General features: G+C 23.4%; 1 protein-coding gene and 1 pseudogene across 1 annotated transcript; both read left to right on the top strand.

The window, feature by feature from the left end:
- The first annotated feature begins 12,464 nt into the window (after positions 1-12,464).
- On the top strand, positions 12,465-29,559 carry LOC113389376 (annotated as a pseudogene).
- Positions 29,560-33,724: 4,165 nt separating this feature from the next.
- On the top strand, positions 33,725-52,525 carry LOC113389342 (acyl-CoA desaturase 1-like). Its single transcript, XM_026626384.1, has 8 exons — positions 33,725-33,785; positions 38,337-38,531; positions 38,621-38,751; positions 47,107-47,315; positions 47,726-47,911; positions 49,206-49,312; positions 51,003-51,119; positions 52,412-52,525. Exons 1-8 carry the CDS (start codon positions 33,776-33,778, stop codon positions 52,507-52,509), a joined length of 1,053 nt encoding a protein of 350 aa, XP_026482169.1. The 5' UTR covers positions 33,725-33,775; the 3' UTR covers positions 52,510-52,525.
- The last annotated feature ends 988 nt before the right edge of the window (positions 52,526-53,513 follow it).

The following is a 53,513-nucleotide window of genomic DNA, read 5'->3' as shown; positions in this document are numbered from 1 at the left end:
AAAAAATGCATCTAAACACATAATGTTTGATATGTGTAAATTCAGTTGTGTTTTCAAGGAGCTCTTCAGGACGTACTTCTTATACTACTCTTATAAAACTGTGTTACATCATTTATTGATATATTTATTAAAAGCTTAAAAAATCAATTTGAAGGAATTTTGCATACAACTTGAGATATTTCCAAAAATTCCCAAAAAGCACACAAATATAATATTTCTGGAGTAAATACAATAGTTGCAAGAAGAGTATAGTTTGAAGAGCTCTTCAGGACGTAATTTTTATACTAGATTCATAAAAATATGTTACGTTAATCTTCAATATGTCTTTTAAAAGCACAATTAAAAATACTGATTTTTTTTTTATTTTTTACTCTTGACCTTATTTTTATCTAAAACAAATTACTTTTTACTAAAATCAATAATTACATCTTTCAATCCATATAATTAGTTCGTAGTTCAAAAAACAAATGTAAAATATGGTTTTAAATTCATTTCACGATTAGAATTGCATAAATAATAATTAAACCAGTGACGTAGAATAAACAATACATAATATTTATAATAATTAAGCCATTGTTATTCAGAACAATAATTCAACTACGAACGATACATGAATCGATAAATTAATACATATTGAATATTCATAAAATCGATATTTAGTTAACAAAACAAGGTTATTATAATAATTGATACTAATGTTAATATATTACAAAATAAAAACAAATTAAATTGTTTAATTATAACTAAAATTTTACATATATGAAAAGTGAATGCATTTTTTTGGAAAATTGTAAATATTTTGAGTTGCATACAAAATTTTGATTAGTTTTTGTTTGTGCTATTAAAAGACATATTAAAGAATTTTGTGAAAAAATTTGGTTATTATGGAATAAACAGTGCGGCCTGAAGAGCTCCTCAAACTATACTCTTGTTGTAACTATTGTATTTACTCCAGCAATATTATATTTGTGTACTTTTTGGGAATTTTTGGTAATATCTCAAGTTGTATAGAAAATTTTTCCAAATTTAATTTTTAGGCTTTCAATAAATATATCAAAAAATTATGTAACACTGTTTTATAAGAGTAGTATAAAAAGTACGTCCTAAACATTCAGTAAACAAACAAAGTACTCTATTATTGTTTCAGCGCTTAATTTTATGAAACTTAATAAAAAAATGTGTTCCTTAATTAATGTAAAATTAAAAATGCAGGTCTAAAGATCAATGTGAACCAGAAATGACCGAAATAATATTTTTATTTTGTCAATGTCAACATTTACGAGAACAAAAATATTTATTATGAAACGTGGACGACTATTTGGGCACGTAAACCGAAAAGTTAATGACTTTTGGAAGTAATTTGTTTAAAAAACTTGAATTAAACTATATTTCAACAAGTAATAAAAAAAACATTGTATATTTTATATTAACAATACTTCCGAAATGATGAAACAAATATATTTACTATATACAACTCAAAAATTGCATATTGCAAAATTTGATCAATTAATAATTTTAAAAAAATATTGAGGACGCACCGTTTGTATTACAATTTTATAATTTTTACACAAAATACTTCAAAGTATCTACTTTGGCAACAGATAATTTAATTCATGTTTTTTTATACTCAATTAAAAATATTAATAATAATTCCTAAAAAGTACCAGTTTCGTCATACAATTTACAGAGTATTTTTAAATAATTTTCTGAGGACGCATCGTTTGTATTACAGACTTGTATTATATATCAGACAATGTAAAATTGAATGAATTTACTTATGTGAATCATTTTGAATGAAGTTTTCTGATAAAAATTTCCGTCACATAATTTTGAAAGACGTCATATAGACAAACGACAAAGTTTGCATATAAATTGCAAGAATTAAAGGAAGAACAGTTTTATGATAATTAGAACAAAGTTTGACGTAATTTAAATTAAAGTATAAAATATTTTATACTATATATATAATTGTGTTTGAAGAGCTCTTCAGGATGTAAGATACGAAATTTTTTAAATAATTTGTGAAAATGTGTTGAATATAAAATATTATGTGTAAAATTAAAAATGCAGGTTTAAAGACATTATTGTGCTGAAGAATGAAATATCGAATTCAAAGTCGTTTTATTCAAAACTTTTATATCGGAATGTATAAAAGTGTTCTCTTGGAAATTTTGTAAATTGTATCTGATTTTACCCTATTTAACTGAAAAGGGGTAGTTCCATATGAAATTTTTGAGTTATTAGACAAAAACCAAAAAATGTCCCGAATTTTCTATAGTTTTTGCTTGAGAATGAAATATCGGAATTTTTCAAAAGGAAAATGTAAATTTTAAATTTTATTAATTTAATAGATACTTATAAGTATAGCATATTAAAATTACAACACTGTAATACAAACGGTACGGCCTGACGAGCCCTTTGAAAAGTTAAATTAATAAGATGAAACAATATATGTTTCTGAAAGTGCTGCGTGGAACTTTACACAAATTATTTATTTTATACAAAATTTTCCAAAAACAAACTGTAAATTTTAAATTTATTAATTTAATAGATACTTATAAGTATAACATATTAAAATTACAACACTGTAATACTAACAGTACGGCCTGAGGAGCCCTTTGAAAAGTTAAATTAATTAGATGAAACTTATATATGTTTGTGAAAATGCTGCGTGGTACTTTACACAAATTATTTAATTTATAGCAAAATTTTTCAAAACAACATTATGATTTTAAATTTTATTAATTTAATAGATACTTATAAGTATAACATGTTAGAATTACAACAGTGTAATACAAACGATACGGCCTGAGGAGCCCTTTGAAAAGTTAAATTAATAAGATAAAACTTATATATGTTTCTGAAAGTGCTGCATGGTAGTTGACACAAATTATTTATTTTACGCGAATTTTTTAAAACAACATTATAATTTTATATTTTTTTTATTTAATAAATACTTATAAGTGTAACATATTGAAATTACAACACTGTAATACCAACAATACGTCCTGAAGAACTCTTTCAAATACTTATTTATTAATTTAACATACATACTCGTAACATGTATTTTACTTTGATATGGAAAATATTTAACATTACTATATAAAATCAATTATTAGTATCAGTATTTGTTGATATAATACATATACAAAAACATAAAAATCAAATTTTATCTATTTATACGGCTAAATACATCCTGCAAAACTTTCTAAACCTACCGAAGTACTTTTTGCATAATATCCAAATTATCATCCAAACTAACTACAAATTCGAAATTTTTTGTTTTGTACATTTTAATATATGCATCAAAGTATAACATATTAAAATTATAACACTTTCCAACAATTATTACGTCCTGGAGAGCTCTTCAAAACCCACAAATCTATATTAATGCTCTCGGTGATGGTATCGAATTTTCTATTTATTGCTACTAAAGAATGAAATATTGTCGAATTCAAAGTCGTTTTATTCAAAACTTTTATATCGAAATGTATATAACTGTTTTTGTGAAAATTTTGTAAATTTTATCTAGTTTCACCCTATCTAACTAAAAAGGGGTGGTTTTATATGAATTTTGCGAGTTATTTGACAAAAACTAAAAAAAATTATGTGATAATTTAACAAAAGCACTAAAAAAATGCAACTGCATTTCCTGGGATTTCTGACAAAAATTTGTAAGCTTTTAATTTAGAGTAATAAAAAATATTAGTAATACTAATTCAAAGTTTATTAACCTCAATTCCTATCGATAAAAATCAATTAAAACCAAAAATCGATATTAATATCCATCTAGTAACAATTTTGAGACCACCTACGGGTCACAATTTTTTTCTGGGTCTTTAAACTGTCTAGTAAAACTAAATTTAGACATTTTACATGTCGTTAAAATAATTGATTGTCATATTTATAGACACGATAATATAATTTTTTTGTTTTTTTTTCGAAAGACATTTCGATGGACAGATGACACAATTTGGCCGAAGGCAAAATTGGTAATTTGATTTTGATTACACTTTAATTTAAGTAATTTCAGGTAAAATACGAATTTTGCAATAAAGTATTTATATTTATTTAAATATGTATAATAATTTATTTTGCTACCAAATTGCAAAAGATGTGTTTGGATACTAAAAATATTTTTTTAGATAAAAATAAATACTTCTGACTCTAGCCAAATATTATCTAGATAACATAAAAACTTATCAATTTTAGTATTTGTAGTTAAAATATACATATTTGAGTATAATAATATATTACCTACAATTAAATATGAATAATTTCCTTCTACATAGTTGAAATTTCATTCCAACCTTTTTCCAATGAGAGAAAGTGTTGGATTCTCATTAGAATCATTTATTATTACTGAAGGCGATGCATTCATATAACTTTTGCAAAGTCATTGCAAATATATAATAATATATACATCTATATATATATATATATATATATATATATATATATATATATTTGCCAAGACTTGAGAAAACATTAGAAATCTCTGTGTCAAGTTTCTGACCTTCACCGAGAGCATTAATATAGATTTGTGGGTTTTGAAGAGCTCTTCAGAACGTAATAATTGCTGGAAAGTATTGTAATTTTAATATATTATACTTTGATGTATATATTAAAATGTACAGAACAAAAAATTTGGAATTTATAAATGGTTTGGATGATAATTTGGATATTATGCACAAAGTACTTCGGAAATGTATAGGTAGGTTTAGGAAGCTCTGCAGGACGTATTTAGTCGTATAAAAGTATAAAATTTGATTTTTATATTTTTGTATATGTATTATATCAACAAATACTGTAAATAATTGATTTTATATTGTAATGTTAAATATTTTCGATGTCAAAGTAAAATATTTTCGATATCAAAGTAAAATATGAGTATGTATGTTAAATTGTCTAAGAGGAATATAAGTATTTTGAAGAGTTCTTCAGGACGTATTGTTAGTACTACAGTGTAATTTTAATACGTTATACTTATAAGTATCTAGTAAATTAATAAATTTTAAAATCATAATCTTGTTTTGAAAAATTTGCTATAAATTAAATAATTTGTGTAAAGCACCACACTAGTGCAATAATTCTTTTGATGTTTATTAAAGATAACATGTTAGATAAAATAATTAGTTTTTTATATAAAAAATATATGTACAACAATTTTTCGTAATTCTTGATATAACAGACATATTTGGGAATAACATATTGAAATTTCAAGCCTATATTTTAAAAAATACGTCTTACGGAGCTTTTTGAAAAGTGTAAAAAATTTCTGGGCGATACTTTACATAAATTATTTATTTTATACGAAATTTTCCAAACAGAGTGTAAATTTTAAATTTTATTAATTTAATAGATACTTATAAGTAAAACATATTAAAATTACAACGCCTTTAATAAGCATTACGTCCTGAAAAGCTCTTCAAAAAGTTGTATTTACCTTATATTCTGGTCGAATTATAGTACTTTTAGAAGAATATAAGGTTAATGCAAATTTTGAAGAGCTTTTCAGGACGTAATGTGTCATTTATGAGTGTTGTATTTTCAATATATTATACTCATAAGTATCTATTAAATTTAAAAAAAATTAAAATTTACAGTTTGTTTTTGAAAATTTTGTATAAAATAAATAATTTGTCTAAAGTACCGCGCAGAAATTTTAGACACGTATAGAGTTAAGTCTTAAAAAAAATGACTTTTCAAAAAGCTCCTCAGGACTTATTTGTTTAAATATAGACTTGAAATTTTAATATGTTATTCTCAAATATGTCTATTATAACACCAATTACCAAAAATTGTTGTCCATATTTGATATAAAAAACAAATTATTATTCCTAACATGTCATCTTTAATAAACATCAAAAAAATTACTTTAAAATTACATAATGACTTTTAAAGAGATCTTCAGGACGTACATATTAAATTAATTGGTTGACATTTTTATATAATATAGCAAAATATGTCTATTATTAAAATAATTACAAAAATTGTTGATAAATTGGAAACATGCAAAATTAAAAATAATTTGTGTACTACATATTGAATTTTATTATAATATTAATAATGGGTTATTTGAAAAGCTCCTCAGGTCGTATTATTATTAAAAATCTGTTGAAATATTAATATGTTATACTTAAATATGTCTATTCTAATAACAAATACAAAAAATTAATGATACTTATCAAAACATTAGATATTATTAATAATTCCACAAAATTACCACTTTTTATATAGTGTACTTGCAATATTTTCTTATATAAATATCTTTATTTATGAAGGGCTCTTCAGGACGTATTTTATGAAATATGAATTTGAAATTTCAATATGTTATACTTAAATATGTCTATTATAACAACAAATACAAATATTAAAGATTTTTAAATTAAAATTTTAGTTATTATTAATAATTTCACAAAAGTACCAATTTTTATATAGTGTACTTGCAATAATTTCTTATACGAATATAACAATTTTTGAAAAGCTCTTCAGGACGTAATTTTTAAAATATGGACTTTAAATATTTATATTTTATACCTAAATATGTCTACTATAAGAACAAATAATAAAATTAACAAAATTTTAATTAAAATATTAGATTTTGATGATAATTATAAAGTACTACTTACTTCAATAATTTTTCATATTAATATAGTAACTTTTGAAAAGCTCTTCAGGACGTAGTTTTGTAAAAAAAGGTCTTAAAATTCCATTATGTAATACTTAAATATGTCTATTATTACAACAAATGCTAAAATTAACAACATTTTAATAAAAACATACAATATTCACAATAATTTCAGAAAAAAATCCACTTACTTCAATTACTTCTTATATTAATGAAGCAATTTCTGAAAAGCTCTTCAGGACGAAGTTTTCAAAATATGGACTTGAAACTTTTGTATATTATACTTAAATATGTCTACTATAACAACAAATAACAAAATTAACAAATTTTTAATTACAACATACAGTATTAACAATAATTTCAGAAAAATCCACTTATTTTAATAATTTCTTTTATTAATATAGTAACTTTTGAAAAGCTCTTCAGAACGTATTTTTTGAAACAATATTTTGAAATTTTAATATAATATTATACTTTAATATGTCTATTATAACAACAAATACAAAAATTAATTATAATTAATTAATTTTATTAAAAACATAGAATATTAATAATAATTTCAGAAAAAATCCACTTCAATAATTTCTTATAGTAATATAGCAATTTTTGAAAAGCTCTTCAGGACGTATTTTTTGAAACAATGTCTCGAAATTTTAATATGTTATACTTAAATATGTCTACTATAATAATAAATAATAAAATTAACAAAATTTTGATTAAAACATACAGTATTAACAATAATTTCAGCAAAATCCACTTATTTTTATAATTTCTTATATTAATGAAGCAATTTTTGAAAAGCTTTTCAGGACGCATTTTTTTAAATATAGACTTAAAATTTAAATATGTCATACATTAATATGTCTACTATCAGAGCAAATAATAAAATTAACAAAATTTTAATTTAAACATTAGATATTATTAATAAATTTCAGAAAAAACTACTTATTTCTATAATTTCTCATACATTTTTTTTAAAACTATTTTTGAAAACCCTTTCAGGTTGTATTTTTTTAAATAATTTCCTGAAATTACAATATGTTATACATGAATATGTATGATATAATAGTGAATAATAAAATTAACAAAATTTTAATTAAAACATTATATATTAACAATAACTCCAAAAAAATCCACTTATTTCTATAATTTCTCATATATTTTTTTAGCTGTTTTTGAAAAGCTTTTCAGGACGTAATTTTTCAAATATGGTCTTAAAATTTAATATGTCATACTTAAATATGTCTACTTTGATAACAAATACTGAAATTAAAAATAAATCAATCAAAACATTACTTTTTATTATAAAAACAACTAAAATTCAAATAATTTTGCATTCTTATTTCATAAAACAGTGTCTACATCTGAATTGTACAGAACGTACAAAAAGTATAAAACTAAACTTAATATTACAAATTATATAAAACATAATAATTTTGTTAATTTGTTATAAACAGATACTTTATATAAATTATAATATTTTATAAATAAATATTTTTCACATATTTTTCACAATTTTTAACATAATATATCATAAATAAATAAATTATATATGTTAATACTTTTTGCAATACTATTATACTAAATGTGGTGCTTTACTTATAATTTATGGTAAATTTTTAATATAAATAAATTAGTAGTAATATGATAAAATCATAATATATTTCTATTTTTATATTATTTAACTAATAATAAAAAAATCTTAGTACATTAGTTAAATTCAAATAAATTTAAAAACAAGTACTGGCATCTATAGATTCTTCGAATAATAAAAACACATTCTTCAAATTTTCTAAAGGTAGAATTTTTCTTTATTAATAATGACTATTGGCATTAAAAGTGTTTTTAAGGAATGAAATGTATGGTTTTATATTATTTCAAATTGTTGGAATTCAAAGTTTGTTGATTTTTTTACTATTTTAAATACAAAATGGAAAAATTCGCCGATATAGAAGCAATCACAATCATAGCAATGCATTTTGCAAATCAACAAACATTCAGGAGTATATATATATATATATATATATATATATATGAATAGTTTCCATTAAATAAAAATAATTTACTTATGGAAATCTAGGAAGTGAAATGATAAAAAAAAACAATTTGATATCTTATCAAAATGTTTATTATCACTCTTATCATATATATAATTGACTATCAATGAACAGGTGTCAGGTGTTCTTTATATATGTATATATATATATATATATATATATATATATTTAAGTATAAAATAGTATAAAGTAGTACAAATTTATTTAAAATACAAAATAGTATATAACGTATGAATTTTTATAAAAATGTAGAAACAAGTATAAAATAGTATAAAAATTATATTAAAAAGAAAATAGTCTAATTTCTTTTAAAATTTAGCATACGTGTAAAAAAAAATTATATAAAATAGCATAAAAGTATTAAAAAAACCTCAAAATGCATAAAATAGTACAAAACTTTATGAAATAATATAAAATATCCTTAGTAAATTTCGTAAAAATAGTATAATATTCTTTTAAATTTTTATTTTTGGATTTAAATTATTTTAAACCTTGAAATGTATAAAATAGCACAAACATTTATCAAATAGTATTCAGTGTCATAAAATAGTATCAAATAGTATGAAGTAGTAAAAACTTACAAAACTGTATAAAATCGTATGAATTTTTATGCAAAATAGTACTAATAGTATGAATATTATAATAAGTTCAAAATAATATAAAAACTTGAAAAAAAAATTAAAATAGAAAATGAACTACATTAAGTGTTATTGAAAAAAAAAATAAGAAAATATATTTATATAATAAACGAAAAAGAAAATAAGTATTTTTAAAAATGCAGAAATAGGTATAAAATAGTATAAAAATTATATCAAGTAAAAAAAAGTATAAATAAAAATTGAGAAATTTTAAAATTTTACATAAATGTGTATAAGAGTATTTAAAAAAATATAAAATAGTATAATATTGTTTAAAAAAATCTTGAAATGTATATAATAGTACAAGTACAAAATTTGTCAAATAGTTTGCCAGTAGTTGTCAAGTAGTAAAAACTTACAAAACAGTATTAAAACGTATGATTTTTTTTTGACGTGTATAAGATAGTACTAATATTCATAATATTATAATAATTATAAAATATTGAAGAAACTTGAAAAAAAAATATAAATAGAAAATGAATTACATGAAATATAATTGTTAACAAAATAATATTATTAAAAGCAAAATAAAATAGCCATTTTTTTTTAAAAAAAGTTAAAAATTAATCGTGGCTAAATATTACTTCAATTTGGGCTAAATATTATAATTTTGAGGCTAAAAATTATTTTCTAAAATTTAAATAGTAACAAATAATTGAATGCTATCGAATATAAAATAAAAATATTTATCATACACTAATCACTAATTATATATATATATATATATATATATATATATATATAAATAAATAATTTGTACTAAAAATAGTTCAACAATCTAATATGAGTCAGATTTTATCTGCATTTGGAAACCACTGTTTTCCATAGATTTCCACTAAATACTACACACATACTAAAACATATATACACATATATATGTATACATATACATATATATATATATATATATATATATGTTTAATTTGAGTTTAATATTCGGGCGTAACATCAATAAAAATAGTATGAGTTTTTTTAAAAAATTTATTTATTTAAAATCCATACGTTTCGGCTAGCATCTTAGCCATCATTCAGTGGTAATCAAGTTAACTATAAAAATTAAAACTAAATAAATTATATGAAAGGAAATTTCAAGAAAATACAATAATAATAATAATAGTAATAAAACACTTACAATTTTGTATCCTAATATAGCATATGAAACCATTATTAATCCATGGTATGAGTATGTGCACATTGATAAGATATGTATTTTTTAACACAAACATCACAAATGGTAAAACACACTAATAATCATGATAACTTGACAAGTTGTCGAAACTATGTATTTACTCTTCGGAGTTTAGGATAGAAATGTCACAACTTTCTCAAGTAGTTTTTAGCATGTGTTGATATTTTTTGGAAAATTTAAAAGGCGATGGGATTTTGTTATTTTTTAAGGAATTTTGACACGCTATTAAGAAACCACGTGTTCGCTTCGTTCAGGGCCGTATTGTCAAAGCGTTTGTTTATCACTTTGTCGTTATGTAATTGTAAAAACAACCCCTCAGCGAATCTTCTTTTAATTGTATTCTCTTCAAAATGTAAAATTTTAGGGTTAAAAAAATCGATATTATGATTAAAATTTTTAATATGCTCAGTTAACATTGTTTTAAATTGCTTGGGATTTTTTGAATTATTTTTGTGTTGATTAAGGCGTTTACTCAGGTTTTGGCTAGTTTCTCCAATATAAAAGAGTTCGCAATTAGAGCAATTAATTTGATATACCAAATTCCTGAGGCGGTCAAAATTGAACTTAGATTTCATTTGTGTAAAAATTGAACTAAGGGTTGCATCACAATTACATACCAACAGAATGCCACACTGTTGAAATAGTTTTTTCCACATTTCAACAGTGTGGCATTCTGTTGGTATGTAATTGTGATGCAACCCTTAGTTCAATTTTTACACAAATGAAATCTAAGTTCAATTTGACCGCCTCAGGAATTTGGTATATCAAATTAATTGCTCTAATTGCGAACTCTTTTATATTGGAGAAACTAGCCAAAACCTGAGTAAACGCCTTAATCAACACAAAAATAATTCAAAAAATCCCAAGCAATTTAAAACAATGTTAACTGAGCATATTAAAAATTTTAATCATAATATCGATTTTTTTAACCCTAAAATTTTACATTTGAAGAGAATACAATTAAAAGAAGATTCGCTGAGGGGTTGTTTTTACAATTACATAACGACAAAGTGATAAACAAACGCTTTGACAATACGGCCCTGAACGAAGCGAACACGTGGTTTCTTAATAGCGTGTCAAAATTCCTTAAAAAATAACAAAATCCCATCGCCTTTTAAATTTTCCAAAAAATATCAACACATGCTAAAAACTACTTTGAGAAAGTTGTGACATTTCTATCCTAAACTCCGAAGAGTAAATACATAGTTTCGACAACTTGTCAAGTTATCATGATTATTAGTGTGTTTTACCATTTGTGATGTTTGTGTTAAAAAATACATATCTTATCAATGTGCACATACTCATACCATGGATTAATAATGGTTTCATATGCTATATTAGGATACAAAATTGTAAGTGTTTTATTACTATTATTATTATTATTGTATTTTCTTGAAATTTCCTTTCATATAATTTATTTAGTTTTAATTTTTATAGTTAACTTGATTACCACTGAATGATGGCTAAGATGCTAGCCGAAACGTATGGATTTTAAATAAATAAATTTTTTAAAAAAACTCATACTATTTTTATTGATGTTACGCCCGAATATTAAACTCAAATTAAACATATATATCAACATCAAATTCAAGACTATTCAAAAATATATATATATATATATATATATCCATGTATATTAATTCGTTCCTTCGATTGACTCACAATAATTCAGTCGACAACAAAACGCGCACAAAGCCGGTTGTAACTCCTTTAAAATTAGTTTATTAGAAAAACCAATAAATAAATTAAAAATTTGACGATAACAAAAATTGTTAAAATAGTAATAAACCGATAAAAAATTTAAAATAATTAGTTTAGATGACGGAAAACCGTAATTAAAATTGTTTTGTGGGAAATGTACGTGGGTAATTGTAATAAACAAATGACGGAATTCGTAGTAAAATTTGTAAAAAAAATGGTTTAAAATTGTTAAAAATTTGTGTAAATTTTGTAAAAGTGTTGGGGAAGTGTTTTTTTGTTAATTTATACAGGTAATATTTTTTTTTTAATTTGGTCCAGTAAACATAGATTTTAATTTAGTCATATATATATATTTATAATTTAGACAATTTTCACCAATTTATTTAATCAAAAAATTATTATTATAATAATGAACAATTCCTGTATCACAAAAAAAAAATTGGAAAATGATTCCTCAACTAATTTATTTCTTTATTTTATTATCAAATTAGTCTAAATAGTATAAAATAGCTCTAAGCAGTTTAAAATAGCATGAAGTAGCACTAAATCGTACAAAATAGTACAAAATAGTATGAAATAGCGCCAAGGAGTACAAATAGTTTTAAAATATTAATTAAATTAATTTAATAATTTTATTAATATAATAATTTTTAATTAATTTAGTAATTTTTTAAAACAAGTAAGTCCTAAATAAAATAAAATAGTACTAAGTAGTACAAATGGGTATGAAATAGCACAAAGTAGTACAAAATAGTATGAAATAGCACAAAGTAGTACGAAATAGTATAAAATGGCACAAAGTCGTACTAAATAGTATAAAATAGTACTAAGTGGTACTAATTAGTGTAAAATTGTATAAATATAACTTTTTCCCCAATTTTCTGCTAATGTCAACGACCGATTTGAAAAAAACATTTTATTTATTTATTATTTGTTTAAATTTTTCCAATAAAGACAATAAAGTTTTAGAATTCAAAATATCAGATTCCAAAATTGTTTCGACTTTGTTGTTGCTATTTTAGAGCTATTGTTTAAGACTGTAATTAAATAATATCCATTGTTTAAAAGATTAATAACAAATATCGATTGTTAATTGAAATTGTAATTGGATATGGTTGATTGGATAAATAAATTTTAATTAAATTTGCTTATATATAAATATCACATTTACAACTCTATGGAGATTTCTGAAGTATACCGCGTTGCTGTAGAGCATTGTTTTATTAGACAATATTTTAAACAATTTAATTTTAAACAAATTTGCAAAAAACATAATTTTGATCAAACAACTCATTCAAAAGTTACAAGAGATAAGATAAATAAATACACTTAATAGGTACTAGAAATTATAAATACACTCATCACAATATTATGCGTTTGAATGCAATTTTAAAGTATACCGAGTTGCTGTAGGGTCTTATAGTATTAGACAAAATTATAGATTATTCAATTTTGAATAAATTTGCTTAATATTTTATTAAATTTAGACAAACCCTTTAAAAGTTATAGGAGCTATAAAAAATAAATACACGGGTAAATTAAGTTATAATGTTCGTATTAATTATAATAGTAGATTACATATATATATATATATATATATATATATATATATATATATATATAACATTTGGTACGTGTATTTTGTTTGTTTAATAATTACGACTACTCATAATTCTAAGAATAACGGTTTTTCTCATAAATTTCTCATTTCTGTCACGTATTTTTCTAACAAGTTATGTAACAATTGTTAAAGAACAACATTTTATATCAGATGTAATTCTAAATGTGTATAAAAATAAACATGTGTATAAAAATAAACTAATAAATACAATTATTTGTACACAACCACCACTTGGAATAGAAGAATAAATTTCTTACAATTTTTTTTGTCAGATGAAAGTAAAAACTGACATTACTACTGCCTGATATCAGGGCAAATGTATGTTTTGATTCATTAAAAAATAATTTTTTGGGTCAATTTCATTAAAGAAAAAACTATCGAACGTTGACATCTTCATTGGTAAATTGTACAAATTGTACAATTGTTAAAGAATTGATTGAAATTGATTACGTAACTATTTATACTATATATATATATATATATATATATATATATATATATATATATATGTTGTACATATTGTATATAACTTGTTTAATTGTATGTCAAATACTATACAAGGCTACAAAACAATAAAAATGCACAAATAATTATTCTATGCAATGAAGATGAATACAATATTTATATTGTATATATATATATATATATATATATATATATATATATATATATACTTTGTTATCCTACAACTTAAAATCGCTTTTAAACGTTGTAATGAGAAACATTATACTTAGAATGCACACTACATATTTAGTGTATTTATTTATATCTCTTGTAACTTCTAAACAAATTGTCTAATTTAAAAAGTGTTTTTAGCAAATTTGTGCATAATTGAATTGTTAATAATTTTGTCTAATATCATAAGACCCTACAGCAACTCGGTATACTTTAAAATTCCCTTCAAACGCATAATATTGTGATGAGTGTATTTATAATTTATAGTACCCATTTGGTGTGCTTATTCAACATATCTCTTGTAACTTTTGAATGAGTTGTTTAATCAAAACCATGTTTTCAGCAAATTTGTTTAAAATTAAATTATTAATAATATTGTCTAATACCATAATACCCTACAGCAACTAGGTATACTTTAAAATCGCTTTTAAACATTGCATATATAATTTTAGCAACAATATATTGTTAATTTTATTTCTGTACATGAAAAATGTGATTTTAGATCGAAATATCGATAAAATCTAACAATATCGATATGTGCAGATATTAATGATATATATATATATATATATATATATATATAATTATCTCTGTATATTAATTATGATTATTAATTTAAATCAGACACGGATTGCATGTGATGATAAAAATTATCATAGAAATTTTACATGTGATAATTATGTAACCTTTTGCAATAATTTTTATTTAAATAACAAATGCATCAAGGACATATTTATTTATATATATATATATATATATATATATATAATTAATAAAAATTAATAAATCGACATATCGATTTATATTCGATGCAAAAACGATCAAAATTCAACCAAGTAGATTTCAAATTTTTTCCATTTTTCAATAATTTTTCCTTATGGCATATAGTGCTCAAATTTTGCACACAACACTATCAATATCCAATATAATTATTTAAAATCGATTTATAGGTCTGTCAATAAATATTTAATTTAAAATCGAACAAATCGTGCGATCATGCAATCCTTCGAAATCGACACGAAACGCCACGTGTCTGAATATTAAATCCAAAGTGTGAATTATGGAATCGTGATGGAAAATAAATGTACAGAACACGATTTTTGGTAAATCATAAGTTCACTGAGGGTTTTGTGGAAATTTTCGTGTAATTAAACCCAAAATCTAACTACTGTATGTAGTAAATGGACATTTATAACTAGATGCTTAATTGTGTTAAATCTCTTGTAACTTCTAAACCGTTTGTTTAAACTTGATGCAATATTTAACAAATTTGTTCAAAATTGAATTACAAATAAAATTTTCTAACATCCTATGTACCTACAGCAACTCGGTATACCCAAAAATTGCACTCAAATGTTTCCTCTTGTAATGGAATTTTTACACATTTGTATACGTGTTATCGTGTCAGTAAAATTCCTTTTAGTGATTATTTAAATCTGACCTTTAGATCAGTACATAATAAAGTGTTATTGATTAGAATAAACACAAAATAATTAAATTTATATGATACAATTTATTTGTAAAAGTACTTTTATTAGAATGATTAAAAATTGGTGTAAAAGCTCCTGAATAAAAGCTCGATGTATTTGTATAAAAATGTGTTCCAAAGTTTTAAAGAAATTTATATCAATTTATTATTAATTTTATGAGCTTTTTATTGACATAAACAATAATTAATTCTAATAAATAAATTTTGTGCTAGAATAAAAAATAAAAAAAAGCTCGGTTAAAGTTCGATGGTAAAACTGATTTAGAAAATAATTGTTTTTTTTTTAAATAATTTTGTTCTGAAAGTTCTCAAAAATTTATATTTTTTAAAAGTAACTTCTAGTAACTTTTCAACGATTTATATAAATGTATGTATTATTTAATAAATTTAAACAAATTTAAACAAAAATTATAAATATGTCTTCAGTATTATTAGAATTTGTAGTCAATTTTCAAAGTTAACATTTATTTGTTATTAATTTTGTTCTAAAATTTAATAAATAATTAATATTTGTATAATATTTTTACATAAACTATTGGCCTAATATTTAATTTATGATTATGATTAAATTCTTTAAGTAAATAAAATAAAAACAGTAAATTTTATCAGATTTCTCACTATGTATATCAATGTATATATTATTGTTTTAAATTTAACAAAAAGGTATAAATTATAAAAAAAAATGCAACCAAATTTTGCAGCATATAATTTTGGTTATCAAAGTTTAGACATTTTTTTTAAATTAATATTTGTTGTAAATGTTATAATATTAAATATACAGTGTGGTAGTAAATTGTATCAGCTTTGCAACAATATATAATATTATATATGTATTCTAATAAATTTTAACAAAAAAATAACTAAATATAAAAAATTAACTACATTGACATATAAACAATCGGCTTAACAACAATAGTCACCATCGAGAAGTTTGAGAATATTTTTAAAAATAAATTTGTTCTAAGCATTATAATTTTAATATGCAGTGTTGTAGTAAATTGTATCAGCTTTCCAACAGTATATAATAATATATATGTATTCTAACAAAAATTAACAAATGAATAGCAAAGTATATAAAATTTGTGACCATCAATCCACAAATGGCAAGTTTGAGAATTTTTTTAAGCATAAATTTGTTAGAAAGATTATAAACTAAAATATACAGTGTTAAAGTAAATTCTATAAGCTTTCCAACAATATATAATACTATATATATATATATATATATATATATTAACAAATTTTAGCAGAAAACAGCTAAATATAAAAAAATCTCCGACTGTTAACATATGAACTATCAGTTTAACGAAAATCGTCATTATCAGTCCTTAAAACATAAGTTTAAGCATTTTTTAATATATAACTTTGTTCGAAATGTAATACAACAAAATATACAGTAATATAGTAAATTGTATTAGCTTTTCAACAATATATAATAATATATATGTATTCTAACAAAATTTAAGAAATAATTAGCAAAGTACAAAAAATTCGTCACCATCAACCAACAAATTGCAAGTTTAAAAATTTTTTTTTTAAACATAAATTTTTTAGAGAGATTATAAACTAAAATATACAGTAATATAGTGAATTTTATCAGCTTTCTAACAATATATAATATTATATTATATATGTGTTCTAACAAATTCTAACAAAAAAAAGCTTAGAATAAAAAAAATTACCTACAGTTAACATATGAACTATTGGTTTAACGAAAATCGTCACCATCAATCCTTAAAACATAAGTATAATCATTTTTTAATAAATAATTTTGTTTAAAATGTCATAAATCAAAATATACAGTAATATAGTAAATTTTATTAGCTTTTCAACAGTATATAATATTATATATGTAATCTAACAAATTTTGATAAAAAAATGGCTAAATATGCAAAAATTTTGCGCTATCAATAAACAAATCACAAGTTGGAGCATTTTTTTTATAAATAAATTTGTTAGAAAGATTATAATTAAAAATATACAGTATTGTAGTAAATTTTATTAGCTTTCTAATAATATATAATATTATATATGTGTTCTAACAAAATCTTCAAAATATATAATATTATATATGTATTCTAACAAATTTGACAAAAAAATAGCAAAGTACAAAAAAATTCATCACTATCAATCAGCAAATCACAAGTTTGAGCATTTTTTTAACATAAATTTGTTAGACAGATTACAAATTAATATATACAATGTTAAAGTAAATTCTATAAGCTTTCCGATAATATATAATGTTATATATGTATTCTAATAAATTCTAACAAAAAACAGCTAAATATAAAAAATAATCATTGTTGACATATGAACTATCAGCTTCTGTATTCAATGGCAAAGTTTAAGTAACTTTCACGATACATTAGAGTGAATAATTAATTAATCCATTAATACACTAATATATATATATATATATATATATATATATATTTACATATAAATATTCCTTTCGTGACTGACTCCAATAAGATTCCCATCATAAATAAAGGCGAAGTGCGATTTCTTATCAATTTACAAATTGATACAAATGGCTTCATGAAAGTGCAAAATTTATAGCTTTTATGCTAAAAACCTTAATTATTAATTAATTCAAGACACGCACTACTTTATATTAATTAAGACCTAGGAGTGCCTTGATGAAAATTAAAGAAAACCGTGAAAAACTAATAAATTTCATACTTTTTAGGAGCTTTTAAGCTAAAATATTTTTAATTAATTTTATATACAAAACTAAAATTATCAAATGTACTTTTTATTATTATTCTTATCATATTTGATATAAGTGAAATTAATTTCTCAGAATTTAAAATTTTATTATTAAGATCACGTAATCGCTTTCTTTATTGTTTTGGATGAATTTTTGGGACAAACGTGTTTGAAATATTTATTCTATGAAATTTTATATAAATGTACCTATAGTGTCATAGATTGCTGAAAAGCTGATATAATTTACTTTAATACTGTATATTTTAGTTTAAAATCTTTCTAACAAATTTATTTATAAAAAAATGCTCAAACGTGTCATTTGTTGATTGATGGTGACAAATTTTTATATACTTTGCTATTTATTCAATTTAATTTAATTATTTAATTTTGTTAGAATACATATATAATATTATATATTGTTAAAAAGCTGATAAAATTTACTACAATACTGTATATTTTAGTTTATAACATTTCAAACAAAATTATATATTAAAAAATGCTTAAACTTTTGATTTAACGATCGATGGTGATGATTTTCGTTAAACCGATAGTTCATATGTTAACTGTAGATAATTTTTTTTATATTTAGCAGTTTTTTGCTAAAATTTGTTAGAACACATATATAATATTATATATTGTTAGAAAGCTCATGATATTTGCTACGTTTCTGTATATTTTTATTTATAATCTTTCTAACAAATTTATTTAAAAAAAAATCTTATACTTAATACATAGTTCATATATGTTATTAACAGTAGGTAATTTTTATTATTTTTAGCTGTTTTTTGTTAAACAATTAATGACATTTTTAATTAAATCATATATATATACATATATATATATATAAATATATATATATATATATATATATATATATTTATATATATTTATATTGCATTTTCTTATATTTTTATGTGGATATATATATTTATTTTGGTCATAAACTATATTATGTCATTTTATAAGACTTCATTCAATGTCATATACTATGAACGCCTACGTAATTATTTTATTACAGATATATATATATAAATATAATATATATTTATATATACATATATATATATATATATATATATATATATATATATAAAATAAATAGGAGCGGTCTATGGCTTTATTACTCATATTATTTACTCATAGGAAAATTAGTATACTCTAATATATATGTATATATATATATATATATATATATATATATTATTGTTTACCAACTTAAGTAAAACAGTCCTTGTCAATTTTTTCTTTTCAAGGGCCTAATTAAACAAAAACTGCAATCAAACTAAAAGCATTTGTTAAAAAAAAATATAAACAAATGTTTTTATTTATTTATATGAAAAAAAATTAACATCTTATTAAACTAAAATTAATTATTATAAATAAAACAATATAATCACAATTTTTTTTTAAATTATATTTCTTCAATAGTTTAAAACTTATATTAATTATATCACAAATAAATGGACGTTTGTTACATTTACATTTTTGTACACTAATGCTATAACTTCATTAGTTCAAAAGTTATATAATTTTTAACAAATAAATGCACGTTTGCTAAATTCACTCTTTCAAATTTCAGTACATTTTTTAATTTAAATTATAAGTATACCAATTTGTCCTAAGTTATTATAACGTTAACAAAATTCTAAGATAATTTAATTTTAAACAAACTTGTCAAATACATCAATTATATAACTTCATTAGTTCAAAAGTTATATAATTTTTTATCAAATAAGTGCACGTTTGCTAAATACACTCTTGCAAATTTTAGTATATTTTTTAAATTCAAATTATAAGTATACCGAGTTGTCTCAGGTTATTATAATGTACACAAAATTTGAAGATAATTTAATTTTTTACAAATTTGTCAAATACATCAATTACATAACTTGATTAGTTTAAAAGTTATATAATTTTTAAACAATTAAATGCAGGTTTGCTGAATTCACTCTTGAAAATTTCAGTACATTTTTTAATTTAAATTATAAGTATACCGAGTTGTCCTAGGTTATTATAATGTTCACAAATATTAAAGATAATTTAATTTTGAACAAATTTCTCTAATACATTGATTACATAACTTAATTAGTTCAAAAGTTACATAATTTTTAACAAATAACAAGGTTACTGAATATTCTTAGTTAAAAACGTTCAATCGGTGATGGGAACAACCACACTCTCGAAACGTACGTTTGTAACTTTAACATTATTAGGTAAAAAATAGTATGAAATACTAGCACAAATAATAAAAATATTATTAAGGCATTTAAAAATAGTGATATTAAAAATAAATAATTATTATTAATAATAATGTTGATTATGACATGATAAATTTAATATTTTTGATATTATTTTTTAAATCATTTTTTGTAGTTTTCTTTTAAAGAAGAGTGAGGATGAAATACGAATAAAAATATTATTTTATTTCTATTCTATTTCTATTATATTTTTTCTGGGAATATTAAATAATTCACCTGCTAATGATACGAATTGTACTGCAAATAATCAGTACTAAAAATCTAAATTGCTTTGGACACGAAATAAATAGTAAATAGTCGTTGACCATATAATAGTAATTTGTTGGAAGGAATGTTTGACGAATCGATAAAAGACCTACTGACCAGATATATTATTACATTTGTGCTTGTGTAATGTTAGGAAAAAAACACTATGAAAAATCGATATAGTAAATATACATATATATGTGGAAGATGTAGAAAAGCAACTTGAATTACAAATTGAATTTAACTAAATTTTTTTTTCAGGAATTTCTAAGTTTTCAAAATGGTTCGTTTGGAAGCTACAAATCAGATGCAAAATTTTCTGGAACTAGAAAAAGGTGCAAAGTTAAAAGATTTTAGTTATAATTTAATCGAAGACTGTTCTAAGTTAGAGGAAAAAAATAGATTGAAATTGGAAACTTGTGAAAATGATGGAGCTGAAAATGTAACAGTTTTACCACCAGACAAAGGTAAAAAATAATAAATTCATGATATAAATTGGAGTAAAAAACAGGATAAATTTGCCAAAAATTCAACCAAATAATCTATTTTTCCTTTACAGATTTTTCTGACAATGTAGAAGACACCAACAAAAATATTTCCCTAAAAAAGCGCACAATCATAAAATCGAATTCCATCGAAAATTCTTCACCAATTTCCATAAAAAAATCGGTGTCTTTTGAAGATGACACCAAAGATGATCCAGAAATTATTTTAGATGATAAATTAGATGTCCAAAATGACACCAAAAATGATTTGGTAGAAGAATTTGTACCAAAAATCAGATGGCCAGATACTATAGTGCAATTGTTTATACATTTAGGATTTGTTTATGGATTTTATTTGGTTTTGACTAAGGCACAATATAAAACTATTTTATGGGGTAAGTTGATAATAGATACATAAATATATATATATATATATATATATATATATATATATATATATATAGGATAATATTTCACTCTTCTTGAGTACACAAAACTACAAAAAATGATTTAAAAAATAGTATCAAAAATATTAAATTTATCATGACATAATCAACAATATTATTATTTTATTTTTAATGTCACTATTTTTAATTGTTATAATAATATTTTTATAGTTTTTGCTAGTATTTCATACCATTATTTACCTAAAAATAAAATTAAAAAGTTACGTTTCGAGAGTGTGGTTGTTCCCATCACCGATTGAATGTTTTTAACTAAGAATAATCAGTAACCTTAGTGCTTTTATTTGTTACAAATTATTTAACTTTTAAACTAATGAAATTATATAATTGGTGTCTTTGACAAATTTGTACAAAATTAAATGATCTTTAAATTTTGTGAACATTTTAATAACCTGGGACAACTCGGTATACTTATAAATTAAATTTAAATATGTACTGAAATTTGCAAGAGTGAATTTGGCAAACGTGCACTTATTTGTTAAAAATGATATAACTTTTTATAAGTTTTTGACCTTTTACCCAATTTTTTGTCTTAAAAAAAACTTAATTATTTTTGTCCAAATTTTCTTGTTGCTGTTTTGCATCATTCTTTTAATTTAACTTTTACTAAAAAATTAATTAATAACAAGTTGCTCATTTTTATCCAATTTTTTTGTTCAATTTTTAGTTCAAACTTAACTCGAACTAAAAAAAACTTAATTATTTTTGTCCAAATTTTCTTGTTGCTGTTTTCTATCATTTTTCATCCCACTTTTTTTTTAAATTTAACTTTTACTAAAAAAAGCTTAATTATTAACAAGTTGCTCATTTTTAACCAATTTTTTGTCTAATTTTTATTTCAAACTTAACTCAAATTAAAAAAAACTGTATTATTTTTGTCCAAATTTTCTTGTTGCTGTTTTCTACCATTTTTTATCTAAATTTTCTTCTAAATTTAACTTTTACTAAAAATAAACTTAATTATTAACAAGTTGCTCATTTTTACCCAATTTTTAGTCCAATTTTTATTTCAAACTAAAAAAAACTTAATTATTTTTGTCGAAATTTTCTAGTTGCTGTTATCTATCACTTTTTATCCAAATTTTCTTTTAAATTTAACTTTTACTAAAAAAAATGTTTAATTATTAACAAGTTGCTCATTTTTTATCAAATGTTTTGTTCAATTTAATATGGAATTTATACAAATTGTTTCGGTTATCAAATGTAGCCAATTAGAGTTTATTTATGTAATAAAAATATTGAATTATATATATAATTATATATATATATATATATATATATATAAATAATTTATGATCACTATAAAATGCATTTTAATCATATCGCCTTATCAAATATTTGATTTTAATTTAATCAAGTTCTATTTTCAAAGCAAATATAAAATTGTTCTATTTGTAAATATTTATTTTACAGTCAGTAATTGTTAGATATATATATATATATATATATATATATATATATATATATATATATAACTAGATATATTGATTATTTCATACAATTTATTACAAAGTTTGTATGCATTTGTTTAATATTTTTCGTGTAACTTTTTGCTTGGTGAATTTTATTAGATTTATTTTGCATCATTGAAAACGAAAGATAAAATTATTTAAAGAATTGGTTAATAAATAATTTTTATATATTATATTGACTTTGAATCCGATATTTCATTCTTAAGCAATAAATATATAAAATTCGGGACATTTTTTTGGTTTTTGTCAAATAACTCAAAAATTTCATATGGAACTACCCCTTTTTAGTTAGATAGGGTGAAACTAAAGGAAATTTACAACGTTTTTTAGAAAACACTTTTATACACTCCAATATAAAAGTTTTGAATAAAAGTCGATAGTTCTTATATTATATTATATTTACTGATAAATTGCTATAAGCCTAAGAACCCAAAATATTATATCAAACAATTTCTTCTAGTAAGTTCTTCTTTCTCAGCATTTTTAGATAACTTTCTAATTAATTATCTTGTCCAAAAATAGTTATAACTATTAAAAACCATATCAAATTATCTCAAAATTTCATTAATAATATTATCTTTTATCTTATATAGCAAAAGAACTACAAGTCTTAAGAACTAATAATATTATATCATAATAGCATTTTTGATATAACTTTTAAAAAAAAAAAATTGTTAAAAATTAGTTAACACTGTCAAAAACTAGATAAAATTGTCTTAAACATCTATTAACAACATTTTTTCTATGTTACAAAACAAAAAAACTATAAGTCTGAGAACTGAAAGTGATATATTAACCCACAATTTCTTAAGGTAATCGTGACGTTTTTTAAACATTTTTAATATTGCTTTTTAACAAATTATCTTGTTTAAAATTAGTTAACACTTTCAAAAACTAGAGTAAAATATTTAAAGCATTTATGAATAATATTTTTCTCTACAATGCAAATAAAGAACTATAAGTCTACAAAATATATCATTTTTAATTCCAATCTTTAACTCTTCTCTAATCAAACAAATTAATACAAATTGATATGCATATTAATTTTATAATAAATTATATATATATATATATATATATATATATATATATATATATATATAAATGGTAGAGTCTTGGATTTGTGTATATTTTGTAGAGTTACGAACAAGAATCCAAAAGTAATAAAAAACAAGAACTAACGTTCGTTTCAAATAGCCGATCTCATAATATCGAGAGAAAAATATGTTTGTGTTTTTCAAATAATAATTTTAAAAATATAATAATAATTTTGAGTTACAAAATTCAACTATTCGGCTGAAAAAATAACTCATAAATTGATTTTTTGTTAAAATCTTGTTTAGTGAAAAAGTGCTAAGATATATTCAAACATACAGATGTCCTGAAGATGGAACGTACCTAGTTCCGAAACGTCGACAGTAAATGAATAAATAAATAAAGAAATTGTTTATTAAAAAACCTTTCTTGTTTTTTATTACTTTTGGATTCTTGTTCGAAACTCTACAATATATATATATATATATATATATATATATATATATATATATATATACATATCAATTATCTCCATCTATGTTTATTTTTCCATAGCATTTTCTACTGTGATATTATCCGGGTTCGGAATCACCGCAGGCGCACACCGTTTGTGGTCTCATAGGTCATACAAAGCGACTTGGCAATTGAGGACCATACTCATGTTTCTCTTTACCATCACTGGACAGGTAAAAAAATAAAATAAATACATAATGCTATGAAATAGACGTAAAAAACTGCATTAAAATCGCGTTAAAATTGCTCATTTCTATCAAGTTTCGTAGAAAAGGAAGATTTTTTGTTTCAAGGAGTTCCTCAAGGACGTCTTTTCGGGCCACTTTTGGTTTTAGAAAATTGTAAAAGATATAATACAGTGATTTTTAAGTACTTGTTTTATGAATATTTTATCTTGTATTCCATAATCTTTGATTCCAAAACCCAGAACTCAACTACATTTTGTGATTTTTTGTAGTTTTGTACCTCGATTTTTTTAGTTTGTACCTCGATTTTTTTAGTTTGTACCTTGAATTTTTTTTATTTTCATGATTTTTTTCCCCAGAGGGATGCTTACACATGGGCCTTAGATCACAGGGTTCATCACAAATATTCAGAGACGGATTCGGACCCTCACAATGCAAAACGTGGATTTTTTTTCGCCCATGTGGGTTGGCTTGTTTTGACACCACATCCTAATGTTGTACTTAAAAGGAAACAGGTACGGATAAAAAATTAGTTGTAATTTTATAAGAATTGGTTGGATGGTAATAATATATTTTGAGGATTTGTGTAAAATTGTATTGTCTTTAAGTTTGTCTAAGGTTGTAAAGCCCTACAGCAACTCGGTATACTTTAAAAATGACTTTGAAAACTAAGAAGTCACTTAGAAGCGACAAGGCGTAGTGTGCATTTGTTTGTTATATCTGTTTGTAACTTTTGAAGGGTTTGTTGGATTTGAATGAATTATTTTGCAGATTTATACAAAATAATATAGTTTTAAAGTCTGTCTAAGATTATAATGCTCTACAGCAACTCTGTATACTCAAAAATGACTTTGAAAACTAAGAACTCACTTAGTCGCCCCTAGTCAAGGTGTGCATTTGTTTTATTATATCTGTTGTAACTTTTAAAGGGTTTGTTGGATTTGAATTAATTATTTTGCAAATTTATACAAAATTATATAGTCTTTAGGTTTTTCTAAGGTTATAATGTTCTACAGCAACTCGGTATACTTTAAAAGTGACTTTGTACACTGCAAACTCACTTAGTCGCCACTAGTCAAGGTGTTCATTTGTTTATTATATCTGTTTGTAACTTTTAAACGGTTTGTTGGATTTAAATGAATTATTTTGCAAACTTGTACAAAATTATATAGTCTTAAAGTCTTTCTAAGATTATAATGTTCTACAGCAACTCGGTATACTTAAAAATGACTTTGTACACTGAGAACTCACTTAGTCGCCACTAGTCAAGGTGTGAATCTATTTATTATATCTGTTGTAACTTTTAAACGGTTTGTTGGATTTGAATGAATTATTTTGCAGATATATACAAAATTGTATAGTCTCAAAGTTTTTTTAATATTATAAAGCCATACATCAACTCGGTATTCTCAAAAATCACTTTGTACACTGAGAACTCACTTAGTCGCCACTAGTCAAGGTCTGAATTTATTTAATATATCTGTTGTAACTTTTGAAGGGTTTGTTGGATTTGAATGAATTATTTTGCAGATTCATACATAATTGAATAGTCTTCAAGTCTTTCTAAGACTATAATGTTCTACAACAACTCGGTATACTTTAAAAATGATTTGGAAAACTGTAAACTCACTTAGTCGCCACTAGTCAAGGTGTGCCTTTGTTTATTGTATCTGTTTGTAACTTTTGAATGGTTTGTTGGTTTTGAATGAATTATTTTGCAGATTTATACAAAATTATATACTTTTGAAGTCTTTCTAAGAATATAATGTTCTACACCAACTCGGTATACTTAAAAATGACTTTGAAAACTGTAAACTCACTTAGTCGCCACTAGTCGAGGTGTGGATTTGTTCATAAAATCTGTTGTAACTTTTGAAGGGTTTGTTGGATTTGAATGAATTATTTTGCAAAGTTATATAAAATTATATAGTCTTAAAGTCTTTCTAAGATTATGATGCTTTACATCAACTCGGTATACTTTTAAAACTTACTTAAACATTGATAATCCCTTTCAGGTTGATATGAGTGACTTGGAAGCCGATGCAGTAGTCATGTGGCAAAAAAGGTATTTGCACTCAAAATAATATTTTTATTTAACTTATTACTTAATTATTAATTTATCTATTTATTTATTTAGGTTTTACATCCCTCTATTTGCCCTATTGGCCATAGGTTTACCGGTTTTGGCGCCTTGGTATTTTTGGCAAGAAGACCTATGGGTTTCTTTTTGGGTCAATTTTAATTTTAGGTTCTGTTTGACCCTAAATATTGCATTTTTGTGAACAGTGTTGCACATATGTGGGGCCAGAAACCTTATGACAAGTGAGTAAAATTTTAGTCAAATATAAATCGTCGAAATTTGATAGTTATTTCAAATTCTAATAAGAAAATTTGGTTTGAGTGCTTTGATTCTAATTGGAATCATAATTGAAACTATGCATAATAATTGGAATTTTTATTGTTTTATATGTTATTTATTTATTTTTATACATGTATATATATATATATATATATATATATATATATGTATATATATATTTTTTTCTTTTTTAGAAATATAAGTCCAGTGGAAAACTTAGGGGTTGCAATTGCAGCCCTTGGTGAAGGTTGGCACAATTATCATCATGTTTTTCCATATGATTATAAAACAGGTAAATTATTATTATATAATATATATATATATATATATATATATATATATAACTTCTATTTTATTTCCAAGGTGAACTAGGAGGGTACACTTTCAATCCAACAACAGGCCTCATAGATTTCTTTGCAAGAATAGGATGGGCTTACGATCGTAAGTACCGATTTTAAAGTATACCGAGTTGCTGTAGAGTTATATGATATTAGACAATATTATGTACAATTCAATTTTAAACAAATTTGCCAAAAACACTTTTTAAATTAGACAATTTGTTTAGAAGTTACAAGAGATATGGTAAATAAAAACATAAAATAGGTACTATAAATTATAAATACACTCATCACAATATTATGCGTTTGAAAGCAATTTTAAAGTATACCGAGTTGCTGTAGGGTCTTATAATATTAGACAAATTTATTAACAATTTAATTTTGCATAAATTCACTGAATATTGTTTATACTTTACTTGTACTTTATAAAAGTTACGAAAAATTCAAAAGTTACAGAAGATTTGCCAAACAAATGCACTGCACACACTCTATATAAGTAATTAATTTAAATAAATAGACCCCAAACAAACTTCTGTATTCAAGAACGATTTTAAAGTATACTGAGTTGCTGTAGGGTTATATAATATTAGACAAAATTATTATTTATATAATTTTACACAAATTTGTATAATATTTTGTTAAAATTCAATAAACCGTTCAAAAGTTATAAGAGATATAAGAAACAATTTCACATGTTTTTATAAAGTAATAATTAAGGTTTGATATTATTCTAATAATTTTTAAGTACAGAGAGTAGTTGTAGGATATTTTGTTGTTTCAAGAATATATTAATAATTTAATTTTAAACAAATTTGCTTTGAGCTCCAATCATAAAAATCGAATGGTTTTAGGATTTATAAACCTTTTGGGAAACATATGCATTTTCAAGACTTTTTACTCAAATTTGATTTTCAAAAGCGGTTTTAAAGTATACAGAGTTGTTGTAGAGCATTATTATGTTAGACAAAATTATGAATAATTGAATTTTAAACAAATTTGTCAAAAACACTATTCACACCAAACAATCCATTCAAAAGTTACAAGAGATATACATACTAAATAAATACACCCAAAAGTTTTAGTACTATAAATAGTACACAGGGTTGAATAAAACTAAGTCTAATATACACCAAATTAAAGTTTATTTATTTATTATTATTTTTGAATAAAAATTTCACATTGTTTGATGTAATTATAATTATTATATTAGGTTGTCAAATATCTCCCTTCCGCTTTTTTGCTCTTAGTTTATAATACAAAAAGGCGGAAGGGAGATATTTGACAACCTATTATTAATATTTTTCAGGTAAATCAGTTTCCAGAAGAATGATAGTTCGAAGGGCCCTTAGATCAGGTGATGGGTCTTTTATTTTAGACCCACATGCTGAAGAGACCCAAATTTGGGGCTTTGGAGACGTCGATATGGACGAACAGGATATCAAAGACCTCATTTTACCAGATCAAAAAAATAGGAAAAAATTAGTTGAAATTTAGACACCAGGTTGTCTAGATCTTAGGTATTAAATTTTTATTATTACAAATTTTACTAAAGACTTTAATTGAATTTTGTGAAGTATTATTAAAAATTTTAAAAAATCAATTTGGTAGTATTAAAAGATAATTTAGTAAAACATATTTGTTTGCAGTCAGTTAAAGTCTTTTTTAAATATCTACTTCTATATAAATCTCTTCCTTAAACTATATTTTCCCTAAACTCTATATTTTTACTAAAATTTTTATAAGTACTTAGTACTAAGTACTTACTTCAAGAATGCAATGAAACAGTATTGTAGATTTATGTTTTTAGCATATAAAGTAATAATATATTATGTTATATTTTTAATAAATATAAATTACAAAAAAATTATATATTAAAATAATCTTTGGGGCTTTTCTTTACTTTCTTGCATGTCATACTTTTCATCTATTTTCAATTGGGATTTTAATGTATACGGAATTGATGGTGGAAAAGTGAAAATTGGAAATTGAGAGTATTACCATTCGATGGCAAATTAAAAATGCTTCTAGAACAACTTTTTGAATCACCAAAATATCAGCAATAGTTTTCATAAAATTGCATTCTTACACTTTGCGAATTTTATAAGTTGTAAAAAATCAATATGGATCCTGCGAAATCGAAATGTTTAAAAATGCAATATCTCGAGAACGCTTTGAGATATTTTAGAAATTCAAAAAGTCGGTTATATAACATTTTTAATTTGCCATCGAACTGTGATAATCACGATTTGTTGCTTTAACTCTTTCACTAAAAGTGCAATATTAATTTGCATTCTCATATAGAAAACTTGAATTAACACAATGGGTAATGAAAAAATAAGAAGGAAAAATCGAATTCAAAGTCGTTTTATTCAAAACTTTTATATCAAAGTATATATCAAAGTTATCCTAAACAAAATTTTCGAGATATTTAAAGAAATGTAGAAAAATGTCCCGAATTATAATTATTTTGATAAAATCCATGGATATCTTTGAATATTTGAAAAAATAAAACGGCTAAAACTTTATTTAAAAATCCATGGATAGATCTTCGACCAACACTGCAATATTTACAAAATTTTTAACACATTTTAATATTAATTTATCAAATAACATTCAAAAATCATTATATCATCTAATATTTACATTGATTTCATTTTCCATATCGTTTTTTATCAATATTTTTTCATATAAATTAATTTAAAATAAGTATATAAATAGTCCTTAATTTTTTCTTCACCTTTACATTTTTTTTTTAATAAAACTTCTTCAGGCGTGACTAGAGTGTAAATCCGTACAAATGCAGCGGAAGTGCGTTACGGCAAGGTCGAGTTCCAATGATTCGTAATTCGTAAATAGATAAAATATTCCCTTTCTATATATAAAGTATTTACTTGATTTACCTATTTTTATATATTTTATATTTTCTAATAATTACAGATCGTACAGTTATTCACTTTAGTATTGTTTTTTATAATAAAAATAGCTCGTCAAGAATTCTTTAACCTTAAAGGTCACGTCTTGAAATGATAATTAATTCGTCTACTAGAATAATAAATTAGTTCAATTTTTGGAGCCAAAACTATTAAGTAAAAACAGTAAGAATACAAATTAGTGCGCTTTTTTTAATAGTGATTTTTGATTAAAATTTATGCAAAAATATGAACGTTTTTGTGGTATATATCTTAATAGTGTTTTAGTATTTATTTTATATAAATAATTATGCAAAATTGAATAATTTGAAACTGCTTTAATTTTATGGAAAGAATAAATTAAATGTGAAAAATACTTAATTTTTAAATAAATAAAAATATATCCATTAAGTGATATGACTTATTTCAAACATTTTTTTAAATAAAACTAAAGCTATGACAATTTTGAAACTTTAGTATAATGTTTAATGAAAACTTATCTAAATTTTACACAAGTTTTGGTAAATATAGTACAAAAATTAATATATTAAAATTAATATTTTCTAAATAGCTGCTAGAGTGCAGTTATAGTAACAGCAACCTTCCAAATTTAGTTTAAAAAGTGACATATATCAACAATTTTTAAAATTATAGTATATCTAAGATAAATTTGGAACTTTGGTATTTTATTTATTAACACTTTAGCTAAACTTTCGTAAATTTTTATTAACATACGAAATAAATTTATATATTAAAATTAATATTTTCGAAACAACTACACTATATACAACTACAATGCTCCAGATTCAATTAAAAAAATTATAGAATTTAAATAATTTTTAAAATTAAACTAAAACCAAAGGAACTTTGAAACTTTTTTATATTACTTACTGAGTTTTTAGCTAAATATCAGAAGTTTTTCATAAATATTTGACAAAAAACTATTATTAAAAAATAAATATTTTTTAAACAACTACACTATAGACAACAACAATGCTCCAGATTCAATTTAAAAAAATATTTATTTCAAATAATTTTTAAAATTAAACTAAAACTTCAAAACTTTTCAAACTTTTGTATATTCTTCATCAATATCCTAGCTAAATTTTTGAAAATTTTCATAAATATATGACAAAAATTTATATATTAAAATTAATATTTTCTAAACAACTACACTATATACAACTACAATGCTCTAGATTCAATTTAAAAAATAATACATTTCAAATGATTTTTAAAACTAAACTAAAACCACAAAATTGTTGAAATTTTAATATATTATTTATTAATACCTTAGCTAAATTTGTGTAAATTTTTAAAAATATATAATAAAAATTAATATATTAAAATTAATATTTTCGAAACAACTACACTATAGTAAAGTACAATACTCCATCTTTTTTTTTAAATAATAACTCATTTCAAATAATTTTTAAAATTATACTATAACTATGATAAATTTGAAAGTTTGGTATATTATTTATCTATACCTTAGCTAAATTTGTAGAAATTTTTATAAATATATAATAAAAATTAATATTAAAATTAAAATTTTCGAAACAACTACACTACAGACAACTTCAATACTCCAGATTTAGTTTAAAAAAATTACTCATTTCAAATATTTTTTAAAATTTAACTAAAACTACAAAACTTTTGTAACTTTGATATATTATTTATCAATACTTTACCTAAATTTGTGTATATTTTCATGAATATATTACACAAATTAATAAGCAAAAATTAAAATTTTCTAAAAAACTGCATCTAATTGTTATTGGTGTCAGGAACAAAAATCTTCAAAATTTTGTTTATAATAATATTAGAAGTAAAAACTCTAATTATATATAACAAATTTATTTAACAATTAATTTCCTGAATATTTACACAATTATTCAATATAAAATCTGACTAAAATAATGAATTTACTTATACATAATAAATTTGTCTAAAAATTAATTTCCAAAATTAGTTATTGGTGTTTTGGACCTTAAAATACTTCACAAAAAAAATTATAAACCTTCTAGTTATCAATCAAATACAAAAAAAGTCAAAATACAAAATTCTGTACACAATTTATCCATCAAAACATCTTTTATTTATTTATTTACTATTTCATTAAACTTTCAATTGAAGCATCCTGCCAGCCTCTTATGTAAATATTTACATACAGTCGGTTGAAAAATATTAAAATTCCACGAATTTAGATAAATATTACGTAATAATATATAAATAAGACTTTTAAAAATATTTTAGCATATTTTGTTTAACATGTTGTGGAACAAAATAGTGCTCAAAATCGCTTTTGAAAAATGTTGTGCACCGCTGTCTTGACCAAACGTTTGAGGCACCTGATTTACTCCGACGCCCATACAAACCCATACACTCATTCGGTTGGTGCGGAGGAAATAAATCATACTTATTTAAAAGTTAATTTTAAGGCATTTCTTACACCACAACTATATAAAATTATATTTTTAAATCATAAATTAGACCTTTACTACTATTTTGGCGTACTTAGTTTAATTTCCTTGGGAACAAAATTCGTCACAAATTTTTTTACAAAATTCTATTACACCGGTGCCGCGACCAAGCCGTTGAAGCCCTTGACCTCCATACAAAATGTATGGGAACCCATAGACTCGTTTTGTGGGTTCTGCATAAGGTTTGGTGTGGTGTGGTGGGGCTAATATAAATTGTGTTTTGAAGACGAGGAACGATTCATTTCGGTTTTCGTTTTTGTGTCTGATGTTTGAATAAATATTTTGGTATTTATTTAAAGTGTGAATTGTTCTTTGGACATGGCTTCAGGTAAGAATAATAAATATTAAAAACTTACCTGTATTTAGTAAAAAATATTGCTAAATGTGTATACAAACTTGTTGAAAATTTGCTTATGGTTCGATTGGAAATAACTCAAAAACTATTGTGCCTATTGAAATATTATATATGAGAAATTTGTTAAAGATTTTTTTATCTATGAAAATGTTTAATATAGTTTTGGAGTTAAATTGATAGTTTTTAAGTTATTTTAAATTTTGCACATTATTAACACCATAACGAATTTGTATACAAACTTGGTAAAATTTTGCTTAAGGTTTGATTGAAAATAACTCCAAAACTGTTGTGCTTGTGGAAATATTATATATGAGAAATTTGTTAAGAATTTTGTTAGCTATAAAAATGTTTAATATAGTTTTGGGTTTGAATTAATAGTTTTTGAGTTATTTTAAATTTTGCACTAAAGCACATGGTTTTTTGGTTTGTGTTCCTACGTTTTGGTTCAAAATACCTTCAAAATTTTTAATCCTACAAAAAAGTCGTTTATTAAGGTTTTATTAAGTATTTATTAATTTATTTGATGTTTAATAGTTTTTTATAATTAAATTTATGGTTTTCGAGTTATTAGGAAATTTGTTTCGTATATATTTTATTACAATTTTTTTTGTGGTACTAATTTTTAATTGAAATATCTTTAAAACTATCAGTTGTACTAAAAAATCTTGTACTACGTTTTATTAAGTGTTTACTAAGCTACAAATTTGCTGAATAAAGTTTGTCAATAAATTTATTAGTTCACAAAATATTTTTAAAATTTTTGGCTAACAGCTTTAGGTTTTATTTAACAATTTTGATATTAGTGGTTTTGGATTTGAATATCTCTAAAACTATTAGTCTATCTTCAAAATAATTAATCCTACAAAAAAGTTGTGTATTAAGGTTTTATTAAGTATTTATTAAGCTATTTGATGTTTAATTTTTTTTTTAAATTAAATTAATGGTTTTCGAGTTATTTGGAAATTTGTTTCGTATATTTTTTGTACCAAATTTTTTGCAGTACTAATTTTTGAATTGAAATATCTTCAAAACTAACAGTCGTACAAAAAAATCTTGTACTATGTTTTATTAAGCGTTTATTAAGCTACAAATTTGCTGAATAAAGTTTGTTAATAAATTTATTAATTTGCAAAATATTTTTAGAATTCTCGGCTAACAATTTTAGGTTTCATTTTAATAATTTTGATATTAGTCGTTTTGTATTTGAATATCTCTAAAACTATTAGTCTTATAGAAAAATTTAGTAGTACATTTCATTCAGTATTTATTAAGCTATTTTTGTTCTGAATATAGTTTATTAAAAAATCTATTAGTTTGCAAAATAATGTTAAAATTTATGGCCAAAAATTTTGGTTTCTATACTAACTATGCAGAGCGTTTAATGTTTTCGATTAAAATATTTCTCAAAATATTGATCGTATTGAAAAAGTTCGTATTATGGTTTTATTAGGAATGTGTTAAGCTAAATTTGTTGTGAATATAGTTTCTTAATAAGTTTATTAGTTTGCCAAATATTTTGGAAATTCTCAGTCAATAATTTAAGTTTTATTTTGAAAATTTGGATATTATGGATTTGAATATCTCTAAAACTATTAGTCGTATAAAAAAATTAGTAGTAAATTTTACTCAGTATTTATTAGGCTATTTTTGTTCTAAATATAGTTTATTGAAAAATCTATTAGTTTGCAAAATAATGTTAAAATTTATGGCTAAAAATTTGGGTTTCTATACTAACTATGCAGAGCGTTTAAAGTTTTCGATTAAAATATTTCTCAAAATATTGATCGTATCGGAAAAGTTTGTACAATGGTTTTATTAAGCATTTATTAAGCTACAAATTTGCTGAATAAAGTTTATGGATAAATTTATTAGTTTACAAATTATTAAAAAAAATCGAGACAATCACCTTAGTTTGTTTATATTTATTTCTATTAAGAAATGCGTTTGTACTTTTTGGACCAGAATATCTCTAAAATTATTAGTCGTACAATAAAATAAAATACCACGTTTTATTAAGTATTTATTCGACTAAAATTATGTAAAATATTTATACATTTATTTAATAAATCCCACAGTTTAGTAGTTACTGTAAAAATTATCCACCGGCGACAAATTACGTAATACTAAGTTTCAAATGTAAATATCTTTTGAATCATAGCTTGTATATAAAAATAATGTATTAGGATTTTATTACGAATTTATTCAGGTATAAAAGTGCCGAATATTGTTTATCAGTAAATCTATTTGTTTGCAAATTATTTAAAACATTTCAAGTATTAGCTATAGTTATCTTTTAACTTATTGCTTTTAGTACCAAAAAAATTCATATGTAGTGTTTGATTAACAATATATCTAAAACTATTATACGTACAAAAAATCTGAATATCACTTTTTATTGAGGATTTATCAAGCTTTATTTGTTGTGAAGAATGTTTATTGTTAAATCTATTACTTTACAAAATATTTTCAAAATTCTATGCCAATAATTTTAGTTTTTCATTACTATTTTTCAAGTTTGTTATTGAAATTTGTTTGTACTTTTTGAATCAGAATATCTCAAGAAATATTAATTGTACAGAAAAAATATATATCACGTCTTATAAGGTGTTTATTTAAATATAAATTTGTAGAATATGTTTTTGTTATAAATTGTATAATTTAAAAGTTATTGCTAAAATTACCGATTGGTGACAAATAATGAAACATTAAATATATTCCTTTAACCACAAGTTTTTATATAAGAATAATAATCGGTTTTGTTAATAATTTATTGAATTATATTTATACATATATATATATATATATATATATATATATATATTTAGGTATAATTATGCAATTGCTAATGGATTTTTAATTGAAAAAGGTTTATACTAATGATATTTACATAAAATTGGTTAATGTGTCAATTAGACAAGTTAATGATTTAATTATTTATTAATTACTTAAATTGAAAAGAAATTTGATTTCTAATTGTCTTTGCCTTTTGGCAGTGTTAAATTAATAAATAAATAATTAATAAATTGCACAAATATTTCTCGAATAATTTCTTCTTTTGAATCATTAGTTAATTTGAAAAGAAATTTTATTTCTAGTTGTTTTCGCCTTTTGGCAGTGTTAAATTAATAAATAATTAAATAATAAACTGCATGTATATTTATCAAATAATTTCAGATTTTAATTTTACAAATTTTTTTTTGCAATTTTACACTTGAGTTTAGTCTTCTTATTTAATCTAATACTACTCGTGCACCTGTTTTGTTAAATAACTTTTGAATAGTTGATCTGATATAAATCCAACGTTAGACAAATTTGCTTAAAATTTAATAGTAAATAATATTGTCTAACATTATAGTACCCTACAGCAACTCGGTATACCTTAAAATACCATCAAAATTTGAGAATATACATCAACTCATGTAAAACGTGCACCTGTTTCGTTGTATATTTAGTAACTTTTGAATAGTTCATCTGATACAAATACAATATTAGACGAATTTGTTTAGAATTAAGTATTAAATAATATTGTCTAATATCATAACACTCTACAGCAACTCAGTATACTTTAAAATCCAATCGAATACAACAATTCACAGTTTTTCTTAACTCGTGTAACTGCTTTGTTATATCCTATATAACTTTTGAATAGTTCATCTGATTAAAACACATTATTAGACAAATTTGTTTAAAATTGAATATTAAATCATATTGTCTAATATCATAATACGCTAAAGCAACTCGGAATACTTTAAAATCCCATCCAAACATCAATTCAGTTTTTCTTTACATCAAATAAGTCAGGCAATGGTTTTTTTGTATCCTATATAACTTTTGAATAGTTGCTTTGATACAAATGCGTTATTAGACGAATTTGTTTAGAATTCAATACTAAATAATATTGTCAAACATCATAACACTCTACAATAACTCGGTATACTTTAAAATCCCATCCAATACAATTCAGTTTTTCTATACATCAAATAACTCGTGCAATGGTTTATATAAAATAACTTTTGAATAGTTCATCTGATTTAAACACATTATTAGACAAATTTGTTTAAAATTAAACAGAAAATAATATTGTCTAACATTATAGTACCCTACAGCCACTCGGTATATTTTAAAATCCCATCCAATACAATTCAATTTTTCTATACATCAAATAACTCGTGCAATGGTTTATATAATATAACTTTTGAATAGTTCATCTGATTTAAACACATTATTAGACAAATTTGTTTAAAATTCAATACTAAATAATATTGTCTAATATCATATTACCCTACAGCAACTCGGTATACCCAAAAATCTTATCCAATACAACAACTCAGTTTTTCTTAACTCGTGTAACTGCTTTGTTATATCCTATATAACTTTTGAATGGTCCATCTGATTTAAACACATTATTAGACAAATTTGTTTAAAATTAAATATTAAATAATATTGTCTAACATCATAACACCCTACAGCAACTCGGTATGCTTTAAAATCCAATCAAACTTCAACTTTTTTTTTCCTTTTCAGACAAAACCGACGCCTCGTCTAAGACGGCGAGTGCCAGTGAAGGACAAACTGCGGAACCGACTATCAAACAAAATCCTGAAGATTTAAAAAGAACCACGAGTTGGCCAGCAGTGCTTTTTTTCTTATACATTCACGTTTTGGGAATTTACGGAGTGGCTGCGATTTTTAAGGCAAAACTTTTGACGAATTTATTCGGTAAATGATATGAAGAAATATGAAAAAAATATTTTTATTAATTTTAATATTTGTTATTAATATTATTTATAATATTTTAATATTTTTAGGTTTACTTTTATTAAGTTTAGGCGTTTTGGGATCAACTTGTGGAGCCCACAGACTTTGGACACACAAATCTTATACTGCAAATAAAAGTCTTAGAATTTTTTTGATGCTTTGTCAAACTTTGGCGGGAACTGTAAGTACAAAATATTTTTTAAAAATATTAAAATTAGTTATTGAAAATTTATTTGTGCCTATTGGCAAGTTGGTGAAAAACTTTGATAAAAAAAATTTGGGGTAAAGATGAAGTAAACTCATAAAACTCGTTTGAAATTATCTTAAAATGTATAGTTGGTTTTAATTTGATGTAACTCTAAAATTATTAGTCGTACAGAAAATTTTTAATAATTTTTTTTAGTGAATTTATCAAGCTTTGAAAGTGCCAAAGATAGTTATGTAATATATTTAATATTTTATAAGATATTACTGATTTTGCGAAACCTTACTGTTACATCAAACTCTATTGCTTGCATTTAAAATTAGAAATTTTTAATCTGCTGTTTATGAGTTTAAATAACTCTAAAATTATTAGTCGTACAGAAAATTTTTATTAATAATTTTTTATTGCAAATTTCTTAAGCTATAAAAGTGCCAAAGATAGTTATGTAACAGATTTAATATTTTATGAGATATTAGTAATTTTGCAAAACGTTACATCGATTGCTTGCATTTAATATGAACAAATTTTAATATGCTATTTTTGAGTTGATATAACTCTAAAATGGTTAGTCGCACCAAAAAATTTCTTTAATAATTTTTTATTGTAAATTTCTTAAGCTATAAAAGTGCTGAAGATAGTTATGTAATCAGTTTAATATTTTATGAGATATTACTAATTTTGCAAGGACCTTGCTGTTACATCAAACTTGCATTTAATATGAACTAATTTTAATATGCTATTTTTGAGTTTAAATAACTCTAAAATTATTAGTCGTACAGAAAATTTCTTTAATAATTTTTTATTGCAAATTTTTTAAGCTATAAAAGTGCCAAAGATAGTTATGTAATAAGTTTAATATTTTTTGCAAAGCGTTACATCGATTGCTTGCATTTAATATGAACAAATTTTAATATGCTATATTTGAGTTGATATAACTCTAAAATTATTAGTCGTACGGAAAAATTTCTTTAATAATTTTTTTAAGCTATAAAAGTGCCAAAGATAGTTACGTAATAAGTTTAATATTTTATGAGATATTACTAATTTTGCAAGGACCTTGCTGTTACATCAAACTTGCATTTAATATGAACTAATTTTAATATGCTATATTTGAGTTGTTATAACTCTAAAATTATTAGTCGTACAGAAAATTTTTATAAATAATTTTTTATTGCAAATTTCTTAAGCTATAAAAGTGCCTAAGATAGTTATGTAATAAGTTTAATATTTTATGAGATATTACTAATTTTGCAAGACCTAAATAATCAAATTTTAATATGCTATTTTTGAGTTGTTATAACTCTAAAATTATTAGTCGTACGAAAAAATTTCTTTAATATTTTGTTTATTGCAAATTTTTTAAGCTATAAAAGTGCCAAGATAGTTATGTAATAAGTTTAATATTTTATGAGATATTACTAATTTTGCAAGACGGTGCTGTTACATAAAGCTCGATATAAACAAATTTTAGTATGCTATTTTTGGGTTAAAATAACTCTAAAATTATTAGCCGTACAGAAAATTTTTATTAATAATTTTTTGTTGGAAATTTACTAAACTACAAATTTTTCATAGACAGCACTAGGATTAAATTAATATTCTACGAAATTTTAGCAATTTTTAGAGTTCCTCAATATTCCTCCTCAATAAGAGAGAGAATAGTTCCTCAATATTCAACATAAGTAAATTTTTAAAAATTATAATAAATAAACCAATAGTTATAAATTATTTAAATTTTAGTATGTTAATATCAAGTACGTCTGTTATTCAGAAAAATAGTAAAAATTTGGTAAAAATAATTATTAGTATGTAAAATCAGTAACTAATTGCGCAAAGTACCCAAGAAAGATCTAGTTCTGAAATTAAAAATAAAGTTAACTATCAAAATTCGGTAAAAATATATTATCAATTCTAAATTATTAAAATTTTAGTATGTTACTAATATACATGTCTGTTATACAGAAAAATAGCAAAAATTTATATTATTAATTATTAGTATATAATATTGATATTTGATGCGGAATATACCCTTAATGAACTGTCTAAATTTTGAAAAATTAAATCATCTTTCATAATTCGGCTAAAATATACTTTTCGTTCTGAAATTTTTCTAATTTCAGTATGTTACTAATATACATGTCTCTTATACAGGAAAATAGTAAAAGTTTAGTAAAAATAATTACTAGTAATAAAATAAGTAACTAATGCACAATGCACCCATACTAATATTAATTTTGAAAAATTGAATCAACTTTCAAAATTCGGTAAAAATATACTATTCGTTCTGATTTTTTTTAATTTTAGTATGTTACTAATATACATGTCTGTTATACGTAAAAATAGTAAAAATTTATTAAAAATAATTATTAGTATATAAAATCAATAACTAATTGCACAAAGTACCCAAGAGATTTCTAGTACTAAATTTAATAAATTAAGTTGAAATTGCAAAATTCGGCAAAATTATATTATTATTTCTAAATTATTATAATTTCAGTATGTTACTAATATACATGTCTGTTATACAGAAAAATATTAAAAATTTAATTTTTTTAATTATTAGTATATTAGATTGATATTTGATGCGGAATATACCCAAAAATGATCTAGTACTAAATTTAGAAGTATAAAGTTAACTTTCAAAATTCGGCAAAAATATACTTTTTCTTTCTGAAATTTTTCTAATTTTAGTATGTTACTAATATACATGTCTGTTATACAGAAAAATAATAAAATTTAGTAAATATAATTATTAGTATGTAAAATCAGGAACTAATGCACGAAGTACCCAAGAAAGATCTAGTAGTAAATTTAATAAATTAAGTTGAAATTTCAAAATTCGGCAAAATTATAATAGTATTTATGAGTTATTCTAATTTGAGTATGTTATTAATATGTCTGTTATACAGAAAAATAGTAAAAAATTAGTAAAAATTATTATTAGTACATAAAGTCAATATTTGAAACACAAAATACCCAACAAAAATCTAGTTGATTAAATGTCGACTTTGAAAATTCAGTATAAATAAACTACTTGCTGTAAAATATTCAAAATTTGGTATGTTATACCTAAATATGTTTAAAACAATTTGGCATCAAAATAATTCAATTAAAAACAAATTTATTCAAAAAATTCAATAAATACAAAGTACGTACCACGAACAAAATTTATGTAGTATAAAGTTAACTTTTAAAAATTTACTCTAAGCAAAGTATTAGTTTTTTTCAAGCTATAATTTTGGTATGTTATATCTAAATATGTCTATTAAAATATAAAATTGTAAAAATTTCGTAAAAATAATTATTAGTATATAAAATCAGTAACTAGTTACGCAAAGTTCTCAAGAATGATCTAGTCTAAATTTAGAAGTATAATGTCAACTTTGCAAATTCTGTATAAATAAACTATTTGCTCAAAATTCTTAAAATTTTGGTATGTTAAACCTAAATATGCCCAGAATAATTTGGCATAGAAATAATTAAATTTAAAAAAAAATTAATAAAAAATTCAGTAATTGAACAAAGTACGTACCGAAAACAAAATTTAGGGTAAAATTAAAATCGTAAAGTTAACATTTAGAAATTTACCCTAAGCAAAGTATTAGTTTTTTTAAGCTATAATTTTGGTATGTTATACTTAAATATGCATATTAAAATTTAAATTGTAAAAATTTAGTAAAAATAATTATTAGTATATAAAATCAGTAACTAATGCATAAAGTTCTCAAGAATGATCTAGTTCTGAAATTAGAAAAATAATGTCAATTTTGAAAATTTAGTATAATAAACCACTTGCTCTAAATTTTTGAAAATTCGGTATGTTATACCTAAATATGTTTAAAACAATTTGGCATCAAAATAATTCAATTAAACAATTTTTAATAAAAAAAAATCAGTTATTACTTGAACAAAGTCCGTACCACAAACAAAATTTGGTGTAAGAACATCAAGTCAGTTTTTAAAAATTTACCATAAACAAAGTATTAATTTTTTTGAACTATAATTTTGGTATGTTATACCTAAATATGTCTATTAAAATATAAAATAGTAACAAATTAATTTAAACAATTATTAGTATAAAAAGTTAGTATTTGTTAGCACAAATCCTACATAGAAATATCTATACAATTTTAGCTTTTATTTAATTTATTTTATTTTTGTTCAAACCTAATATTTGTTTTTGATAACACCCAAGGTTTTTCCTTATATTATCTAAATAATTATTCAAATCCATTTGTTTTTGCAATAACTTTAGCAATTATTTTCAACAATTACATTTTTATTTTCAATGTCAGCAAATGGTTTCAATAATTTTAAAACAAAACATAGTTTATTTTTCAGATCCAATTTTACCTTAAAGGTTGTACTAAATAAAGTAAATTTCTAATTACAATGCAATATTTAATTACAAAGCAAACTGTTAGTTTGGAAAAGAAAAGTTCAAAGTTCAACGAATTCAATGTAAATTCATTTACATTTGCTATTGTATGAAAAATCAATCGGAAATAATATTCTCGAACGAAACTATTCAATAATTATAATATATTAATATTTATTAGACTAAACTTTGAACGTTTGATTGTGATTTTCTGAAAAATACTTTGTACGTAATTGAATAAATATTTTTTTTAAATATATAGATTGGTAAATATATTTCTACAAAAAATTTCATATAAATGGGAAAACCTTTATTTAAACCACAAATAGACAAAATAAATAAACCGAATGTGTTTACCCAAAAATATTCCAAGAAATACTTTTACTTTTATACTCTTTTAATATATTTAGTTAATAATAATAACATTTATAAAATTCTAAAGGATATAAAAATGCACTACAAATTAGGCACTTACAAATTATGCACGTAATTTTGAAAATTATTTAAAAATATAAAACGTACTCCTACAAAAATATTTTATATAACAAACTAATAGATAATTATATTATTAATAATTCTTCCTAATACAACTTTTGAATTAAACCAATATTTAACAAGTTATTCCCAAAAATATTCAAAAATGCACTACACATTAGGCACGTACTTGCACTTTAAGTTAACAAAATTTTGAAAATTATTTAAAAATATAAAACGTACTCCTACAAAAATATTTTATATAACAAACTAATAGATAATTATATTATTAATAATTCTTTCTAATACAATTTTTAAATTAAACTGTTATTTTACAAGTTATTCCCAAAAATATTCAAAAATGCACTACACAATAGGCACGTACTTGCACTTTAAGCTAACAAAATTTTGAAAATTATTTAAAAATATAAAACGTACTCCTACAAAAATATTTTATATAACAAACTAATAGATAATTGAATTATTAATAATACTTTCTAACACAATTTTTTAATCAAACTAATATTTTACAAGTTATTTTCAAAAATCTAAATACACCACAAATGGCTTAATATAAAAAGAGCATTACTGCAGGATACAAATGTGTATAGTTTTGACTATAACTTTAAAAATAATCAATATATATATAAATAATATAAATTATATATATAATATAAATTACACCTAGTTACTTTTTCTATCAATTTTCAAAACAAATTAATGTTTGCTCATTAAATTACTTTATTTACGGTCATAAAATAATTTTTAACAACTGTATCTTTTGCAATATTGCAAAATGCACTTCATAAAAGGTTAGTAGAAGCATTCGATGAGTGCAGTTGATGCAAAAAAGTGAGAAAGTTGACACTTGAATAGATCTTTTTAGAAAAAACCTTCTTTTGCATATAATAAAGTAATTGTCAATTAACACTCGGTTATGTAAGAAAATTCTTCGACGTGTTTAAAGTATAAATATTATATGTATATATATATATATATATATATATATATGTATGTATGTATATTTATAAATATAATATAGGCCAAGCCTTAAGCACTTTCTACACTTATTCAAACACTTGAAAAGTGTTTCTTAATATTTTCTTATTGTTAGAGTGTAAATCGAACGATTTTGTATGAGAACTGTTATATAAATTATAGATGTCTTAGTTTTTTTTTAGTATTACTTGCAAAATAAGCGTTGGATTTAAAACTGTCTTCAAAAGATTTGTTTATGATAAAATTATCTATACTTTTGTTATATATGATATTTTTGTAAGAGTACGTTTTATATTTTTAAATAATTTTCAAAATTTTGTTAACGTAGAGTTCAAGTACGTGCCTAATTTGTAATGCTTTTTTTATATTTTTGAGAATAACTTGTTAAATAACAGTTTGATTTAAAAATTGTATTAGAAGGAATTATTAAGAAATCAATTATCTATTAGTTTGTTATACATAACATTTTTGTAGGGGTACATTTTATATTTTTAAATAACTTTCAAACGTAAGTCTAAATTATTAAAATCTATTGAAGGTGGAGCTTAAAAAATGTCTTATACTTATGAACTCTTAAAAAGTTTATTTAAATATTTTTTTTATTATTGAAGACATTTTAGTATAAATTTTTTAATGTAATATTTAGACATTTACATAATTTAAAAATAGTTCCAACTATAAAACTTCACACATATTTTAAGACCATAAAATTAAATTATTAATTATAAGACTTATTGTATATATATATATATAATATTTATATATATATATATATTTGTATTCTTCGTTTTTTTGTGCCAAAACTATAAACTATATTAACTAGTTGTATATGGAGTAATAGTTAACAATTTCATAAAGACAATTTTTATATAAATAGATTTTAAATATATAAATTAGGTTAAAAGTTATAACCCAAATTAGTACCTTACTTTCGATAAGACATTGTCAAAGTTTACAAGCAATTTATATACATATTTTGCACTTTCATAACATCAATATATATGTACAGTTTATAAATATTTTTTATGCAAAATGACTTCTAGAAGACTATTTTTAAATGCAATTCTTACTTTAAAAGTTATGATCAAAAATATGCATATGCATTCACACAAAACCTGTTTAATTTACGTAAAACAAGTAACTTATGCATTTATTGGTTTTAAAGATTCGATTTGCGACAAAACTATAAATAAAAGTAACTAACAGATAAAAGATAATTTTATAAAGATTGTGTATAAATAGATTTTAAATATAGTGATTTTTTTAGACATTACGAACCAAAATGTACAATTCGTACGTAGACTCTACACGAAATTTGCACTCTTGTCCTTTACCTTAACCAAATTTTGAAAATATGTTAAAAATATAAAAAGTGATTTTACAAAACTATCACATATGACGAACTAATAGGTAATTCTTTTACCAATAATTCTTTCTAATATAGTTTGCAAATCTAAGCAATAGTTTACAAGTCATTCTCAAAACAACAAACAAAACACAATAACCCTTGCACCTTCAAACTACAAACTTTGAAAATCATTTAAAAATACAAAACGCACTCCTAGACTATTGTTATATATAACAATCTTTTACCTAAAATCATCGCCAACAAATCCTCCATACACACCAACCACCTCCAACAACTATTTTCCAACTTACAGCCAAAACACTAAAATCTAACCTCTATCATCTTTCTTTCAGGGAAGTATATATCTACTACAACTTTAGCACCTCCAAACTTTGAACTTTGAAAATTATTTAAAAATACTAAACGCACTCCTACACTATTCTCATATATGACAATATTTTACCCAAAATCATCCCCAACAACTTTTTCATACACAACAACTACCTCCAACAATTATTTAACAACTTACAGCCAAAAACACAAAAAACTAACCTCTATCCTCTTTTCTTCCAGTGAAGTATCTATCTACTACAACTTTAGCACCTACAAACTTCGAACTTTAAAAATTATTTAAAAATACTAAACGTGCTCCTACACTTTTGTCATATATAACAATCTTTTACCCAAAATCATCCCCGACATATTTTTTATACACACCAACCACCTCCAAGAACTATTTTTTAACTTACAACCACAAACCCTAAAAATCTGTGGCGGAATGAAAATGTTCTTGACAGATGTCAGTTGATTGACGCCAATTTGATGACTAAACTACACAGCACACTTGGAGCTACGCTGATGCGAATGTCGCATCTAGCAAGCTTTAGCTAGATTATTGTTTTCACGATCGTAAAATTGTTTTCTCGGTTTTAGTCAGCGATCAATTTTCGGGCTAATAAATTGATATCAAAATTTATATCATATCAGTTTCGTTGTAAATTGAGTTATCAATAAACTCACATTATCATCGAGTCTACAACATTTATTTACGGTTTCATTTCTAAATATAATTTATTAATATTAAGTGGCACACGTATGCCATAAATCTAACCCTTATCCTCTTTCCTTCCAGGGAAGTATCTACAGTTGGGTTCGTTCCCACAGGCTACATCATGCAACTTTAGACACCGACAAGGACCCTTTTTACAGCAACAAGGACCTTTTTAAGTCCCAAATCGTCCACCAGCTCCAGGGCTACAGCCCGGAGCAGGAAAGGCTGCTGGAGCAGCAGGACATGAGCGATTTGGAGAAGGACAAGGTGGTCATGTTCCAGAATCGTAAGTTGGGGAATGGATTTATGGGTATAGGGGTTGTTGTAGGGTATTTTGTGTAGGACAATGTTGGAGATCGTGAAATTTTGTATAAATTTGCTAAAGATTGCTTATAGTTTGGATGAATAGTTTAGAAGTTATACGGATTTTGGTAAATGAAGGCACAAACCAGTTTCAGGTACTCAACTTTACTGCCGCATTTCAAATGCAGTTTTGAAGTATACCAAGTTGCTGTAGGTCTTTACAACCTTAGACAACTTTATACACAATTCAATTTACTACAAATCACCCATACATACCATCCACTTCACACAAACCCATCAAAACTTATCATAAACACAACAAACCAAATCCAACCAACAATCCACTACCCACCTTTACCAAAAGGGTTGACTAATCGTCCAAATTTTTTTCCTATAGGTTCTATTGGCCAATGTACATAATCTTAACACTTTTGCTGCCAATCAATGCACCGATGGAATACTGGGGCGAAAATTTTGTCAACAGTTTTTTCATAATTGGATGCACAAGGTACCTTCTGGCCCTTCATGCTTCCTGGTTGATAAACTCTGCAAGGCATGTTTGGGGAATTAAACGAGGAGAAAGGTAACAAAAATAGGAAAAATTGATGAAATAGTAATAAATAGTGATAAATAGTATTCAATAGTATTTAAAATATTTTTTTTTGTAAAAAAATTGTAATATTTTGACTTGTTGTGGTAGATATAAGTTTGTCAAATATCTCCCTTCCGCCTTTTTGTATTAAAAACCAAGAGCAAAAAAGCGGAAGGGAGATATTTGACAACCTAATATTAGAGAAATGGTGGCCGCAGGTTGGACTAAAAAGCTAAAGATTTGTTAAGGTTTTTTAAGTACCAAAAAGTGTTTATAGAATAACATGTTGTATAGCACACTTATAGCTTATACTATTAGCTATAATTTACTCAAAGACAACTTTGATGTATCTTCATTATTTTAGAAGTTACGAGCCAAAATTTAGAAAAATGTCACCAAAAACTTACCACCTTTTCCACACTATTCATATATTTTGTGGTGTTAATGTGTATTATTAATAGTTTTCTTATCAATATTTTCATTTTTATTGAATATTTTTTATATTTTAGGTTTAATAGTATTTAAACAATTTTTTTCTGGAAAAAGATCGCAATATTTTAACTTGTTTTGGAAGATATTAAAGAAATGGTGGCAGCAGGTTGGACTAAAGAGTTAGATATTTGTTAAGGTTTTTTAAGTACCAAAAAGTGGTTTTAGAAGGACATGTTGTATAGCACATATATAGCTTATACTATTAGCTAAAATTTACCCAAACACAACTTTGATGTATCTTTATTACTTCACAAGTTACAAGCCAAAGTTTAGAAAAATATCACCAGAAACTTGCCACCTTACTTACACACTATTTATATATTTTGTGGTGTTAATGTGTATTATTATTATTAATTTTCTCAATTAAACGGGGAGGAATTTAAAAAAATCGTAAACATTAATGAAATAGTATTAAATAGTAATAAATAGTAACTAAATCATTTTTTTTTCTGGAAAAAAATTATAATATCTTAACTTGTTATGGATGATATTAGAAAAATGGTGGCAGCAGGTTGGACTAAAGAGCTAAAGATTTGTTAAGGTTTTTTAAGTACCAAAAAGTGTTTTTTGAAGGACATGTTGTACAGCACATATATAGCTTGTACTATTAGCTATAATTCACCCAAAGACAACTTTGATGTATCTTTATTACCTCAAAAGTTAAAAGCCAAAGTTTAGAAAAATGTCACCAGAAACTTACCATCTTACTAATAATATATTTTGTGGTGTTAACGTGTATTATTAATTTTCTTATGGATATTTTTATTTTTATTAATTATTTTTATATTATTAGGTATCCTTCAGACAGCAACATGATCTTTTTCATAACAAAATCCTACTGGCCAAGTTACCACTATATGCTACCATGGGACTACCAGTCTGGGGAATATGGAACTTATGGTAAAAATTGAAAATAAACCAAAATTTTTATAAAAATTAGTAAAAAAAATTTGGCTAAAAAGTCAAAAATACTCTTATGCATATTTTATGATAAAGTTCTAATTCAATGCAACTAACAGGAGACCTAAAAAAGTGATCCAACACTTTACATTTTTACCAAAAAACTGTAGTTTTATGGTAAATTTTGGTTTTTATCCTCCAAATCTCTTATATAACAATTAAAATGGAATTGAATACTAAATTCGTAATGTACTTTTAGAGCTCTATTCATAGACACCCTACATGTACTATCAGCTGGTCTATAGGCAAGTTGCTATTAATTTTTCTGATACTTGTTCAACTTGTTGATGCTCTACCATATTTTTTATAATTTAACTAAAACTGCAATATTGCAAATTAAATTTGTTTAGAAATTCGTATTCTGCTTATTGAGCTCTATCCATAGACACCCAACATGTACTTATCAGTTTGCCTATTGGCAAGTTGCTATTAATTTTTCTAGTACTAGTTCAACTTTTTTGATGCATCACCACCTTTTTTTAAATTTAACTAAAACTGCAACATTATAAATTAAATTTGTTTACACATTTTAAATCAGTTTTTTGAGCTCTATTCATAGACATGTCACATGCACTTATCAAATTGCCTATTGGCAAGTTGCTATTAATTTTTGTGGTACTTGTTCAACTTTTTGATAAATCACCACATTTTTTTAAATTAAATTCAAACTGCAATATTGCAAATTAAATTGGTTTAGAAATTTGTATTCTGCTCTCCGAGCTCTATCAATAGACACCCCACATGTACTATCAGTTTGCCTATTGGCAAGTTGCTAATAGTTTTCTTGGTTCTTGTTCAACTTTTTGATGCTCCACCATATTTTTTTAAACCAAATTTAAACTACAATATCATAAATTAAATTTGTTTACACATTTAGAATCTGCTCTCAAAGCTCTATCAATAGACACGTCACATGTACTATCTGTTTGCCTATTGGCAAGTTGCCAAAAATCTTCCTTGTACATCAACTTTTTGATACATCACCACATTTTTTTAAATTAAATCAAAACTGCACAATTTTAAATTAAATTTGTTTGCACATTTAGAATCTGCTTTTTGAGCTCTATCAATAGACACCCCACATGCACTTATCGATTTGCCTATTGGCAAGTTGCTAATAGTTTTCTTAGTACTTGTTCAACTTGTAGATGCTTCATCACACTTTTTTAAAATAAATTCAAACTGCAATATTGCAAATTAAATTGGTTTGGAAATTTGTATTCTGCTTTTTGAGCTCTATCCATAGACATGTCACTTGCACTTATCGATTTACCTATTGGCAAGTTGCTAATAATTTTTCTGGTACTTGTTCAGCTTTTAGATGCTTACCACATTTTTTTTAAATTAAATCAAAACTGCACAATTATTAATTAAATTTGTTTACACATTTATAGTCTGCTCCCAGAGCTCTTTTCCCAGACACCCCACATGCCTAACCAATTTGCCTATAGGCAAGTTGCCAGAATAATCTCGCCCTCACCAAAATATCTCTTTTAGTCAAATTTGAACTTACAAATATTTTTTTACCATAATCGTGATCTGCTCGACGAGCCCTTTTCCCAGACACCCAACATGCCTAACGAATTATGCCTATCGGCAAGTTGCCATTTATATTTTGCATACGTTTCAGGCTCCGGTTGCTCCACTGCCTTCATCAGGGTTTTTGCAGCTTTGGGATTGGCTACGAATTTAAGAACTATGGATTCTGCTTCTGTGAAGAAGGCTTTGGCAAATTCTGTAGATACTGGTAAATATAATAAATAATAAATATAATATAATAAATAATAATATAATATAATAAATAATTTATTTATATGCAAAAAGTTTTTGTAAAATGTTATGCCATGTTCTTTTTTGTCTTTGGAATTGGTTTGTCTAAAATTTTGTGAAAATTAGTACACTGGTAATTTTTAAACAATTACTAATTAACTTCTCAAAAATTTTTGCATTTCTCGACGTTTTGAAGGTTTCTGAACATTTTGGCGTGTGTGTGTTTTGTATATCCGCATTTTTTCGTCCACATTTTTTGAGGATAAAAAATTTTTACATCTTTTTTTATTTTCCATAAAATATTTTTGTAATTTTAGATAAAAAATTCAAAAAATCACCCAGGCTTGTTTTGTTTAAATGTTTACCCAAGTGCGTTTAGACTGTTTATGTTTGGAGTACTTTATCAATTTTGTGAAAACTATTGAAAAATGTGAAAATGCCGCCGAGCTAAGCGCAGTATAAGTGAAAATGTCGCACATAATTATTTGCAAATGCGTTTAGAATGTGACTATACGGGAGCACTTTTTTAATTTTGTGTAAATTATTAGCAACTATTTTTTTTTTTAATTGAATTCGAAATGAAATAACATTTTTTTGGTTTTTGTCAAATAACTCCCTAACTTTATATTAAAGCACCCTTTTTAAGTTAGATAGGGTAAAACTAGATACAATTTACTATACATTAATCTCAAAATTTTTGTATTCTTCAATATAAAAGTTTTAAATAAAACTTGATTGAATTTGAAAAAACGAGTTTGAATCGGATTCTTGCTATTATTAATGGAAAACTTGAGATATTTTTCTACAAATTCAAAAATAACTCATAAACTTTGTATTAGGCACTCTTTTCTAATTAACTTAGCAGAAACTAGATAAAATTTACTAACAATCAATATCAAAAATTTTATATACTTCAATATAAAAACTTAAATTAAAAAGACTTTGAATTTGGTTTTAGGTTGTGTACATGTTTTAAATAAAATAATTGGGACATTTTTGCACATTTTTTTTAATTGCTCGAAAACTTTGCACCTGGCACTCTTTTTAATAAATAGAAAAATCGAGACATTTTTTTGGTTTTAGTCAAATAACTCAAAAATTTCCACCCCTTTTCAGTTAGATAGGGTACTTTTTCAATTTTGTGTAAATTAGGCAACTATTTTTTTTTTGAAATTGAATTCGAAATGAAATGACGATTGTTAATGTTCTGGAGATAAATTGATTGATTTATGATTTACATTTGATTTTATATGTCTATTTATTTTTTAGGAAAACCAATAGAGCAGTGTTTGGAAGAAGTCGGTTCTAAGGCCCAACAAAAATTCCATCCTGAACACTATTTGGACGCCGTCAAGTATACATCATAATTTTTATTAAATTTTTCTAAAAAAAAATTAACAAAAATAGTTTAAATAAATTAAGAACAAATTAACAACAAATTATTTAAACAAAGTCAGAAGTGGATGAAAATATTTGAGTAAAATAATATATATATATATATATATATATATATATATATATCCACTCCTTCACTGCACTTGCATGGCTACACTTGCGTTGTAACCTTGATCAGAGTCCATAATGCACCGCTATTAATAACATTAAATATAAGAGGTCAATATGTGCTCCTTCAATTTCTCGTTTGTTAATATAATAGTATATTATTATTTTACACAAATTTAATGTTCAATCAATTTTACATCATAATTAATTTTTTCTATTGTTTTTCCTGGTTTGATTACTGAATGATGACACACATCAAGTGTCGAAACGTTTAATGGAATAAATAATTTTGTTATTTAATCTTTTTTTAATTCGACGATTGGGCTGCAAAAATATTACAAATATATATATATATATATATATATATATCATTCTTCTTGAACGGTTAGTCGAATTTCGATAAATCTTTTTGAATTTTGACAAAAGAATTTACAATTGGTATTTACAAAAATAGTAATTATGTAGATAAAAATTAGCAAAAAAATTAGCATTTTATTTTGGTTTTTCTTGAAAAAACTAAAATTTTGACAGAAAACATTAGTAGAAATATCATTTTATATACAATTTGCATAAAAATTCAGATGTTTATTTCCGAGTAAAAAATCTTTCAGTAAAAGAATAATTATTATATATCTATATCATTCTTCTTGAACGGTTAGTCGAATTTCGATAAATCTTTTTGGATTTTGACAAAAGAATTTACAATTGTTATTAAATTACAAAAATAGAAATTATGTAGATAAAAACTAGCAAAAAAGTTAGCATTTTATTTTGGTTTTTCTTGAAAAAAACTAAAATTTTGACAGAATACAATTTGTATAAAAATGTAAATATACTTTAAATTCCGAGTAAAAAATTGGAGGTCAAT

Source organism: Ctenocephalides felis, unplaced genomic scaffold (genome assembly GCF_003426905.1).
Source record: "Ctenocephalides felis isolate EL2017-DRISC unplaced genomic scaffold, ASM342690v1 CF-g0.4_SCAFFOLD_03573, whole genome shotgun sequence".
Lineage (NCBI taxonomy): Eukaryota > Metazoa > Arthropoda > Insecta > Siphonaptera > Pulicidae > Ctenocephalides > Ctenocephalides felis.
The sequence above is the reverse complement of the archived record's forward strand: the minus strand, read 5'-3'. Positions and strand labels throughout refer to the sequence as shown.

Excerpts from the sequence above, each read along its gene's own strand:
- LOC113389342 (XM_026626384.1), top strand. Across the intron at positions 38,532-38,620 it reads ACTTTTGACGAATTTATTCG|GTTTACTTTTATTAAGTTTA; the intron begins GTAAATGATATG and ends TAATATTTTTAG. Across the intron at positions 38,752-47,106 it reads GTCAAACTTTGGCGGGAACT|GGAAGTATCTACAGTTGGGT; the intron begins GTAAGTACAAAA and ends CTTTCCTTCCAG.